Source organism: Periophthalmus magnuspinnatus, chromosome 16, assembly GCF_009829125.3.
Source record: "Periophthalmus magnuspinnatus isolate fPerMag1 chromosome 16, fPerMag1.2.pri, whole genome shotgun sequence".
NCBI lineage: Eukaryota > Metazoa > Chordata > Actinopteri > Gobiiformes > Gobiidae > Periophthalmus > Periophthalmus magnuspinnatus.
In genome coordinates this window covers 2,460,126-2,524,590 of record NC_047141.1, presented here as the reverse complement: position 1 = coordinate 2,524,590, position 64,465 = coordinate 2,460,126, and the positions used below count along the sequence as shown (strand labels likewise).

At 42.5% G+C, this 64,465-nt stretch overlaps 3 protein-coding genes across 3 annotated transcripts in view; 1 reads left to right on the top strand and 2 right to left on the bottom strand.

The window, feature by feature from the left end:
- Positions 1-5,962: 5,962 nt before the first annotated feature.
- Positions 5,963-14,590, bottom strand: LOC117383471 (zinc finger protein with KRAB and SCAN domains 7-like). Its single transcript, XM_055227960.1, has 3 exons — positions 14,289-14,590; positions 10,421-10,900; positions 5,963-9,057 (listed from the first exon to the last, which is right to left on the bottom strand). Exons 1-3 carry the CDS (start codon positions 14,511-14,513, stop codon positions 7,993-7,995), a joined length of 1,770 nt encoding a protein of 589 aa, XP_055083935.1. The 5' UTR covers positions 14,514-14,590; the 3' UTR covers positions 5,963-7,992.
- An 18,062-nt stretch (positions 14,591-32,652) lies between these two features.
- LOC117383577 (zinc finger protein 391-like) lies at positions 32,653-41,976 on the bottom strand. The gene is made up of 3 exons (XM_033980778.2): positions 41,655-41,976; positions 35,400-35,879; positions 32,653-34,118 (listed from the first exon to the last, which is right to left on the bottom strand). The coding sequence occupies exons 1-3, from the start codon at positions 41,877-41,879 to the stop codon at positions 33,111-33,113; spliced, it is 1,713 nt and encodes a 570-aa protein (XP_033836669.2). The 5' UTR covers positions 41,880-41,976; the 3' UTR covers positions 32,653-33,110.
- Positions 41,977-53,789: 11,813 nt separating this feature from the next.
- Positions 53,790-64,465, top strand: part of LOC117383470 (oocyte zinc finger protein XlCOF6-like) — a 23,359-nt gene continuing 12,683 nt past the window's right edge. The window contains exons 1-3 of the mRNA XM_055227944.1: positions 53,790-54,120; positions 60,335-60,814; positions 63,150-64,465. The exon at positions 63,150-64,465 is cut by the window's right edge and continues 1,426 nt beyond it. Coding sequence (XP_055083919.1) covers positions 53,896-54,120; positions 60,335-60,814; positions 63,150-64,465 — 2,021 coding nt within the window. The 5' untranslated portion in view covers positions 53,790-53,895. The remainder of the gene's footprint in view (positions 54,121-60,334; positions 60,815-63,149) is intronic.

Genomic DNA, 64,465 nt, shown 5'->3' with positions numbered 1-64,465 from the left:
TTACCCCTCCCTCACCTCCTCCTCTTCTGCTCCTCATCCTTCCCTCACCTCCTCCTCTTCTGCTCCTCACCCCTCCCTCACCTCCTCCTCCTCCTCTGTACACTGTCATAGTCTTATCTCCTCTGTCTATCACATTATGTTTTCTCTGCTCTACACTCCCTCCTTTCTTCTGACCCATACCCCCACGGTCTCCCATCAATATTTTTATATTTTGCTTTTGTCCTGCTCACCTGAAGAACGACTTGCAACAATACTGAGTATCTCTTCCACCACTGCAAAATGGACAGTACCGAAACAAAGTTTAATCCTACAACGACAAAGGAGGCATGGAATAATGCCTTACATTTGCTTTTGTTAGGGATAAAGGACAGAAAGAAAAAGAAGGTGACAATAAAGTTTGTAATGTGAGTAAAGGATTTCCAGACGAGAGGCTTGTTAGGACAGGACCCATTTCCAAACCCTAGAAAAGAACAATTAATGAATATTCAAATGGTTGTCCATGCTGCTTGTGATTTCACTGAAGCTGAATGGGAGCGAAACGGCAAAAAATCTATAGGTGAATTTAAAAGAGAGTGGATATGGCTAGAAGGAATAAAGCTCTTTGCAATGCGTACCTCACTCACTTCATGAAGGTAGTGGGTTTTACTAAACAGAAACAGAAACGGAGGACTAGTAGAGATGAGTTTGATCTTCAAGGAGAACAGGCCTAGTTACCACTAATTGAAGTGCCAAATTCACATAGCCAGTTAAAGAACCAACCAATGACTATTTAAGATGAACAAATGATTGCAAAACTCAAATCAACCCTCTAGTTGATGGGGGAAAAAAATTGATCAGAAATTTAGAAAGTACAATACCAGGCCAGAGTCTGTGTACTGAGCGACTACCAGACAATACTCCATGGGCTGACAGAAATAAAGATGATTTTGTCGGAGTCCTAATCAGAATGTACCCAATATGAGCAGATTCATCCTCATTGAAAAAAAATTTATCCAAAATCAGGTAAGGATCCCGCTGAGTTTCTTAGAAGAGCTCAACAACATTAGATTGATGTGACTGGTAGCAACCCCCATACTTCAGCAGACCCAGGTACCATACTGCTATTGTGGAAAAATTACAATTCTAGATAAAAAGTAATCCATTTGCGAAGCTCGGTGAGTTTTGAAATACAGAAAAAAAAAAAAAGTATTCTTTGTTACTGCAGATACAGATATGACAGGGCCCAGGCCTGCGCTGGCCACAGACTGACAGCCTTTCGGCATCTCCCCCAGTCTCCCTCCCCAAGCATCTGAGCTGTGACTATTTATGCCAGAATGACAATGCTACATATAATTCAAAGCAGAGTGACTTTTGTTTCACATCCGTAAGATAATGAACTTTTACACTTAGACAGGTAGAACAACAACAAGTTTCCTGTGGGATGGAGACAGAGCTTCACACATGTTAGTCTGGGTCTGACAGACTGACAGAACAAATGCTCTTAGAGACACAACATGAATATACTTAAATTTCTATCAAACATGGTGCATGAGTCTCTTCCTGCTGAGGTTAAACTCAAACTTACTGAAATAGTAGATCTTGATGCAATGCCCTATTATCAATGGGAAATAAATATTATTCACATTATGGGAAATTACAGTGCTAAAACTATCAGTCAGGAGAATAAGCTACAGAAACTGCAGGCCCAGGTCCTTAAGGAGCAAATGAATTTATATATATATATATCACAATCACAATAATTCCAACTACCAGAGTACACAACAATGGGCTGTTCCACCTCAACAACAGATGCAGCAGCCTCAAGGGGGGCACAACTACCATCAGGCTTCTGGGGGGCACCAGATGCCACAATAGGGGGGCCCGGGGTGTCTGCCTGAGGTGTCAGCACTGAGTGAACCATTACTAATATGTACACTTTGAGGCAAAGACTATATATTCATGTTAGACTCAGATGCAAGGTACTATCTACACCAGTACCTCTCTCAACAAACACCTTGGTAGTGGGCATCTCGGGTAAACCTGAAAGCCTCACATTTTCAGAACCCCTGCAAATCCATCCATTCATTTTCTTCCGCTTATCCGGGACCGGGTCACAGAGGCAGCAGTCTAAGCAGGGACTCCCAGACTTCCCTCACTCCAGACACGTCCTCCAGTTCCTCCGGTGGGACCCCAAGGCATTCCTATGGGTGATGGGTCCATGGGAGGACGGCCACACATCGTTCCTTCAGGCTGAGCCCAGCCGGACCCCGTGGGGAAAGGCCCGGTCACCACTTGCTGGCTCTCAAGCACCCACCCCAGGCCTGTCTGCAGGGTGGGAGCCTGATGATGCTGGTCTGGGCAACGTAGCTGACCTTTTTCTTTTGCTATTCATAAGGGGCTTCTGAACTGCTCTCAGTCTGACCCGTCCCTCTGGACCTGTTTGTATTGGGTGACCCTACCAGGGGCACAAAGCCCCCAACAACATAGGTCCCAGGATCATTCAGGTACTCAAGCCCCTCCACCACGTTAAGGTTGCGGTTCAGGGAGCGGGTGTCTGCTTCCCTTCTCTGGGTATCCCTAAAGGCTTTTATTAGAGATAATTTCTTATATACACTATGAGAGTAAATTGAGTCGTGAAAAGTTGAACAACTTAAGGCAACAAATGATACAATTGGATACTATATTTGCAATTTCATCTTACCCAAATATCTACAAAGAACGCCTTTCACTCCAAGCGGAGTTTGATTCCCTCATGACTCACCAAGCCACAGAACTCATACTTCAATCTAGTGCCCAATTTTTTCAACATAGTGATAAGGCCAGTAAGTTATTGTCACGTCAGATATGACAGGTATCTGCTTCTCACCCAAATATCCAAAATTCTGACCATTCAGGGTGTACTACCCTCACAAATTAACCAAGGTTTCAAAGCATTTTATGTGTCACTATATGCATCTGAAACTATGCCCACAGATGAGGACTTTGATCACTTTTTCTCACCATTAAACATCCCTACTATTAATCAGGGCACTGCTAATAATCTCGGTCTATTACCCTACTGGAACTTGGCTTAGTGATACAGTCCCTTCAGAGTGGGAAATGCCCAGGCCCTGGTGGGTACTCATCTGAGTCTCATAGAAAGTTTAAATATAAAGTTGCCCCATTGTAATTGGTGTTACAACCCAGCTCGTGTGGGGACAGGGAAGTAACAAAAGAAAACCAAGATGGAAAAAGGTAAAGTAAGAATAATTTCATTAACAGGGATGGTAAGGGCAAACTAAACAAAAAGGGACCAAAAATATATAATCAAATGGTAACTTGCAAGGGTTTAAGAAAAAAACAAAAAGGTAAAGTTAGTCTGGGTGGGTTTGATTTTTTTTTTTTTTTTCATCTCCTTCTTTGGAATGGGTTTTGTATATTTATTTATTTATTTTTATTGGGAGGTATGGCGGTCCAGGTTTCTTTCTTCTGCACAAAGACTATAGTTTAGATGGATAGAATGAATGTACTCTCTCTAAATGCCCATGGCTTGAATTCCCCTCAAAAGAGCCAAAGCATTATAGATCTTTTGTATAGGAAAAATATTCACTTAGCATTTATTCAAGAAACCCACTATTTAGAAGCAGATGTATGTATGTAGACACCTGTGATGCTAATATAGTATACACTCACCTGAAGGATTATTAGGAACACCATACTAATACGGTGGTCGTGCGTGTTGTGGCTTCACAAATGCTTTGCTGCATTCCTCAGTTGTAATGAGTGGTTATTTCAGTCAACGTTGCTCTTCTATCAGCTTGAATCACTCGGCCCATTCTCCTCTGACCTCTAGCATCAACAAGGCATTTTCGCCCACAGGACTGCCGCATACTGGATGTTTTTCCCTTTTCACACCATTCTTTGTAAACCCTAGAAATGGTTGTGTGTGAAAATCCAGTAACTGAGCAGACTGTGAAATACTCAGACCGGCCCGTCTGGCACCAACAAACATGCCATGCTCAAAATTGCTTAAATCACCTTTCTTTCCCATTCTGACATTCAGTTTGGAGTTCAGGAAATTGTCTTGACCAGGACCACACCCCTAAATGCATTGAAGCAACTGCCATGTGAATGGTTGATTAGATAATTGCATTAAGGAGAAATTGAACAGGTGTTCTTAATAATCCTTTAGGTGAGTTTATATATACATATAATATATATACACACACACGTGGACAAAATTGTTGGTACATGTCATTTAATGAAAGAAAAACTCAGAATGGTCACAGAAATAACTTGAATCTGACAAATGTAATAAAAAATGAATTCTTTGAAATTTTGCCAATGAAAGTCAGACATTGCTTTTCAATGATCCTTCAACAGAATTATTTAAAAAAATAAAATAAAAAAATGCTGCGATTCCTGTAACTGTCAATGAGACTTCTGCACCTCTCAGCAGGTATTTTGGCCCACTCTTCATGAGCAAACTGGCAAGGCAAGGCAAGTTTATTTGTATAGCACAATTCGTACACAAGGTAATTCAAAGTGCTTTACAGAATAAGAAAGACATTAAAATCACACAAATCAATTGTGTTTTGGGTCATTGTCCTGTCCTGCTCATGAGACTCATGACCTGCGACCTGAGACCAAGCTTTCTGACACTGGCAGCATATTTCTCTCTAGAATCCCTTGACAATGTTGAGATTTCATTGTACCCTGCACAGATTCAAGACGCCCTGTGCCAGATGCAGCAAAGCAGCTCCAGAACATAACAGAGCCTCCTCCATGTTTCACAGTAGGGACAATGTTCTTTTCTTGATATGCTTCATTTTTCTGTCTATGAACATAGAGCTGATGTGCCTCGGCAAAAAGTTCAATTTTTTGTCTAATCTGTCCATAGGACATTCTAGCAGAAGGTTTGTGGCTTGTCAACATGTAGTTTGGCAAATTCCAATCTGGCTTTTTAAGGATTTGTTTGATCTCAACCATAGTGTCCTCCTTGGTCATCTCCCATTAAGTCCACTTTGGCTCAAACAACGACCGATGGTGCGATCTGACACTAATCCTTGAGCTTGATGTTCACCTTTAATCACATTTATGCTTTGGCTCTTTTGAGGGGAATTCAAGCCATGGGCATTTAGAGAGAGTACATTCATTCTATCCATTTAAGCTATAGTCTTTGGTGCCGCAACCATTGTGCAGTAGAAAGAAACCAGGACCGCCATACCTCCCAATAAAAAATAAAAAAAATAAACAAAACCCATTCCAAAGAAGATGAAAATAAATAAACAAAACCCATTCCAAAGAAGATGAAAATAAATAAATAAACAAAACCCATTCCAAAGAAGATGAAAATAAATAAACAAAACCCATTCCAAAGAAGATGAAAATAACTAAATAAATAAATAAACAAAACCCATTCCAAAGAAGATGAAGAAAAGAAGATGAAAAAAAAAAAGTAAAAAATCAAACCCACCCAGATAGTTGTACCAGCTTCATAAGCTGAGTTTAGTCCCCTCTCATGTGTCAGTGTAACATTCAAGTTTGTCACTGTTGAATGTTTTTCATGTTTTTAAGTTTGGATTTTATTGAAAAGCACTTTGAGTGTTGTAAGGGCTTTTTTTTAAAGACTGTTTGAAATGTGATACTTGTGACAATAGAAATATCTATGTAATCCCTCAGTCGTCCAGGTCTGATCCATAGCAAAAGACAAATATAAAATCTGTCAAGTGGACAAAACGTTGTAGGCATGAAGACGTTCGGCTGGATGGATGATGTCCTGTTCAAGGAAGGACTGTCTTTCCTAACAAAAACTGCCTTCACATAAGGCAGTGTCCAGCAGTAATCTGCTCAGAACTGAAGAATGAGCAACCAAATGTCTTCACTCCTACGTTTTGTCCAGGTGACAGATTTTATATTTTTCTTTTGCTACACAATAAAAATACATCTAATATCAAAGCCTATTTTTGTATATTAAATAAAACTTCAGCATTTACTTTTTTTTACTCAAAAAAAAACTTTATTAAAAAATGGAAGAAACAGGAATAATTGTTCAATAAAGAGGAATATAAAGACGTGTTGTGCAAAATGGACTTTTAAGAGAAATAAATGTCCTGCATTTGAGGCCTCAGAGCTTAGAAAATGTACATTTTCATCAGCCTTCTAAAAAACCTCACTGTGTTAAAAAGTAGCTACAAAAACAAAAACTTAAAAACATGAAAATCTGCCACTTGAAAAAAAAAAAGCCACTCTGAAGAGGCCAATAGCAAAGAATAGGTCCCATGGATCTATTGAAAGAACACAGTAGGAGAGGTCCTCGTCTGGACTGCTGGTGAGAGCAGACGGCTGCAGCCGAGGGGACAAGAAGAAAACGTCTTGGACCCTCCACAAGCTCGAGAATAGAGCTCAGATCACACTGAGTCCCAGGGGAGGGACAAATCTCCCACATCCATTTTTCCCATAGACTTTTAGAAAAAAATATAATATTAAGAGTTAAAATATATTGAGGAGGCTAACCAGCTACGTGCTAACCGGCTACCTGCTAATGAATATCCAAGGCAAGGAAATTTTATTTGTGTAACACAATTGGTACACAAAGTAATTCAAAGTGCTTTACAGAATAAGAAAGACATTACAATCACAACACAACAAATCGAAACATAAATAATCACAAGTAATCATCACGGGATGAACATTAAAAGAGAAAAAGCAGAATAAGAACCTTTCAGTCATATGCACAGATAAAGAGAAGTGTTTGGAGCCTGGATTTCAACATTGTCAAAGTAGAGGCCTGTCTCACATCTTCAGGAAGACTGTTCCAGGTTTTAACTGCACAAAACTGAAATGCTGATTCCCCATGTTTAGTCCTGGTTTAGTCCTCAGAGTGTGAGATGGTTCCTCTGGCTCTAACATGTGGGAGATGTTCTTTGGTGCTGATCCATGGAGAGACTTATTCACAAGCAGAGACCTGAGCACAGGACACATGTGCTCATACTTCCTGATTCTAGTCAGGACAGAAGCAGCAGTGTTCTGGATGTACTGTTCTGTCTTAAGGCTCGTTTGGAGAGGCTAGTGAGCAGGACGTTACAGTAGTCTAACCTACTGGAGACAAATGTAGGATAAGTCTCTCTAAGTCTGGTTTTGACAGTTTACCTTTGATTTTGCCACATTTTTAGTCTGAGTCCATTATTACCTCTAGATTCCTAACCTGATTTGAAGGTTTTAGAAAGAGATACTGGAGGTGACTGCTAACACTTTCTCCAACTAAACTCAGACTTTGGCCCACAGAAGCATAGAGAAAGTTGTTTTGCATCCACACACTGATCTGTTGGATGCAGTGGCAGAGTGAATCCACTGGTCCATATTCACCTGCTGCAGTGAGACATAGATCTGAGTGTCATCTGCAGAGTTGTGGTAGGACACATTATTGCTGTGTATTAACTGGCCTTATGGCAGCATGTAGAGTTTGAACAACAGTGGTCCCAGGATTGAGCCCTGGGGCACCCCACAGGTCAGGGACATTTTATCTGAGACACATTATCCAATTTCAACAAAGTACTCCCTGTTTTCTAGATAGGGCATTAAAGTCCAACCACAGATGTCCACCCAGTCCTCTAGTCTCCATGATCCACAGTGTCAAAGGCAGCGCTCAGATCTAACAGGATCAAGACTGAGACTTTACCTGCATCATTGTTCAGGGGGATATCATATGTCACCTTGGTAAGAGCAGTCTCAGTGCTGTGGTGGGGTCTAAAACCTGACTGGAAAACATCAAAGGAGTTGTTAATTTGGAGAAGGTTAATAGACTGTTGGTAAACTACAAAAATAAACATTTTGTTGGAAAAAAAAATCACCATTTCCACGCTCAACATTTTATTTAAAATGTAATTGATATCCTTTTACTGCACTTGAGTTTTGTGTGTTTGCTGCTTCATTAGGGCCCGAGCACAAATGTGCGAGGGGGGCAAGTCAGCAAGACTCCAACACAAAATTCTAGGCTCTTTAGAACACCTCATGAACATAACCAATTAGCCTTCAGTCAGTTTCTGTTCTGTGAGTTCTCATGTGTCTCTTCAAATCAGATCTTTGTGAAAACCCTTTATCACAATTGGAGCAGCTGTAAGGTTTCTCACCAGTGTGCGTTCTCTCGTGTTTACGTAGACAAGACCTTGTGGCAAATGTCTTCTCACATGTTAAACAGCTGAATGGTTTATGTCCTGTGTGTACTCTCATATGTGCATCTAGACTACACTTCATGGTAAATGTCTTCTCACATGTTGAACAGCTGTAAGGTCGTTCACCGGTGTGTATCTTGACATGTTCACGTAGATGTGCCCTTTGAGAAAATGTCTTCTCACATGTTGAGCAGCGGAATGGTCTCTCTCCTGTGTGTACTCTCATATGTGCATCTAGACTACACTTTTGGGAAAATGGCTTCTCACACATTGAACAGCTATAAGGTCTCTCACCAGTGTGCGTTCTCTCATGTTTACATAGATTAGACTTTGTGGCAAATGTTTTCTCACATGCTGAACAGCTGTAAGGTCGTTCACCAGTGTGTAACCTTACATGTTCATGTAGATGGGCCTTTTGAGAAAATGTCTTCTCACATGTTGAGCAGCTGAATGGTCTCTCTCCTGTGTGAATTCTAATGTGATCTCGTAATACTGCTAACTTCTGAAACCTCTTCTGACAAAAAGGGCACTGGTGTTTCTTCTTATCAGCTCCTTGGGCTGTTCCTGACATGTCTCCATAGTTCACAGAGGCACTGGTCTCTGGTGCAGACTTGTATTTGGGGGATAGACCTGAGTTTGGTGCAGCGGTGCTTCTGGCTCTGATCTGGACTTGGTTGCACTGGTCTCCATCAGCCTCTGTCTCCATCCGTGCAGCTGAACAGCTGATTGGAGCTCTCCAGTCTTCATCATTGTCAGTGTCAGAGGAGTGCTCCGTGTGTCCCTCAGTCTCTGAGTGTAAATGTGGCTCTGTGCTGATGTCCTCTCCCTGTGTTTCCTCTCTGTGCTCAGTTAGTCTATGTTGAAGCAGTGAGGACTCTTCTGTCTTCACACAGACAGCACTGGACTCTGGGACGCCCACTGGGAGCTGGGGTGAGGAACAAACACACAAATATGAATATTCATATTTTGACTCTCCTGAACAAAAAAATTATAATACATTTTATTTATAAGTGCCTTTCAAAACACCAAAGGAGGAGCAGAGAAGAGGAAAGGTAAGAGAGAGCTGGAGAGAGGAGAAGAGAGGAGGGACAGGGGCAGAGAGGAGAGAGAGATGGAGAGAGGAGCAACAGAGAGGAGTGAGGAGAATTTTTAAGCTGATTCTTTGTTTTATGTAAAGCCAGTGAAGTTGTTGGAGGATGGAGGTGATTTGGTGAATGGTGGTCTCCTGGTGATAATCCAAACTGCACAATTTTGAAGGACCTGCAGTTTCGAGAGGGATTTGTGAGGGAGACCAAAGAGGAGAGCTACAATAGTCCATACAGGAGGTAACAAGACTATAGACAAAAATAGGAGCAGTGTGAGGAGTGAGAGAAGGGCGCTGATGAAAGATAGATCTAAGATCTCAAGCAACAGCCTGTGTCCCCTCACGTGTCGTGGGGCTGGTACAAAGCGGTTTGGGTGAAAAATATTTCCTCAAAAAATAAAAAAAGCTTGTATGCGTAAACATGTGGTGTCCTCTTCTGTCTGTTACTGGTCCTGCCCTATGTGTGTGTCCTCTGCCCCTGACCTGAGACTACTCTGTCTTTGTGGCTGAAGTAGGAGGTGGAGCTGGGGCTCAGAGTGAGAGCTCTGAGGAACAAAACCTCAGAGGAAAAGTGTCTGAATTTGTGTATTTTGAGCTGTGATGTCATAAATGCTGTTATCGGCCGATACTTATTGGTGACAGATATTACGGTGCTGTGAATGAAATTATGCTTTTATTTTTATCATTAACGAATTGTGTGTTTATATTGTGTTAGGAGACTAACCACAACTGATGGAAAACTACAAGTCTGTTTAAACAAGTCGTAAAGTAATTACGTCGTAAAGTAATTGAACTAAGTTGAATTGTTGAATGATCAACAGATGGGTAACCAAAAATAACAGACAGGCCGTGTGAATATGGGGAGGGGACTGAGATGATTGTTCTGCTAACAAATAAGGACTGTGAAGGAATGTCAAGCTGTTAATAAAAAGGCTGCTTTGAGGAGGAGACGGTGAAGAAGGCATATCTGTTTTGAGTCTTTTTTGGTAAACCAACGTGTCGAGGACAGAGTTTTCTTGACAGGTGCATCCCTCACTGTTCCAGTCTGGAGGTACAAGCGTCTGTTTGATGTTTCATCTAATTGTATGTGGTCTTGGTAAATAAATATGTGAAATGAAATATTGAAACAGAAGCTGTGCCCTCCAACCTGAGATGGTCCGTTTCACGCAACTTCATCCTAGGCAACCATTTGGATAAAGCTCACCTGTGCTGGGAGCGTGTCTTCCTCCTGTTTGACGCTCTGCTCCTCTGGCTCCTCTTTAATCCGTGGAGTCTGTGTGTCCTGGTTCCTCTGGTTCTCCTCTTTGGAGTGACACAGTTCCTCCTCATACTCCGATATCGTTCTTTCAAACAGCGTAAAGATCTCTTCAGCAGCTGCAGTCAGCCGCTCGTTCACCAAAGCTCTCAGCGTTTGGCCTTTCTGGACTTGGTTGCAGTGGTCTCCATCAGCCTTTGTCTCCATCTGTGCAGCTGAACAGCTGAATGGAGCTCTCCAGTCTTTATCATCTCCCTTGTCAGAGGAGTGCTCCATGTGTCCCTTAGTCTCGGAGTGTAAATGTGGCTCTGTGCTGATGTCCTCTTCCTGTGTTTCCTCTTTGTGCTCAGTTTGTCTATGTTGGTGGGACAGTGAGGACTCTTCTGTCTTCACACAGACAACATTGAACTCTGGGAGGCCCACTGGGACCTAGGGTGGGGAACAAACACACAAATATTAATATTAATGTTTTGACTGAAAAAAAAAAAAAATATATATATATATATATTTTTTATTTCAATCAGAAATGTGCTAAATGTTTCTATAATTTCTTTGGTTGTGTTTTGATAGAAATATTGTTATATATTTATCAATCTCAAGATGAGAACAAATGCACAGCCTCCAGATGTAACTTTCTGGAGGCGGCACGTCACCGGCATGTTTCCAGGAAAAGTTGAAACTATACTTCGGGACATTCTCCAGGGAGAAGCAATTTATGTCATACTGTGGAATATTATAACCAAAGGAACAATATTTCCATAGAAAAAAGCAGTTTGTGTGGACATGACAACATATGGTTAAGAATTAGTTGCACCAAAACTGAGACGGGAAAGAGGATTTTAGCCGTTTTGTTTCACAAAAATGGAACACACTCCAAGGAAAAGCAAAACTGGTTATGTTGGTGATACAATCACAATTTAATAATCTGATAATGAACTTTTATACACACACCTGCTCCTGTTTTAATATTTCAGTTGGAGGTACAGATCTTAGACAAAGTAAATATAATGGTCTGAGAGGGAAGTCAAAGAGGCCATTTTTGTTAGGAAAAACAATCAATTTTTGAAAAGGAATGGAGCCTTAGACATCATCTATCATATATTTATAACTCCATCCTCAGAGCTAAATCTAAACAAGGAAAACAATAAGGCTAGCCAGTATGCTAATAGCCAGGATGCTAATAGATGTGATAGCACCCATTAGGGAACTAATTGATAATCCCAAGTATGACTCAGGCACAGTTCACACTTTGTTTGTAGGCTAAGTCTAATGAGCTGCACAAACTGTATAGAAACAGGTGTGTAAGCTCCAGTATAGTTAGTTCCGTCCTTCAGTAACAAACAGCACATTTTTTACAAAAGTAACAGCACTTTACACCCTTCACTATATGCACTTTAAAAGCACACAGCACTTTGAACATTATTTGCACTTAAAAAAATAATACAACTGCACACAAACATTTTAAAATGTTTATTTACTTCATCTGTTCCTTTACCCAATTACCTCAACAGCTAATAAATTCTAAATTGGATATGTGCAATATTAGGGTGCAATGCTTGTTTAAGAATGTTTTTAAGTGTTTTTGTGTTGTGTAATTTACAGCGTTTTTAGTGAATGGTGTCTTAAGATTAATTTTAATTTATCTCCTGTGTCCTTGTGTCCAGGTGTCAAAAAGGTCCCCAGTGAAAAGAGGTCCCTTAAAAAGGTTCCAGGGCACGACCAAGGTGGGGAATGTGTAAGGGACGCATGTGGGGCATTTTATGGATTTTAAGCATATTTGGTGTTTGTTTTTAGGGTTTATGTGTATATACATACAGTATATATGTATAAAGTTAATTTGGTTAGTGGGTTTATTTTGCCTTATAGAGGTTTAAGAGTTTTAAAGAGCTAATGTTATTTTTAAACATGCCTTTTAAGTAACACAAGTTTTATCCAGTTAGTGGGACAGTATAAAAAAGGGCCTGAGACCAACACACCAGGTTTTGCTGCTGGAGGAGACACTGCTCCTCAAACCTCCATTGCACAATGCACTTTGGAAAATTATTGAAAAAAATAAAAATAAATTGTGGTTCACACCAGTGCTGCTGTCTTTTGTCTCATCTTCTACTCCTAAAGGCCAGCCTATGTTACACCTTCAGTTAGATCAAGGGTGTCAAACTCATTTTGGTCTGGGGGCCACATACGACTTAATTTGATCTCAAGGGGACCGGACCAGAAAACTGAAAGCATAAATACTCAAAACTAGCAATAAGTAGAAACATTTGTGCAGAGAAACATGTAAAATATTTTTTTATTGAAGGGAACTGTTCCTTTGTAAAATATTAAGAACAACCTGAAACTGTCTCATTTTTGTGCAGTACAACTCAATACAGATTTTATTAGAGCATGTGTAGATTAATACAGAAATGATTTGAACTCAACATTCTGCACATAAAAACAAACAAAACAAAAAAATCCAGATCTAAAATCATCAGCATTTTGACCTTTTTATTTTACAGGATTTAGTCGTGCTTTGTTTTTGTATCCAGAAACTTGGCATCTTTTAGCCTGCACAAGTGCATCAATATCAGGCATCATACCCTGAGTAGCTGCCAATTTCAAAATGTCATTTAAGTGCTTGTGTGTTAGCTTTGAGTGCAGCTTAGTTTTTTAAGGTTCATTATTACTTTTTCGAAGATGATGCTATTTTGCTAGCAATCAGAAAAAAAAAAAAAATCAAATTTTGCTGAGTGTATTTTTATTACAAATCAGCTGAGGGCCGGATCAAGTCTGTAGGCAGGCCGTATTCGGGCCCCGGGCCGCATGATTGACATCCCTGAGTTAGTTATACAGTGGGGCAAAAAAGTATTTAGTCATCCACCAATTGTGCAAGCTCTCCCACTTAAAAAGATGAGAGAGGCCTGTAATTTTCATCATAGGTTCACTTCAACTATGAGACAGAATGAGGGGAAAGAATCCAGGAAATCACACTGTAGGATTTTTTTATGAATTAATTGTGTGTATGTATGTGTGTGTATGTATGTATGTATGTATGTGTGTGTATGTATGTATGTGTGTGTATGTATGTATGTGTGTGTATGTATGTATGTATGTGTGTGTATGTATGTATGTATGTGTGTGTATGTATGTATGTATGTGTATGTATGTATGTATGTGTGTGTATGTATGTATGTATGTGTATGTATGTATGTATGTATGTGTGTGTATGTATGTATGTATGTGTATGTATGTATGTATGTGTGTGTATGTATGTATGTATGTATGTATGTGTGTGTATGTATGTATGTATGTATGTATGTGTATGTATGTATGTATGTATGTATGTATGTATGTATGTATGTATGTATGTATGTATGTATGTGTGTATGTATGTATGTATGTGTATATATATATATATATATATATATATATATATATATATATATATATATATATATATATATATATATATATATATATATATATACACATACATACACAGCCTCGTTGCTACAGCTCGCCCTCTGCCAAACCAACGGTGCGGGCGTGAAGGGCCGAGTGCCTTCACCAACCTCGCTCTCCATTGGCTTTTTGGTTGCTATGATACTTGCGGATATTTGTGACCTTAAAACCCTCAAACACAAGTTTCCTTTATGTTCCATGGGCTCTCTTTGTTATTCAAATTATAGACAGAAAATAAACACCATACACCAGTCGTGTGCCGAGCCGTGGCCCCTACCCCCCTCCCGGACAGTTACTCAAAATGAGTATTCTGAAAAGACCTACGTCTTTTCAGTCCGTGTATTTAGTGACTTCCAACACTGTAGATAAAGATCACCTGTGCTGGGAGCGTGTCTTCCTCCTGTTTGACGCTCTGCTCCTCTGGCTCCTCTTTAATCCGTGGAGTCTGTGGAGTGTCCTGGTTCCTCTGGTTCTCCTCTTTGGAGCGACACAGTTCCTCCTCATACTCCGCTATCGTTCTTTCAAACAGCGCAAAGATCTCTTCAGCAGCCGCAGTCAGCCGCTCATTCACCAAAGCTCTCAGCGTTTGGCCTTTGGACATTTTAACAAAGTGTTTTTAGCTTTAGCTCCGAGCTAACCGCACACGGGGCTCTGTCTGCTTCCTGCTTTTTGTGCAGCAGAGTAGACACGGTTAGTGCACTGCTGCCCCCACTGGTCAGGCTGTTACACTCCGAAAATGCTCATGGATCACATGACCTTTCTCTTCTCCAGTGTTACCAGGCAGATTAAACAATCAGACCTTTAGAAACTTTCTACAATGTTCTAACGTTGTTCCCTCATCAAAAACTTGCCTGAAGAGTCAGCCTGTCACAATGACACATTTTGAAGTACGATATAAGAAAATATAGACGATAAACAATAAACTAACCTGAAGACTTTTATTGCCATTGTCAGTGACCACAACTTCACAAACTAGGAACTTTCTTTGGTGATGAAGTGCAACATAATATATATATATATATATATATATATATATATATATATATATATATATATATATATATATATATATATATATATATATATATATATATATATATATATATATATATATATATATACATACATATAAATATATATGTGTGTGCGTGTGTGGGGGTGTGTGTGTGTATATATACCCACATATACACATATATATACACACACAGTATATATATATAGAAATATAGCTATTATATAATATAGCTATTATAAATACAAATACAAATGAGGGCATGCATAAAATAAAAAAAAGATGTATTTAAAAATAAAATAGTCATATACAATAACATCAGAACAACAGTGCAAACATGACTTATTAAGGTGACCACTATTATAAAGCATCCAGTTTAGAGCAGATATTCTAAAGTGTTCATGAGACAAACGGCAGAGGGGAAGAAACTGTTGTTATGACGAGAGGTTCTGGTCCCAATGGAGCGTAGCCTCCTGCCAGAGGGAAGTGGCTCAAATAGTCCATGTCCAGGGTGAGAAGTGTCAGCTGCTATACGGCCTGCGCACCCCCGAGTCCTGGAGACGTACAGGTCCTGTAGAGATGGAAGGCTGCAGCCAATCACCTTCTCAGCAGAGTGAACAATGCGCTGCAGTCTCTGTCTGTACCTGGCCATGGCCCCAGTGATGGAGGAGGTGAGGATGGATTTGATGGTCGTGTAGAACTGCACCATCAGTTTTCTTGAGGAGCTGATGGTCGGCTCCATTTGAGGTCCTGTGTGATGCAGGTGCCCAGGGAGCGGAAAGAGTCCACAGTGGTGATGGGAGACTCAGGCAGGGTGAGTGGAGGCAGGGGGGCCGTGACTTTCCTGAAGTTCACAATCATCTCCACTGTTTTCTAATAAACAATAAGCTGTCAAAACCAATTTATGCAAGTCACACAAAAACCCTAAATGTGGCGATCGAGGGGTTAATAATTTAGAGTAGTACTAAAAAATATAAGGGTTGTGACTAGAACCTAAGTATAAGGCGCACAGGTCAGCATATCAAGATGAAAGAGCCAGGTTCCACTTAATTTGCATCATGTTTATTTTATATATTAAAGAAACATGTTTTAATTTTATTAATAATAACTACAATATATAAAATCTGAGTCCACCCATACACACTCATTCAGCTCATTAGAAGTTTACCGAGCCCAAGCCCACCGCCTGTCAGACCAAGTACAGGGCAAACTCCAGGTCGACGCACAGAGCTCAACAAAAGGTGAGGCAAAAAAAAAAAAAAGAAAAAACAAGACAAGACAAGACAAAACTAAACAAGGGAAAGACAAAGGAAGGCAAAATAAAGCAAAGCATATGACAAAACAGCAGAGGTGGCGTATTCTGTACCGCTGCGGACCACTGACACCTAAAATGAATGGGGAGTTACCATTAGTCCAACAGCGCAATGGAACTTAACCCAACTAAGGAGACACACGTACCTCTGATGGAGTGAGGTGAGCACACAATCCCAGGTTTAATGACTGGGAGTCCGCTTTACACAGCTCACTTTCTGGAGTTTGAAATGATAAGACGTAAGATGACTCGTGTCGTCCCCTCCCTGAACCGCCACCTTAACATGGTGGAGAGGTTTGAGTGCCCGAATGATCCTGGGAGCTATGTTGTCGGGGCTTCATGCCCCTGGTAGGGTCACCCATGGCAAACAGGTCCAGGGGGACGGGTCAGACGAAGAGCGGTTCAGAAGCCCCTTATGACGAGTGTAAAAACAAGGCCGTTTACGTCGCCCGGACCGGCGTTACCGGGGCCCCACCCTGGAGCCAGGCCTGGGGTGGGTGCCCGACAGCGAGTGCCTGGTGGCCGGGCCTTTCCCCACGGGGCCCAGCCGGGCTCAGCCCGAAGGAGTGATGTGGGGCCGTCCTCATGTGGACCCACCACCCGCAAGAGGATCCGTAAGGGGCGGGTGCTTGAAGATCTGGGCGACAGTCGAAGGCGGGGGCCTCGACGACCGGATCTCTGGACATGGAGACTGGCTCTGGGGACATGGAATGTCACCTCGCTGGGGGGGAAGGAGCCGGAGCTTGTGCGGGAGGTTGACCGACTAGATATAGTCGGCCTCGCCTCCACGCACAGTTTGGGCTCTGGAACCCAACTTCTTGAGAGGGGCTGGACTCTCCATTTCTCTGGCGTTGCCCGCGGGGAGAGGCGATGAGCTGGTGTGGGCTTGCTCACTGCCCCACAGCTCAGCCGCTTCGTGTTGGGGTTCACTCCGGTGAACGAGAGGGTCGCGCCCCTGCGCCTTCGGGTCGGGGACAGGTCTCTCACTGTTGTGTCGGCCTACGGGCCAAACAGCAGTGCAGAGTACCCGGCCTTCTTGGAGTCCCTGGGAGGGGTACTAGACAGTGCACCAACCGGGGACTCCGTTGTTCTCCTGGGGGACTTCAACGCCCATGTGGGTAATGACAGTGACACCTGGAGGGGCGTGATTGGGAAGAACGGCCTCCCTGACCTGAACCCGAGCAGTGTTTTGTTATTGGACTTCTGTGCTAGTCACAGTTTGTCCATAACAAATACCATGTTCGAGCACAAGGGTGTCCATCGGTGCACGTGGCACCAGGACACTCTAGGTCGGAGGTCGACGATCGACTTTGTTGTCGTATCATCTGACCTCTGACCGCGTGTCTTGGACACTCAGGTGAAGAGAGGGGCTGAGCTGTCAACCGATCACCACCTGGTGGTGAGTTGGATCCGCTGGCGGAGGAGGAAGCCGGACAGACCTGGCAGACCCAAGTGTATTGTAAGGGTCTGTTGGGAACGCCTGGCAGAGCCCTCTGTCAGGGGGATCTTCAACTCACACCTCCGGGAGAACTTCTCCTTGATCCCGGGGGAGGCTGGAGACATGGACTCCGAGTGGGCCATGTTCTCCACCTCTATTGTGAATGCGGCCGCTCGCAGCTGTGATCGTAAGGTCTGTGGTGCTTGTCGTGGCGGCAATCCCCGAACCCGGTGGTGGACTCCGGAAGTAAGGGATGCCGTCAAGCTGAAGAAGGAGTCCTATCGAGCCTTGTTGGCTCGTGGGACTCCTGAGGCAGCCGATAAGTACCAGCGGGCCAGGCGGGCCAAGCATGCTGCGGCTCGTGCGGTCACAGAGACAAAAACTCGGGGTTGGGAGGAGTTCGGGGAGGCCATGGAGGAGGACTATCGGACGGCCTCAAAGAAATTCTGGCAAACCGTCAGACGCCCCAGGAGGGGGAAGCAGTGCTTCACCAACACTGTTTACAGTATGGGTGGAGAGCTGCTGACCTCGACTGGGGATGTTGTCGGGCGGTGGAAGGAATACTTTGAGGATCTCCTCAATCCCCCCGTCATGTCTTCCGAGGAAGAAGCAGAGACTGGGGACCCGGAGGCGGACTCGTCCATCACCCTGGCTGAAGTCACCGAGGTGGTTAGCAAGCTCCTCGGTGGCAAGGCTCCAGGGGTGGACGAGATCCGTCCCGAGTACCTCAAGTCTCTGGATGCTGTGGGACTGTCTTGGCTGACACGTCTCTGCAACATCGCGTGGCGGTCGGGGACAGTATCTGTGGAGTGGCAGACCGGGGTGGTGGTCCCTCTGTATAAGAAGGGGGACCGGAGGATGTGTTCCAATTACAGGGCAATCACACTCCTCAGCCTTCCCGGTAAGGTCTACTCCAGGGTACTGGAGAGGAGAATCTGGCCGATAGTCGAACCTCGGATTCAGGAGGAGCAGTGTGGTTTTCGTCCTGGTCGTGAAACACTGGACCAGCTCTATACTCTCCATCGGGTCCTCGGGGGTTCATGGGAGATTGCCCAACCAGTCCACATGTGTTTTGTGGATTTGGAACAGGCATTCGACTGTGTCCCTCGTGGTGTCCTTTGGGGGTTGCTCCGGGAGTATGGGGTCCGGGGCTCTTTGCTAAGGGCTGTCCGGTCCCTGTATGACCGGAGCAGGAGCTGTGTTCGCATTGCCGGCAGTAAGTCAGACCTGTTCCCGGTGCATGTTGGACTCCGCCAGGGCTGCCCTTTGTCACCGGTTCTGTTCATTATATTTATAGACAGAATTTCTAGGCGCAGCCGGGGGCCGGAAGGGGAACCACAGGATTTCATATCCGCTGTTTGCGGATGATGTTGTCCTGATGGCTTCATCGAGCCAGGACCTGCAGCAGGCACTGGGGCGGTTTGCAGCCGAGTGTGAAGTGGCTGGGATGAGAATCAGCCTTCTCTAAATCCAAGGCCATGGTTCTCGACCGGAAAAAGGTGGTTTGCCCTCTCCGGGTAGGTGGTGAGTCTCTGCCCCAAGTGGAGGAGTTCAAGTATCTCGGGGTCTTGTTCACAAGTGAGGGAAGGATGGAGCGTGAGATTGACAGGCGGATCGGTGCAGCGTCTGCAGTGATGCGGTCGCTGTATTGGTCCGTTGTGGTAAAGAAGGAGCTAAGCCCAAAGGCGAAGCTCTCGATTTACCGGTCAATCTACGTTCCTACCCTCACCTATGGTCATAACCTCTGGGTAATGACCGAAGGGACAAGATTGCGGATACAAGCGGCCGAAATGGGTTTCCTCCACAGAGTGGCTGGGCGCACCCTTAGGGATAGGGTGAGGAGCTCGGTTACACGGGAGGAGGTCGGAGTAGAGCCGCTGCTCCTACAGGTTGAGAGGAGCCAGTTGAGGTGGCTCGGGCATCTGCTCAGGATGCCTCCTGGACGGCTCCCTAGCGAGGTGTTCTGGGCATGTCCCACCGGGAGGAGGCCCCGGGGAAGACCCAGGACACGCTGGAGGGACTATGTCTCTCGGCTGGCCTGGGAACGCCTTGGGATCCCACCGGAGGAGCTGGAGGACGTCTCTGGGGTGAGGGAAGTTTGGGAGTCCCTGCTTAGACTGCTGCCCCCGCGACCCGGCCCCAGATAAGCGGAAGAAAATGGATGGATGGATGGATGGACTCGTGTCGTCCTTGGCACAATGCCAACTACACAACCAAACTAATAGTTGGAGGACTCATGCTTGGAGTTTAAATGACATTTGGGATGCATTTACCTTTTTTTCTACTGATGAAAGCGCACCACTGTGCGTAATGGACCTGGTACAGCGAGTACAGTCGAGCAGCGGGACTACAAGGGACAGATGCGTAAGAATTTGGAAATTTTATGGCTGAAGAGGTCCCACGGGGCATTACCTGTCACTGCAGATAAAGACACACAACGACGCGCACTTGGCTCCAGGTGCAATGTTACGGCCAAGCAGAGAAGCTACATGAAACCTGGACTTTAGTTTGGATAATTTTGTGAATGGACAGGAGTAGTGGATATTAATTACCTATTGCCAAAGACGAGGGCGCATGAGAATGCGCCGTGAATTTCAGCACATTGCGAAAGTGAATCGGTGCCGAGCTCGCAGTTAGACGGCGGCACTGGGCATGGAGGATAGACCTGCCTACACAGTGACCTCGAAATGTGTGTGGGCAAAGGGGGACCGACGAGAAAAAGAGCTCTTATATAGTCCAGCAGCCCGCACCACGGGAAACCAGGTAAGCACCTGCAGCACAGGCCTCAACAGCCGCCGTACCACATAAAGTACAATTATCTCCAACATAACCTACATGTTTGATTTGAGGTTGTTTCTATAATGAGTCATTGAAGTGTGTTAGTGTGTTATTCAACCCTCTACAGCTCAAGTCTTATTGTAGTACTGTACAGATAAATAAAAAGTTAAGGTGAAAAGGACCTTCAAATGTAAACTCTGACTACATGGTCCAGGAGGAGGCGCTGTGTGATCACAAAATCAGTGGGTCTGAATTCGTGTGCAGAGGAAGTTGAAGTTAAAATGCAAGAAATCACTTGTAGACTTACTCACAGTGGGAAGAGGAGCCAAAACGTTTACTTTTCTAGTGAAGGGTCCGCCACTTACCTGTCTCATAGAGGCATTATTGCTTTGCCTGTAATGTTCCACAGTATGATATTAATCTTATGTATCCATAGATTCCATAAAGGAAGTGCCACCAGGCCAAGTTATAAGTCAGGTCTTAGTAGAATTTATATTTTGTTTTTCAACGTATTTTTGAGCAATAAAAAGTAGAATAAATCCAAGATAGATATGTTTGATACCGTACTGCGGAAGATTATATTCAAATCAGTAACATCTCCATCGAGACAAACAGAAAAGTGCAGCTTTAAATATATTTTTTCTGAAAAGGTTTTGCTAAATTTAAAGTACATATGACAGGTTAGACAGCAGATGTAACATACGTAGAGGTAATTTTAATTTTATAAATGTTACTGTGGCAGGAGCGGTGGAGTAGAGACTGTAGAACAGAGTCTTCAGACTTGTGGCCTGCGGGCCAATTGCAGTCTGCAAGATGATAGTTTGTGGCCCCTGCTTTAATATAAAAGTTTAATGTCAGTGCGGCCCACGAGTTTGATATGTATGGCACTTTAGAGTGTGGTGTGTGGAGCTGAACGAACCTACTAATCACGGTGGGGTATATGGCTCTTGGTGGCGGGACATTGGCCAGGCTTGATACAAGCCTGGCCAATGGGAGTGAAAGTTCCAGCAGCATTGCCATGGAGTGTTTTCTTCCCTGCTATATATATATATATATATATATATATATATATATATACACACGTACGTATATTGGGGCTGAAAGAGTATTTAGTTAGCCACCAATTTTAAGTTCTGCCACTTAACCCTATAGTGGCGGATGCTACTATAGATGTCACTAATAGAGCATGGTTGTGGACTTTCCAGTAGCGCAACCAGTCGTGCTCTCATGTAAATTCAAACGGCACCTGTTTGAACTCGTTATCAGTATAAAAGACTCCTGTCTACAACCTCAAACAGTCAGACTCCAAACTCCACCGTGGACAAGACCAAAGAGCTGTCAAAGGACACCACAAACAAAACTGTAGACCGGCACCAGGCCCCTGTAAGGTATTTTTTAACAATGTAATACTACCCTCAGATGCCTGTAGCCCCATTCACCAAAGACCCCCACCCTGAGAGGGTCGTAAAGCAATCTACAGCACTAGGGCCAAGAAGATAATACCTATGACCAGGGCCACTTCTTATCTGTGGCCCTGTTCACCAAGGACTGAGTGCCCCCCATCCTGTGAGGGTCATAAAACAATGAGATTAACTTAAAAACGCACATTCAGGGATTTTGCCAAAAAGGTTTTTAATGTGTAACCACATGTTCCCGAGAGGAAGACCCGCCTCACACACTGGGAGGCCTATAAAAGCTGGAAACACGAACATCTCAGGACTCTCTTCCTATCCTTTCCTGAGAGTCCAGTGCTTCATTGTTAACTTTACCTGTGATGAAATCATTAAACCCTTCTGACTTATATTTCAGTCTCTTAGTCCTTTTTGACTGTGGGGAAGCTGGCCCGAGTGATCAAAATAGGAGGCAGACTCAAAAGAAGTCCCATTAGACACAATTTATCCCCGTGTACACCGTGAACACACAAAAAATAATACATATTTACAAAAATTAACGGTGCTCAACAAAAAACTAAGCAACCAAACTTAAACAACTGAAACAAAAGCCACGTGTACCCTGGCTACACTGGTGTTCCTCATCTGTCTAATTGCCCAGACTAAAATACTTCCCTGTACCGGAAGCCCCACCCCCGGTCTACTCCATCTCTTGTCCAGGGGCGGTGGGAGTAACATAAGCCTATATTCCATAAAAACATCTCTCGGGCCCGAGTCCCTTTACCAAAAGTGTTTAATTAAACAAACTATAAACACTTAGTTCCAGAAATGAAAATATACAAGACATTAACACAAAGAAATAAACAAACTTAAATCTGTTTTTCCCCCTCCACATGGTCCGGCCCACGACCCCACTCAAGCCTATAAAATGGCCGACATAGGGCACGCCCCCTCTTTGTCTGGACCATGTGGGGATGCAGGTAAGATGATTATTGGACTGAACTGAATAGACACATTTAACTAAATAAAATATATTTAACTAACAAATGTGTGGTGATTTAAACTGATTACAACTAAACAAAACAAACCCGGGATAGTTCTATTTCGTTGATTATTGAAGTTATTGAAAATGAACAAACATGTGCAAAACCAAATCATAGTACTATTAAAAGGGACAAAGGCCCACTTTGTCACATTGACGCTTGCATCAGAAACGAACATTTCTTACAACTTTGGTGACCCCTTCTGTGATGGTGTGAAGTGATCTGGAGGACCTTTGGGCATATCGAGGTGAAGTTTGATGACTGTGTCGGTGACAACCAGGGGCCCCAAAATAAGGTAAGCAGAAAACCGTTTTAATAAAATTTCTGCATAGTTTAGTTTATCCTTTATTAGGGTTGTCACTGTCACATGAATCTGTAATTCTCTGTCTTGCAAATTTAGAATATAATTGGGTGGGCTATCTAGTCCAGTTTGTTCTTTCACATGTAAAGTTGCATGAAGCACATTTACTAACACATAGGGACAGATCAATGAGCCGGTATTAGAAATCCTGATCCAGGACCAGGTGGCGCTAGGCCCGGTTAAGAGACTGCCAGCAGACCAGGTTCTATTGGACAGCCAGGGCTGGGCCCTGAGGGCAACTAGTTAAATTCTTAATCAAATTACCTCTTGGAATAGAATCTGACGAGAGTCTATTGAACGTAGTCGCTAAGAAACGTACTTGCCCTTATAACCAAGACGGCTGGGACCGTGTTAGGGGGAAAATCCTGGTCCGGGACCAGGTGGCATTAGGCCCGGTCGACTGACAATAGACTAGGTTCTATTGTTGGCCAGAGTTGGACTCTGAGGGTGTGGAGCGCCCTATGACCAAGACACGGTTGGACCGTGTGTGGGGTGTGGAGCCCTGGGTCCGGGACCCACTCAGCTGAGCACTATTGAATAAACCAGTAGGGACAGAACTTCTTCTTTTTGGGTCACTGTGGGTGGCTTGGGTCTCTGACTCCTCATTTTTAGCCTTTATCACATAGAGTATTGGCTGGAGTAGAGGCTGCATTTGGGGGGGGGGGGAGAAAATAAAGGCAAAAAGCCCGGGGTGTAGGAGTGTCGGGTCTTTAAAACTAAAATCACATATCCTGCTAGAACCCCCACCCCGCAGAGACGCTTCGGCCTCTGCGTAGAAGCCTGGGTGGATAAGGTTAGGTCTAGAGGGATCTCTGTGGTGAAAGGTTTGGATCCATACATTAGGCTTATGTAAACAGGTTTTATTAACATTTTCATTCCCAATAGACCAAATTACAGGTGTGTAAAACAGACTTAGTGACAAACAGACTGACTGACTGTGGTGGAAAAGCAGTTGTGGGTTTACTCAATTAGGATTTTGACTATTTGCTCTCAAGTAAATTCTTAGTGAATAGTTCCTTTAGGGTGAGTCTTATCTCTCCTGTCTATCATACTCCCTTACTCAGCTATACACCCCCTCCTTTCTTTCAACCCTACCCCCACTATCTCCCATCAGCATTTGCCTGTTTCCCTCTCACCTGAAGGTCAAATTGAGAACCTTTTCCACCACTAGACAATGGACGATAGAGTACGAAGTTTACTCCTGCTACGACGAAAGAAGCGTGTATTAATGCCTTAGATATACTCAGGGACAGAGGATAGAAAGAAGGTTAGAAGAAGGTGAACGAAAAGTTGTATGTGCGTAAAGTGAGAGGTTTGATAGGACAGGACACATCTCCAAATCCTAGAAAAGAACAATTGCTGAATATTCAAACGGTTGTCCATGCTGCTTGTGATTTCACTGAAGCAGAATGGGAGTGAAATGACAAAAAATGTATAGGGGAGTTTAAAAAGAGTGGATATAGCCAGAAAAAATAAAGTTCTTTGCAATGCATACCTCCCCCACTTAATGAGGGGGGCAGGTTTTAACATAACATAGACCACAAATACAATTGGTGCAATCTAAAACTGAAAGGGAAACGACCTTAGATAAGAAGGGGGAAGATGCATTTCTCCCTCCTCCTCATACTGACCTTTCACCTTATAGTGAGGCCCATAAATTACTAACTCAAGCTACTAATTCACAAACTTGGGCTGTTACACCCCCAACACTGATAAATACTAATGAATCAAAGCCAACACCACAATGTCCATTGGTATTAGTTAAAGCAGGATTAGTAAACATAATAGAAGAACCTACAACAAATAAAGCTATCGAAATAGTAAACACGATGCTTGCTGATAATACGAAAGCAATCAGTGATGACAGTGCAGGAGGAACAACATCTATGAAGGGCAACTGATTGACCCAGATGATGTTAAAACACTGAAATTTGTTAATGTGAAGGGCATGAATCAATAAGAAAAACAATACAATTTGGAAGTGATGATAAGCACTCTCAAAGTTCTACACTAGAAGAGGTTTCTAGTAAAATAAAAACAAAAATAGATGAACCATTGTATGAGACATCGTTTACAACTGATGTTAAACCTAAATTTACAAGGCCAAAAGGTTTACATATTAGTGATATACCAAACACAGGTTATGATAGAGTTCCAACTGACCTTTTGACCCCTCCTACATGGGTCAGGCATGAGAGATCACCATACTCTCAGAATCCTGCACTCTCTAACAGTTTACTCATCAGAAGTATGCATATAAAAAGAAAGAGCAGTATGTTTTAAACTCATCTGACAGTAATGATTTATTTGAGCATTCACATAAACTTTAGAAGAATTTTTGTTTAATTAGATCATGCTGAAATTTAAGTCAACAATTCAAACCATGTCTTTATAATTATTGAAAATTCCTCACTTTAACTTTAGGATGTTGTAAATATAGATACAGATTTCTTATGCAAACTGTTTACACATGATTTTGAGGTGAAAATGAACAACTTGTCCATACAAGTTGGAATAGATTTTGAATAGATTTGAGTTTTGACTGAAGTGGATTTGAGATGGGTCTTTGGCCTGTTGTGTCTGGGTGGGCGTGGTCTGAGTGCAATGGCTCTCTGGGTGCATCTCTCCAGCTCTGAACTGAAAGGTCACATGACCTGGACTGGCTCTGCTCTGCTGTTGTCTAAAGACTGTCTAAACATGGCTGCTGCGTCACTGAGAAACATGAACTGAACTAAAACCAAAGAAAGTCCTGCTGGCTCTGAAACTCATCTGTGGACTGGGCTCCTGCACTACTGGTCACATGACAAATGAATGAACTGAATCAAAAGCTTCAAGTGCTCTGCTGCTCCTCTAAAGGCCCCATAAAACTGTCTCTGCTGCTGCGTTTGGGCTGTGTTTGCCTGGGCACTCATGACTGGAGCCTGTTCTCGGATCCACACAGTCAAATATTTTGTTTTTAACCCAATTACAAAATTTAGAAGTGTATTCATTTATTTGAAACTGTTTTGCTCCATTCCTGAAAATCATCATTTACCAATAAAACATTATTTAGGCTATTTCTTTTCATTGTACATCAGAGCTGTTGCACTGGGGCTTCTACATAATGCATATGCAACATATTTGAAATGACATTCAGAATGGCCACAGTTAACAAAATTAGAAACAAAAGTTTGGAAACAGTATACTTATACACGTGCACCACAAGGTTTTGTGCACTCTCCGGGGTATTTTAATCAGGCTTTGAAAAGAGACCTTACTGACCTTTTGCTTCCAAGTAGTACAGTTCTTATACAATATGTAGATGACATCCTCATAGCCTCCCCTAATGAACAGGACATTCTCACTGCAACCCACTCCACTCTTTTACGATTGGCTGAGAAGGGGTATAAAGTTAGTAAATCAAAATTACAATTTGGAAGGCGAAGGGTTGTATTTCTTGGGAGATCAATTTCAGGCTCATCTTCCTCAGTTTCAAACCAACATCGATCTACCATATTCCACCACCCTAAACCTAAAATAGTAAAAGACATGTTATCATTTTTAGGTTTAACAGGCTTCAGTAAGAACTATTTACCTGAATATGTCAACCACACAGCCCCATTAAGAGCATTAATAACTGAGGCAGGGCCAGCTAACCTTACTGCTCAATTAAACTGGAATATTGAAGCAGAGGAAGCATTTATTTCCTTAAAACAACAAATGGCACATTCATGTGACTTGGCTGTACCAGATTATACCTTACCTTTTCACCTAGATGTGTATGAGAAAAATGGAGTTAGCAATGCAATACTTTATCAGAAAAAGGGGGACAGTGTGGCAGGTCAACGTAAAGTGCTTATGTATCATAGTGCTAAATTAGACAATATAGAAAAAGGACATCCACCATGCACACAACATGTAGCAGCTATATCTATGGCCATAATTAAAACAGCACACATAGTGAAATATCATCCTCTAATCATACATACACAACATGGAGTAGCAACCTATTTACAATCAGTAGCTTTTACACTCTCAGAACGACGCACAGAAAAAATCAAACAAATACTAGATCAGTCACATATTACATTTGAAGGCACAACCATCAATATGGCAAATGATCTAGGGACAGGGACACCACACAACTGCGCTGACATAGCACGACTAGACATGACTCTAGTACCAACATTGTATGCAGAACCACTGCAGAACCCACAACTAATGCTGTTTTGTGATGGATGTAGCTATAGAGATAACACAGGGAAAATTAGAACATCATATGCAGTAGTGAAAGCTACTGGACAAAAGTTTGAAATCATGGAAGCTAAAGAGATACTTACGCCAGGGGCTTCAGCACAATTAGCAGAAGTAATAGCTTTAACCAGAGCATTGCAATTAGCTAAAGATCAAACAGCAAATATATATTCTGATTCTGCTTATGTAACACAGGCAATACACATTGATGCCCTTCATTGGATGCGTAAGGGTTTCATAACCAGCACTGGACAACCTATTAAACATCTCAAAGAAATGACTGAATTGATAGAAACTGTTAAATTCCCATCTGAAGTAGCTGTATTAAAATGCAAGGGCCATGCAGAGAGAACAACACTTATAGCTAGAGGGAATGAAGCAACAGATGCAGCAGCAAAAAAGGCAGCAGGTTATAAGGGACCTCCAAGTAAAAAGTATGTGTGTGTGCAGATGGATGAAGAGAAAGATTCAGTGAAGTTGACAGAGCAGGATATTATTGACTTACAGACTCACGCAGGACCATATGAACATAGTGTTTGGACTGACAAGGGTGCGAAGAAGGACGCCCACAATCCCAGGGCCTGGTTGAAAGAGCAAATCGCACATTGAAAAGCTATCTAGCTAAAATCATGAACTCCACCAAAATGACGTGGCTGGATGCCTTGCCATTAGCGCTGATGGCAATGCGATCCACACCACATAAACATCTCAATCTCTCTCCACATGAGATCTTAACTGGGAGAAGGATGGACACTCCTCTCCAACCTGATGTGTGTGTACCTAGAAATGACCAAGACCATGAAATCTCTGACTATTACAAAGCATTAACTAATTTAAGTTTAGTTCTCTCCCAACAGATCCTGAACCTGGAGACCTCCTCTGAGTCAACTTTGGAAGACCCAATCAAACCTGGTGATTGGGTACTGGTGAAAAGTATTAAACCTAATTGGACTGAACCCAAATTTGTAGGTCCTTACAAGGTACTTAACAGTCATTCAAGGGCTATTAGAATCGAAAAAATTGACAAAGCCCACAAAAGTAAAGTGAGCCACTGGATACACATCACTCATTGCGTCAGAGCTCAACCTCCTGAACACACTCTGAAACAAATTAGAACTGATTTGGCTGAACTTGATTCTTCTTAATTATGACTGTAACATTGTATGAGTACTCTCAAAGAAATACTACATTAATTGTATTGTTATTTACCATAATGCTCATGTCACCTATTATCTGGTATTTTGAAGTAAACCAACTCACTAGCTCTATATATTCTAGCAATGCATTAAATAATAGGACTAAAAGAGGGGTTGAGGTCCCATTATCATTGATTTGGAATGCCACAAAGTTTCTTAATGTTGCCACGAAAAACAAATGGTATAATTGGCTCTCCACTAGCGCTAATTTATATCTCCCAGGACAGCCCTGTCTAGCATGTGCACCTGCTTATCCAAAACCAAAGTATTTAGTTCCCATACCCTTCTCTTATGTTTCTGATCATTATAACTTCTCACGCTCTCACATTGTAAAAAATTATAACCAATATCTAGCCTCTGTTAATTGTTCCTGGGAAACATGCAAAGCAGGTGGTCAATGCATAATAAAAAATACTGAAAATAATAAAACTATTGTATGGAACAAAGGCAGTCACTGTATTAAACTGTCTACTAGTCTCATGCCCCCTACTGAATGTCTTGCTTATACATCATACGTCATCATCTCTTTATACCAAGCCTGATACTTTTGGCAAACCTACACGAAATAATCTTTGTAGCCATTTTCACTGGCCATATATGCCTGCAAATATAAATCCACCTTACTTTTCCAAATTGCCCACAGTACAATTAGAACGCATACAAAGAGCCCACACCTATCAATCTACTTTTGTTGGAAATCTTACTGCAACCCTGTGTTCTACTATCGCTATAGTTAATGATAGTTACTCCTTTGCTCCCCTGAATTATTCTTCTGTGTGTGCGGTTACTGGTATGAAAACTACCACATGTCCGCTAATTCATACATGGCCTCTAAGGAGACAAGACTTTGCCGTAGCTGACATGTGGTGGCTTTGCAACTCTACTAACTTACTGGCTACTTTGCCCTTACACTGGTCTGGTCATTGTGCGAGAGTGATGTTCTCTACTACTTTTTCTATCTTACCTATTCCTAACCTCTCTTCCTCACTAGATTACACAGTCTCAACTAGACCCAAAAGATCCGTAATAGACAACATTGGCACTAACCCAGCTAATATCTATATCGATGCAATTGGTATACCTAGAGGTGAACCCAATGATTATAAAATGGCTAACCAAGTGGCTGCAGGTTTCGAATCTATTCTTTGTTGGTGGTGTACCATTAATAAAAATGTAGATAGAATTAATTATATTCATTACAATGTTATGTATCAGGCCAATCTAACTAGAGCTGCTTTACTTCTATTACAAGAAGAACTACATGCTAATACGTTAATGACCTACCAAAATCGTATTGCTCTAGACATGCTTTTAGCTGAAAAACAAGGTGTATGTTCACTCTTTGGTGACCAGTGTTGTACAATCATACCCAATAACACTGGCCCTGTTGGGCCTCTCCAAGAACTTTTAGATAAAATGAAAGATCACTCAGACCAGATGCTTACTGCCTCTGGAATTAATGATGTAATAGGTGATTGGTTTTCTAATACCTTCGGTAAATGGAAAACTTTATTTCTCTTGCTTTTCACTTCTCTTAGCATAATTCTAACCATACTGATGGCCTGTGGCTGTTGTTTCATCCCTTTTGCTCGTACTATGGTTGAAAGGTGTGTGACTACAGCTTTTTCTAAAGAAGTTACTGCTGCAAAACAAATGGCACTACTTCCTATTTCTTCTAACACCCCTCCTCCTATGTACATCACAGTTATTTCTGACTCTGAGACTGAGGACATTCAGTGTAAACATGCTATATAATGTTGTTTTGGGAAATTCATGTTTTTGATTTTGGGTTGGTTTAATAGCATAATCATGTACAGTACTGTGGGTATATGTGGTGTCTTCGGACAGTTGCCGGGAGCGGGGCCACAAAATGTCTTTTTCCATTTAAGTCAGAAGGTGAAAAAATGACAAAACTATAATAAATGGGTTTTTAGATTTTGTACCCATAAATCCACGTACTTTAATTTAGCAAAATTATTTTCATTTATTCTACTCATGAATGTGTATGCTTTTGTTATTATCCTTAGTATTATACTTGCTTAAATTTTTAATTTCTTCCATTATTATTACTTGTTGTAAATATTACTTTTTATTTTTCATAGTTGGGTTCACACCATGTAGCATGGTGTGAAAAGGGGGAATTGTAAGGTATTTTTTAACAATGTAATACTACCCCAGATGCCTGTAGCCTTACTCACCAAAGACCCCCACCCTGAGAGGATCATAAAACAATCTACAGCACTGGGGCCAAGAAGATAACACCTATGACCAGGGCCACTTCTTATCTGTGGCCCTGTTCACCAAGGACTGAGTGCCCCCCATCCTGTGAGGGTCATAAAACAATGAGATTGATTGACTTAAAAACGCACATTCAGCACATTTGCCAAAAAGGTTTTTAATGTGTAACCACATGTTGCCGAGAGGAAGACTCGCCTCACACACTGGGAGGCCTATAAAAGCTGGAAACACAAACATCTCAGGACTCTCTTCCTATCCTTTCCTGAGAGTCCGGTGCTTCATTGTTAACTTTACCTGTGATGAACTCATTAAACCCTTCTGACTTATATTTCAGTCTCTTAGTCCTCTTTGACGCTTGCATCAGAAACAAACATTTCTTACAATTCTAAACCTTGAAACTTTGTAAATTTGACTTAAATCTGAGACAGAAACTTAATCTTGTGTCTTTAAACGTATACCTTAGTTTTGTACTCGCAAAGCCTCCATTCGTCTGTTTTGTTGGTAGTGTAATTTTAAGTTTTATGGTTATTGTACCCTCATTTATCACATTTAACAAAGCTACTTATTATTTTGTGTTACTTCCTATTTCCCTAGGAAATGGTTTGTAACACTGGGTCTTTCAGCGTGACAGTGATCCCAAACACACCACCCGGGCAACAAAGGAGTGGCGTTGTAAGAAGCATTTCACAGTCCTGGAGTGGCCTAGCCAGTCTCCAGATCTCAACCCCATAGAAAATCTTTGGGAGGAGTTGGAAGTCCGTGTTGCCCAGTGACAGCCCCAAAACATCACTGTTCTAGAGGAGATCTGGAGGAGGAATGGACCAAATTACCAGCAACAGTGTGTGAAAACCTTGTGAAGACTCACAGAAAACATTTGACCTCTGTCATTGCAAACAAAGGGTATATAACAAAGTATTGAAATGAAGTTTTGTTACTTATTTTCGACCATAATTTGTAAATTCTTTAAAAATCAGACAATGTGATTTTCTAGATTCTTCTTTTTCTCATTCTGTCTCTCATAGTTGAAGTGAACCTATGTTGAGAATTACAGGCCTCTATCATTGTTTTAAGTGGGAGAACTTGCACAGTTGGTGGCTATGTGTGTATGTGTTTGTGTATGTATAATGGCACTTAGAGAGTTAATATGAGGTCTCTCTCTCTGACAAAATAGGATAAAAGAAAAGTATGAAACTCAATGCAGCATAAAGTAGTCTGCGGTCACATAGTGACACCTGTCCATCGGCAATAACAGTCCCCAGTAACCCGGAGCAATTATAGGGTTGCACCATTATTTGTGGGTCATTGTTTTTTATTTGCACTGTGCTATTTGCGTTGTATTTACATTGCCTCACACGGTGAACATTACCTATACAGTAAGATAAGAACACAGCTAAATCAAGGGAGAGCACACTACTCAACATCATTTTTTTGATAACAAACTGTAAAGTTTGAAGGGAAAACATGTTTTTAAAGTGAAATTAATTGTTTTCATCTTTTTGTCATGCACTGTATTTCTATATGATGTAAAACTAGTCAAAATAAATAACAACAGCAAGGTGTCATTTCCGCTTCTTTTTCCTGTAACAGCATGGCAGATAAGTTCGTGAGCAGTTGCCTTTTTCGTGCTCGCTATCCCAAGCCATACCTGAGGGTCTTGACTGCTTCCTCACTCAAGCCAAATGTGGCTCGGCTATGCAAGCTCTTAAAAGTTAATTTTGCACAACAGGTTTCCTTTATATTCTTCTTTATTAATATAAACAATTATTTCAGTTTCTTCCATTTTTTAATAAAAGGTTTTCGAGTAAAAAAAATAAGTCACTTGCTGACGTTCTATTTAATAAACAAAGAAACAAAAAAAACTACTAAAATTACAAGCTTTGATATTAGATGTATTTCTACTGTCGTCACAAGTAAACAAGGCAAATTTATATGTACAGCACAATTCGTACACAAAGTAATTCGAAGAGCTTTACAGAATAAGAAAGACACACAATACACATAATACAACAAATCAAAACATAAATAATCGCAAATAATCATCATGAAATTAAGATTAAAGAGAAAATGCAGAATAAAACCCTTTCAGTCATATGCACAGCTAAACAAAACCGTTTAAGCCTGGAATTAAACAAAAGTAGACTCGACAAAATGATTCTAGGCTCTTTATAACACCTCATGAACACAAACAATTAGCCTTCAGTCAGTTTCTGTTCTGTGAGTTCTCATGTGTCTCGTCAAATTAGAGCTTTGTGAAAACCCTTTATCACAAATGGAACAGGTGTAAGGTCTCTCACCAGTGTGCGTTCTCTCATGTTTACATAGATGAGACTTTGTGACGAATGTTTTCTCACATGTTGAACAGCTGTACGGTCGTTCACCAGTGTGTGTCTTTACATGTTCATGTAAATTGGCCTTGTGAGAAAATGTCTTCTCACATGTCGAACACCTGTAAGGTCGTTCACCAGTGTGTACCTTTACATGTACACGTAGATGGGACTTTTGAGAAAATTTCTTCTCACATGTTGAGCAGCTGAATGGTCTCTCTCCTGTGTGCACTCTCATATGTTTATCCAGACTACCCTTTATGGCAAATGTTTTTGCACATATTGAGCAGGTGAATGGTCTCTCTCCTGTGTGCACTCTCATATGTGCATCTAGACTACGCTTTATGGTAAATGTTTTCTCACATATTGAACAGCTGAATGGTCTCTCTCCTTTGTGCACTCTCATATGTGCATCTAGTCTACACTTTTGAGTAAATGTTTTCTCACACGTTAAACAGCTGTAAGGTCGTTCACCGGTGTGTATCATTACATGCTCATGAAGATGGGCCTTTGTAGTAAATGATTTTTCGCATATTATACAGCCGAATGGTCTCTCTCCGGTGTGAATTCTAATGTGTGTTTGTAAAGTATGCTTAGTTCCAAACTTCTTCTTGCACACAGAGCACTGGTGTTTCTTCTTATCAGCTCCTTGGGCTGAAACCATCTGTGTAGCTGAACAGCTAATTGGAGCTCTCCAGTCTTCATCATTGTCAGTGTCAGAGGAGTGCTCCATGTGTCCCTCAGTCTCTGAGTGTAAATGTGGCTCTGTGCTGATGTCCTCTCTCTGTGTCTCCTCTCTGTGCTCAGTTTGTCTATGTTGAAGAAGTGAGGACTCAGTCTTCACATAGACAGCACTGGACTCTGGGACGCCTACTGGGAGCTGGGGGGGGGACAAACACACAACAATAATAACAATAATAATAATAATAATAATTAAAACTGCAAGCAGTGATAAAGGCCCTCGCCACCCCTTGAGACCGCGGGTTACAGGCCACCATGAAGCTCCTGCGTTTCGTTCTCGCTTACGTCGCCCCTCCCCTCAAAATCAGCGCCTCAGTAATACTACTCCATTCATTCCAATTAGACCATTTATCACATTGTCACGCCTGAATGGTTGAAAATAGAGGTATGTCTTCATTGGCTTTTTTGTTCAGTATGATGAGAGGAAGATGTGCACCAAATTTTAATGGTCTATGACAAAGTAATTATTTTTCATCCCAGTTAAACAAAACCCATGTATTTCAATGAGAAATGTCATTGCCATGGCAACACCTTTGAAAATAGAGGTGTATTCTTATTGGCTTTTTTGTTCAGTATGTCAATAGGGATGTCCATGCCAAATTCCAAATATTTGTGACAAAGTAATTTTTTGCATACCATTAAAAGGTTCAAGGGGATGCTGTGGAGCAATGTAATGTTTGACATATGCAAATTGCATATCTATGCACTCAGATCAAGATTTTGAACAAAACGTATATTAATGCCGGGAAATAGGACACTGCATGTTTGAGTTACGGGCCATTTAAAACTTCAAAAAACGTCTTTTTCCTTGCAAGCTAACCACACCCACATTTTATAACCTAAAAAAATTCAGGAGAGTAGACTATATTCCTACATGGGTCTAGTTCATTTTGACCAATTTGCAAGTTTCTTGAATGAAAATCCGAGGCGCAAAAAATTCAAATGTGAGAGGTAAAATTTTTGAAAAAATGGGGTTTAGGGTGGGGTCATAATATAATTTTTTACTTGTCTTGACATGTTCTATGTTTGTACCAAATTTAATTTGTCTACGATGAAAAAGGCCTCTCATTGCCATTAACGTTCAGGGGGTCAAAAATGGCTTCAAAGCGCCTACCAAAATAATAAATAATAATAATAATAATGGAAACACATTTTCCACCCATTATTTTTCTCCTAAACCATAACAGCTACAGTCATGTGACTTTCTCACATTGTGCCCCATCACAAATAAGGCCCCTGTGAATTTTCTCCACTGTTCCAGTCTGGTGGTACAAGCCTCTGTTTCATGCTTCATCTATTTGTACATGGTCCTGATGAATAAATATATGAAAGTAAATATTGAAACAGAAGCTGTGCCCTCCAACCTTATGCGATTGTTTCACTTAACTTCATTCTAGACAATCATGTGGATAAAGCTCACCTGTGCTGGGAGCGTGTCTTCCTCCTGTTTGACGCTCTGCTCCTGTGGCTCCTCTTTAATCCGTGGAGTCTGTGGAGTGTCTTGGTTCCTCTGGTTCTCCTCTTTGGTGCGACACAGTTCCTCCTCATACTCCGCTGTCGTCCTTTCAAAGAGGGTAAAGATCTCTTCAGCAGCTGAAGCCAGCCGCTCATTCACCAAAGCTCTCAGCGTTTGGCCTTTCTGGACTTGGTTGCAGTGGTCTCCATCAGCCTCTGTCTCCATCTGTGCAGCTGAACAGCTGATTGGAGCTCTCCAGTCTTCATCATTGTCAGTGTCAGAGGAGTGCTCCGTGTGTCCCTCAGTCTCTGAGTGTAAATGTGGCTCTGTGCTGATGTCCTCTCCCTGTGTTTCCTCTCTGTGCTCAGTTTGTCTATGTTGAAGCATTGAGGACTCTTCTGTCTTAACCCAGACAGCACTGGACTCTGGGATGCGCACTGGGACCTGGGGTGGGGAACAAATACACAAATATTAATATTCATATTTTGACTGAAAATAATCAGAATATTTCTTGATTCCAATCAGAAATGCGCTAAATGTTTCTGTCATTTTCTTGGTTGAGGTTTGTTAGGAATATTGTTCTACATTTATCAATTTCAAAATGAGAACAAATGCACAGCCTCTAGATGAAGAGATTGCCTGGTAACAAACATTTATACACACACCTGCACCTGTTTTAATATTTTAGTTGGAGTTACAGATCTTAAAAATACCATCAATTCCACAATGCAAATAACCTCTAGCCACCTAGACCAGGGGTGAGAAAACTTTTTGACAGACGGGCCACAATGGGTTTGACAGAGGGGCCGGGCCAGAATATTTATATAAATATATATAAAATTCATGTTATATATATTTTATTTATTAAATCAGTTTTATCAAGTGCCAAAAGATCAACAACTTCTTCAAAAGGTAAACTGAAAAAAGTTCACCTTTACCTATTTTAATATAATTTGGTCATGTTTGGTGGGACGCATTAATAAGCCCACAGGGCCGTGTGTGGCCCCCGGGCCGTAATTTGCCCATGTCTGACCTAGACACTTAGAGCTGACTCACTCTGCACCTGTAACTGACAAAACTGTCCAAGACATCATCATCAGTCTGAGTTCATCTACATGCTGCCTCTATGTGTTACCCACTAAATTTTAAAAGTCTGTGCTTAACAGTTTTCTGTCACCACTCACTCGCATAGTTAACATGTCACTTCAATCTGGAACATGCCCAAGAGTTGAAAACTGCGGTTAGCAAGCCTCTCCTAAAGAAGAGCAGTCTTGATGCCTCAATACTGGACAATTACCAATTACCTACCAATCTCGCTTTTAGGCAAAGTCCTCGAAAAAGTATTTTACCAACAGCTTATTAACTTTCTCCAAGCCCTGAGACTGCTCTTATCAAGGTGATGAATGACACCTGCCTGAACACTGGGTCAATCCTGGGACCCCTGTTGTTCAATCTCTACATGCTGCCATTAGGCCAGTTACGCAGCAATAATGTGTCCTACCACAACACTGCAGATGACACTCAGATCTATGTTTCATTGCAGCAGGTGAATATGGACCAGTGGATTCACTGCATCCAACAGATCAGTGTGTGGATGCAACACAACTTTCTTCTGCTAAACTCAGACAAGACTGAAGTCATCATCTTTGGCCCACAGAAACATAGAGAAAGTGTCAGCAGTCACCTCCAGTCTCTCTCTCTAAAACCTTCAAATCAGGCCAGAAATCTAGGGATAACAATGGACTCAGACTTGAACTTTAACAGCCACATCAAATCAATAACATCTGCAGCTTTTTACCATCTACAAATCATTGCAAAAATCAAAGGTAAACTGTCAAAGCCAGGCTTAGAGAGACTTATCCTGCATTTGTCTCCAGTAGGTTAGACTACTGTAATGGCCTGCTCACTGGCCTCTCCAAACGAGCCTTAACACAGCTGCAGTACATCCAGAACGCTGCTGCTCGGGTCCTGACTAGAACCAGGAAGTACGAGCACATAAGTCCTGTGCTCAGGTCTCTGCACTGGCTTCCTGTAGCTCAAAGAATAGACTTTAAAGCAGCTCTGCTCGTGTATAAGTCTCTCCATGGCCTAGGTCCAAAGTATATCTCCGACATGTTAGTGCCATATGAACCATGTCGCAATTTGAGGACCTCAGGGACTGGCCTCCTGCTGGTGCCCAGAGTCAGGACTAAACATGGGGAATCAGCGTTTAAGTTTTATGCAGCTAAAACTTGGAACAGTCTTCCTGAAGATGTGAGACAGGCCTCTACTTTGACAATGTTTAAATCCAGGCTCAAAACGGTTCTGTTTAGCTGTGTATACGACTGAAAGGTTTTTATTCTGCACTCTTCTCTTTTAATGTTAATTTTATGATGATTATTTGTGATTATTTATGTTTTGATTTGTGTGATTTTAATGTCTTTCTTATTCTGTAAAGCACTTTAAATTACCTTGTGTACAAATTGTGCTATACAAATAAACTTGGCCTTGCCTTGCCTATTGCGACAATGTAGCTTCTTTCAAAATGAGAAGGTTTAGGCAAGAAGGTTTTACACCTGATTTGAATTTGAGCCCAATTGGCCCTTGGAAGAGCAAACGGAAGCAAATTTTGAAATTGGAACAATTCCGATGGAATTGATACCCATGATGTAAACTGTGTTAGGCATCAACATAAATTGGATCACTAGATGATGTACAGTGATTTTTAGCCCTGCTGGTGAAACCCCCTTGGCAGAGATACTTAAAATACAACGTCAGCGACAATGCTAACTCAGCATTTTGGAATTTTCGATCCAAGATGGCTGACTTCTGGCATGTCAGGGGGCGTGGCCATAATAATATTTATTTTTTTGGCATGACATGGTGAACGTGTGTACTGAATGTCGGGACGTGTGCCATTGACGCATTGTATTTTGACTTTTTTGATGGCGCTGTCTCACCATTTTTTATGCCCACTTATGAAACATAATAATAATTAACATAATACATTTTTCAGCATACCTGAATTTTGGGCAAAATGTTTTGAGTTTTTGAATATACTCAGGGGGTCAAATTCCTGCACAAATACCAGAGAAAGAATAAAATTAAAGCCACAAGCACCATCGAACACCCCTCACAGGCTGAGCTTCACACTGGGCCCACCGCTTGTGTTTTATTGCAGCTTTGGGTTGTATTTATCAAGTCACCACACATGGGAAGCATCGCCATGGCAACAACGTACAAAATACAAACTTGGACCCCTGGATTTTTTTGAAGGGGACGACCTGAAGAGTCATGATGCCAAATTTTACATTCTTTGATGATGCTAATAAGTTGTTATAAGACATTGAAATTTAAGAAAATTTGAAAAGTTTCCCATAATAATAACATGGGCTCTTTCACGCATCGCCATAGCAACACAGTGAAAAATCTGACATGGGTCCTATTGACTTTTTTGATATCATTAGTCCATAAACTAATATTTTTGTCACGAATGGGAAATTTTTGGGATAAGTCCCATTAGGATAACATGGGCACTTTGGTGCATCACCATGGAAACATGGTGCAAAAAAACAAAATGGGTCTGATTTTTTGATTGAGATGACCAATTGGATTTTTGTGTGAACATTTCGGCCAACAAAATTTTTGAGCCTCTGTACAAATGTATTTGCTATTCTGTAGGGGCGCTACCACAGCATTTTTTTTTTTCTTTCGCAATGACAAGGTTTACACAAGAAAGTTTTACAACTGATTTAAATTTGAGCCCAATCGGATTTTGTAAGTGCAAACAGGAGCAGTTTGAAATTTGAAAAATTTGATGGAAATTGGCAGCTTCGCAGTATCCAAATAAATTGAACAGAAAAAAGAAGAAATAAAAAATCAATAATAATATTATTGACAAAAACAATACATTTGTTAACATTACAATTACATAAAAGGTCCAGGGGGCCAAGTTTTCTTTTATTTGCTTAGCTCGTGTACTCATCGTTAGGAAAGCAATAGGCCCTAACGCCCTGTTGGGGCTTAGGCCTAAAAAAAGAGATAATTACAATTTTTTTTTAGAAAAAACAATATAGCCGTTAAAATTTAAGTGACATAATATACATTTTTTGATAGCTCTCGACATTCCTCACGCCATTCTGGGGTCAATGGCGAATGACGAGTACGTCACATCACATCATAGTCGCCACAGTTGGCTTCCATTGGCTTCCATTCGTTTTAGCAGTAATAAATATGGCCCATGCCTGTGGCTGGTTGTGGGTGGTTGGATAGGGCTCGATGCCAGGAGGGTGTTTGGGGACATGAGCTCTTCACGCTGCCTTTGTTAACATTGAGTCTCAATTAGTAAATAAATCATATATATTTTACTGTGTTATGTAGCAGGGCTGCTCCAGGAGGAAAACATGGACCAACACGGAATCGGCCTCATTTTGATTTACACTATTCATTCAAATGGAAAATCTACTGTAGGCAGTTTATACATGAGGTCTCATGCTCCATTGTACCACTGCCACTCAGCTCCTCCCACATGGGGGAGAGATTACTGCGAGACAGTGACAGAAGAAGAGCGTCAGACAGATGCTGGATCAGAATGAGGACACAGAGGCTGCTTAAGTAGGTGCTAATAAACATGATTTATTTACTGATGTAAGGTATTTTTTAACAATGTAATACTACCCCAGATGCCTGTAGCCCTACTCACCAAAGACCCCACCCTGAGAGGGTCATAAAGCAATCTGTGAGCACTGGGGCCAAGAAGATAACACCTATGACCAGGGCCACTTCTTATCTGTGGCCCTGTTCACCAAGGACTGGGAGACCCCCACCCTGAGAGGGTCATAAAACAATGAGATTGATTGACTTAAAAACACACGTTGTGGGATTTTGCCAAAAGGTTTTTAATGTGTAACCACATGTTGCCGAGAAGAAGAGCCGCCTCACACATACGCACTGGGAGGCCTATAAATGCTGGAAACACAAACATCTCAGGACTCTCTTCCTATCCTTTACTGAGAGTCCGGTGCTTCATTGTTAACTTTACCTGTGATGAACTCATTAAACCCTTCTGACTTATATTTCAGTCTCTTAGTCCTCTTTGACGCTTGCATCAGAAACGAACATTTCTTACACTGAAGGTGTGGCTTTAATCAGTGACAGAGCTGCTTCTTGTGTGTGCACAGCTGTTGGGGTATGGGCACATACCTCAGTCTGTGCAAAGAGACTCGTAGCTCCGAGTTGAGCTCACTCAGCTACACACTTGGATGTGGAGGACCACAGGAAGCTCACAGCGCTGATACGCTCATTTCAGTGCTCCATCAGGGGCTCATCTTAGCACCTAGAGACACTACTACTACTACAGCTACTACTGCAGCAGTTTCTTCTACTACTGGTGGGGAAAGGTCATCTCAACAAGACACATGAAAGTGGATATATCCTCTACTGTTGCCGTAGTTCCTTGTTTTACAAATCACATTATTACATGATAATTTTGTATCGTGTTTTGAGAAAAAACAATCACATCATTTCATTATACTATCACAGAGTTTCACTGCTTATTTTTTTTATTCAGTACAGATTTGGCAGTTCTACACTGCTGTACTTTCTGGCTCCATTGACTCTGACTCCAATTCACTTTCTATTGAAAAATAATCGCCCCCCTCTCTCTGCAACTGCTGCTGTCAAGCTTGTCATTCTGGTCTTAAAAACAGCTGGCTCACGTAGAGCGGAGCAATACAAAACTTTATTTCTCTATTTTGCCCTTAAATCAACATATCAAGACATTAATACCAGACCAATCAGGTGCTCTGTTTTCCTGAGGTCACTCACCTTAGCAACAGGTTGACTGACAATATAAAGTATCCGCATTTAGCAATGTGGTTTATTATTAAACCTGCATTTTCCATGTACTAAAGCTAAGGTTAATGGCATTAATGTTAATGAATAACAGAAACACACACACACACACACACACACACACACACACACAATAAACACTGTAAACACACACCTCATGATCGGAAAATAGGTCAAATTGGACCTTTGTGAAAGCGAGATCCATGAAATAAAGCCTTGAGACTTTCCATTTCAGATTCATGTTGCTCTTTGACGCTTACACCACAAACGAACATCCGTGGCCCCTACCCCCCTCCCGGACAGTTACTCAAAATGAGTATTCTGAAAAGACCTACGTATTTTCAGTCCGTGTATTTAGTGACTTCCAACACTGTGGATAAAGCTCACCTGTGCTGGGAGCGTGTCTTCCTCCTGTTTGACGCTCTGCTCCTCTGGCTCCTCTTTAATCCGTGGAGTCTGTGAAGTGTCCAGGTTCCTCTGGTTCTCCTCTTTGGAGCGACACAGTTCCTCCTCATACTCCGCTATCGTTCTTTCAAACAGCGCAAAGATCTCTTCAGCAGCCGCAGTCAGCCGCTCATTCACCAAAGCTCTCAGCGTTTGGCCTTTGGACATTTTAACAAAGTGTTTTTAGCTTTAGCTCCGAGCTAACCGCACACGGGGCTCTGTCTGCTTCCTGCTTTTTGTGCAGCAGAGTAGACACGGTTAGTGCACTGCTGCCCTCACTGGTCTTCTTCGTCTTCTGCTTCTTCTTCTTTGGCGTTTAATGGCGGTTGGCAACCAACTAGCGGGTTATTACCGCCACCTACTGAACTGGGGTATGAAGACCTTTTAAACTGGTCAGAGGGATGAGTTTAAATAATCAGTACTTCATATGCGTCAAATTAGGTTAGTGTCTTTTAAGAACACAAATAATTGTTTTCTTATAACTTTAAGTCCCGTTCCCAGTAAAGTCTTGAGATTAAATAGCATTTTTCCTTTTGCAGCTGTTTCCATGAGTAATGATCGCTGATGGCTATAGTGTTCACACTTAATAAGGACATGTTCCACTGTTTCAGGCTGAGAGCAATACTCACAGTTTCCATTAGGATGCTTTCCGATTCTCCAGAGCGAGTGGTTCAAGCATGTATGTCCTATTCTCATTCTTGTTATTATTATTTCCTCTCTGCGACTTCCTTCTGGGTTCTGCTTTAATCCAACTTTATTTTCGATGCCTTGTAAATGTCTCCCTGTGTCATTTAGATCCCAACATTCTTGCCAGAGCTCAAGGATTTTACTGTTCAATATGGCTTTTCCTTCAGCTTGACTCAGTGGAATATTAATATCAACTACCTCAGACTGTGCTTGCTTAGCCATTATGTCAGCTTCTTCATTGCCTTCAACTCCAACATGGGCTGGGACTCAAACCAACACCACTTCTATCATACTATGTAGCTGGAAGAGTAGATAGTATATTCTGTATAGTACATCCATCCTGCAGGACTTTCCTGACTCTATACTTAATAATGCGGCTTGACTATCCGATGCAATGACAGCTTTGTGGATTTTACAGTTATTATTCTCCAGGAGCCAATTCAGAGCCAATTCATTGGCAACCATTTCAACAGTGTATACAGCAAGATGGCTTGATGCTCTTCTTCTGATGCAATTTCTATATTGAGGAATATTCACTGCTGCACCCGTCCTGCCGCTCTCGAGGTCCTTTGACCCATCTGTATACAATACAAGGCTGTCTGTATGCTTTCAAAGTACTTCTGTGCAATAAACCATTCTGGGGTACTTCTAGCCTTTTCTTTAATAACTTTGTGAAGAGAGAGGTCCACCGTTGGGGCAACAAAAAAACACGGAGGAATTGGAGAGCATGGGACAGTGGGACTACATTTAAAGTCAGTGAGGCCGAGTTGCTGTGCTTTTATATCACCTATCCATCCGAAGCTGAAAAGGTCTGACTCTTCATGCTCCCAGCAGTCTTTAAGAACAACCTTTGTTGGGTGAGTATCATTATGTCCTTGAAGATTGATCCAGTATGCTAGCATGAGTTTAATTCTCCTTAGACGAAGAGGGAGCTCCCCTGTCTCCACTTGGAGTGCTGTTAGAGGCGACGATTTAAATGCTCCACAGCATGTTCTTAGCCCTTGCGTTTGCTCTCTTTCCAATTTTTTGAATTGCGTTTCAGCAGCAGACATATATGCAAAACATCCATAATCAAGAGATGACCTCATAAGGGCCTGGTATACTCTCAGCAAGGCTCCCCTCCAGTCCTGGCCTGCCAAGCACCTTAATAGATTATTCACTTTTTTACATTTAATCTGCACTGACTCAATATGTTGTTTCCAGGTAAGTTTTTCATCAAATATCATTCCCAAAAATCTCACATTCTTAACTTGCTCCAACTTTTGTCCGTACAGGTTCAATGTTACACTCTTATGTCTTTTAGAGAAGCAAATAACTTGAGTCTTTGCTACAGACATTTTAACGGCCCATTTATTAGACTACAGTTCCACTTCCTTAAGTGCATTCTGCATTTTCCGCTGTAAGAACTTTAAATTACGACCTCGTATCCAAAGGGCTCCATCATCCGCATACAGGGACTTTCCGATGTTATCTTCTACATTTTCAAATATGTCATTAATCATAATATCAAAAAGTACTGGGCTGCACACACTGCCTTGTGAAGTCCCATTCTCAACAGAATACATGTTGGAGTACACTGATTCAACTCTCACTTCAATTTTCTGGCCAAATAAGAAATCCAAAACCCAGTTATACAGTTTTCCTCTTATTCCAAGTTTAGACAGTTTAATAAGCATCCCCTCCTTCCAGAGCATATCATAAGCTTTTTCAATATCAAAGAAAACTGCCAGGACCATTTCTTTATTTGTTTGAGCTTTTCTTGTCTCTGATTCTAGACACAATATAGCATCAATAGTATTCCTTCCTTTACGGAAGCCGCTTTGGAAAGGACTAAGTGCTTTATTTTCCTCAAGGAAGTATTCAAGTCTTGTTGTAATTATTCTCTCCATTGTTTTTCCCAGTTGCGAGGTAAGCCCTATAGGACGGTAATTTGAAGGATCCGAGGCTTCTTTGCCTGGCTTTAAGATAGGTACAATAATGGATTGTTTCCACGCATCAGGAATCTTCCCTGTCTCCCAGACTAAGTTAAATAGTTGTAGCACAGCTTCCAGAGATCTGTCCTCCATTCTCTCCAGCATGGTATAACAGACTCTATCTTTTCCAGGGGCAGATTGCCTTGCATATGTAATAGCTTTCTTCAATTCAAATATAGTAAAAAGTCTATCCAAGTTATCGTTTGAGGGATTTTTCCAGGTAGTCACTTCTGGGTTTTCTGCAAGGGTTCTGTCTCTGCTCTCTTTTGCCTCATCAGAGAGGTTATTCGAACTGTGTATTTTAATTAGCGTTCTTGCCAACATTTCTGCTTTATCTTTGTTATTAACTGCTATGATTGTGTTACTTTGCAAAACCGGCATTAAATAATTTCTCTTTATTCCGTTCATTTTCCTAATGACTCCCCATATATTTGATAGTTTCGTGTCTCGTCCAATTCTATTACAGTATTTCCTCCAAAAAGTTCTTTTTGAGTGTCTGATAGTTCTCCTGACAAGGGCCTGGGTTCTTTTGAACTCAACAAGCAGTTCCATAGAATGATTTTTCTTTAGCTGCTTATATGCCTTACTCCTGTTTTTTATAGCTTCACTACACCCTTCATTCCACCACGGGACACCTTTTGTTCTTCCTCTCCCTCCAGCCTTCGGGATAGTAGCCTCTGCTGCCTGAATAATAACAGAAGTCAGCTGCTCATTATACACTTCAACATCAGTAATATTTCTTTCACATAGTTCTATACATAAGGTTTTTACTATTCCTTGAAACGCATCCAAATCAACCTTATCTAATTTCCACCTCGGAATCTGTATTTCATTTTCTGTTGTGATTTCTCCTCCTATCTTGGTTAAGATGGGAAAGTGATCACTTCCCATTAGTAAATCTCTCATCACCTCCCATGAAGCGCAACTTGCCACTACATCAGACACCAGTGTTAGATCTAAAACACTTTCTGTATTGTTCGAGCAGTTATATCTTGTGCCAGTCCCATCATTAAGACACACCAGTGATTTAGTTTCAATAAATTCCTCAATGACCACACCGTTAGCATCCGTGTTACAATGTCCCCATAGTGAACTATGAGAGTTATAGTCCCCACACCATATAACCTTTCCCTGGGCTTCAATATTCAGGTTATCTAAATCTTTTTTGCACAGCCTGTTACAAGGGTTGTAAAAATTGATCACATTAAATTTACCCTTACTTGTCCATATCGACACAGTTATTGATTCATCATCTTGCCCTATTTTCTCTACCTTAAAACTCAAACCATTTTGAACAAATGTTGCAACCCCTCCACCTTGCCTCTGTTGCCTATCATTCCTTATTGATGTGTAGCCCGGAATAACAAAATCCAATCTAGGTTTGAGCCATGTTTCCTGAATACAAAGTACATGAGGCTTTTCCTCTAACTTTAAGATATACTTTTTGAATTCCTGCCCATTACTTATCAAGCTCCTTGCATTCCACTGGAATACGATCAACATCCAGAAGTAGATGCACCACTCCATTGTTGAAGTTGCTTAGAGGAAGCTTTTTTTGCTCTCAACATCAGTTCTTCCTGAATCGATTCCCATATAATATTTGAAACGCCTAAGTACTTCTCCGCTGCCTTTACAATAATGACAGTTTTTTTCAGTTTTCCCTGTATGCTACAGTTTATAGCTTGAACCACGAATAATAAGAAGTTCTGTTTTTCCATCATCAATGTGTTTTCTGTAATTTTATTACAGCTATGACATTTTGTAATGCTACTTGCTACTACAGTGGCCATTTTCTTGGGCCCCACAGGCACTTTTTTGCGCAGCTTCTGCATACGTCACTCCCGTCGAGATTTTTAGTTTTTCAGCCGCTCTTTTACTGGCTTCACATCCTCGATATGCCGAGCTATGCTCCCCTCCACAGTTGCAGCACTTTATCTTTGCCCCTTCCTCACATTTGCCGTATTCGTGCTCTCCTGCACATCTTCCACATCTCTGCTTTCCTCTACATACAGCAGCAACATGTCCAAACATTTGACATTTGAAACATCGACGCGGTGGAGGAATATACGGCCGAACATTATAGCACATGAAATCAATAAACACTTTATCTCACATATGTCAGAGTCAAGGCCTGCGGGCCAGATCCAGCCCGTGAATGAATTATCTATGGCCCGCGGGATGATATTTAATTACTATTAGAACCGGCCCGCGGGCCACAGCCGCCCGTTGGTGTTTTGCACCACCAACACTACATTTCCCACAATGCAACGGTAGCCCACGGACCTCAGCTTCATTATTCATCAGCAGTCAGAGTAGATGTCAACTTTCAGCTACCCCTCTCCTCAAAAATGACTAAACGGAAGGCGGACGCTGAGAACAGGGGGTTTCAAGCCAGGTGAGAAGCAGAGTACATGTTCACGGAGGTAAAAGAAAAACCTGTGTGTCTTCTGTGTGGAGGTCTTAAGTCCTGGCTCTGTTCACAAAAGCCAAATCACAAAGCGAGGCTGCTGTCAAGGCTAGTTTTATTGTGGCAGAAGAGGTCGCAAAATCAGCCCAGCCATTTACAGAAGGAATGGCCGGCCAAAAACTGTATGCTTAAAGTTTGTGATGCAGTGTGCCCAGACAAAAGGCAACTTTTTTCAAACGTGAGCCTAAGCAGAAACACCGTTGCTGAACGTGTAGAACAGCGCATATTCCCTTGCTGTGGATGAGAGCATGGACACATCTGACATTGCCCAGCTGTCAATTTTCGTCCGTGGAGTTGACTCCAGCCTGAGCATAACCGAACAGTGTTTTGCATTGTGTCCTATGCATGCCACAACTACAGGACAAGATCTGTATGAAGAGGTATCTAGATGTGTAACTGATATGGAGCTGCCTTGGGAAAAACTCGTGGGATTGACAACAGATGGAGCACCCGCAATGTGTGGGCACAGGAGTGGATTGGTGGCAAGGATGTATGAGAGGATGCGTGAGAGGATGCGTGAGAGGATGCGTGAAAGGATGCGTGAGAGGATGCGTGAGGAAAACGTCACAGGTGAAATGACAGCTTATCACTGCATCATACACCAGGAGTCGTTGTGTGGCAAAGCCTTGAAAAGACGTGATTTTTCATTGAACGAAGTATTGTTTTGTCTGTGTGCCATAGATTTTTGTATTTTATTTTATTGTATCATATTTATTATTTCTTTTTCAGTTGAATGGACTCAGGGAAAATTGCAGATAAGCGCCATGAGAAAGAATACAACTGATTTTTTTTTTTTCTTCTCATTTTACTATTTGAAAGCAGTGATTGGGTCCGATAACTTTGTTGATTTCCTGAGTGAGTTTCACTGGGTTCCACTTACCGAACGTCACCCCTTCTCTTACCAGCTTCAACAAGACTTTAAACTCTTTGGCTTCTTCCATCTCCTCTCTGGGTTCACCATCAGTTACATCCGAGTAGGAAGATTCATTTTGTAACCTTTTTTTCCTTTTGCGTCTGCCTTTTTGCGTTTTCCACAAATCTGCTTCGTCCATCCATCCATCCATCCATCCATTTTCTTTCACTTATCCGGGGCCGGGTCGTGGAGGCAGCAGTCTAAGCAGGGACTCCCAGACTTCCCTCACCCCGGACACGTCCTCCAGCTCCTCCGGTGGGACCCCAAGGTGTTCCCAGGCCAGCTGAGAGACATAGTTCCTCCAGCGTGTCCTTGGTCTTCTCCCGGTGGGACATGCCCAGAACACCTCCCTAGGGAGGCGTCCAGGAGGCATCCTGAGCAGATGCCCGAGCCACTTCAACTCGTTCCTCTTGACATGGAGGAGCAGCGGCTCTACTCCGAGCTCCTCCCGTGTGACCGAGCTCCTCACCCTATCCCTAAGGGTGCGCCCGGCCACCCTGCGGAGGAAACCCATTTCGGCCGCTTGTATCCGCGACCTTGTCCTTTCGGTCATTACCCAGAGCTCATGACCATAGGTGAGGGTAGGAACGTAGATTGACCGGTAAATCGAGAGCTTTGCCTTTGGGCTCAGGTCCTTCTTTACCACAACGGACCGATACAGTGACCGCATCACTGCAGACGCTGCACCGATCCGCCTGTCAATCTCACGCTCCATCCTTCCCTCACTCGCGAACAAGACCCCGAATTACTTGAACTCCTCCACTTGGGGCAGAGACTCACCACCCACCCGGAGAGGGCAAACCACCTTTTTCCGGTCGAGCACCATGGCCTCGGATTTGGAGGAGCTGATTCTCATCCCAGCCGCTTCACACTCGGCTGCAAACCGCCCCAATGCCTGCTGCAAGTCCTGGCTCGAAGAAGCCATCAGGACAACATCATCTACAAACAGAAGAGATGAAATCCTGTGGTTCCCAAACCAGACCCCCTCCGGCCCCTGGCTGCTAGAAATTCTGTCCATAAATATAATGAACAGAACCGGTGACAAAGGGCAGCCCTGGTGGAGTCCAACATGCACCGGGAACAGGTCTGACTTACTGCCAGCAATGTGAACACAGCTCCTGCTCCGGTCATACAGGGACGGGACAGCCCTTAGCAAAGGGCCCCGGACCCCATACTCCCAGAGCACCCCCCAAAGGATACCACGAGGGACACGGTCGAATGCCTTCTCCAGATCCACAAAACACATGTGGACTGGTTGGGCAAACTCCCAAGAAGCCTCAAGGACCCAATGGAGAGTATAGAGCTGGTCCGGTGTTCCGTGACCAGGACGAAAACCACATTGCTCCTCCTGAATCCGAGGTTCGACTATCGGTCGGATTCTCCTCTCCAGTACCCTGGAATAAACCTTACCGGGAAGGCTGAGGAGTGTGATTCCCCTGTAATTGGAACACATCCTCCGGTCCCCCTTCTTATACAGAGGGACCACCACCCCGGTCTGCCATTCCACAGCTACAGCCACAGCTTGCTGTCCCCGACCGCCACGCGATGTTGCAGAGACGTGTCAGCACAACATCCAGAAACTTGAGGTACTCAGGACGGATCTCGTCCACCCCCGGAGGCTTGCCACCCACCTCAGTGACTTCAGCCAGGGTGATGGACGAGTCCGCCTCCGGGTCCCCAGTTTCTGCTTTCTCCTCGGAAGACGTGACAGTGGGATTGAGAAGATCCTCAAAGTATTCCTTCCACCGCCCGACAACATCCCCAGTCGAGGTTAGCAGCTCTCCACCCGCACTGTAAACAGTGTTGGTGAAGCACTGCTTCCCCCTCCTGAGGCGTCGGACAGTTTGCCAGAATCTCTTTGAGGCCGTCCGATAGTCCTCCTCCATGGCTTCCCCGAACTCCTCCCAACCCCGAGTTTTTGCCTCTGTGACTGCCCGAGCCGCGGCACGCTTGGCCCGCCGGTACTCATCAGTTGCATCAGGAGTCCCATGAGCCAACAAGGCTTGATAGGACTCCTTCTTCAGCTTGACGGCATCCCTTACTTCCGGTGTCCACCACCGGGTTCGGGGATTGCCGCCACGACAAGCACCGCAGACCTTACGACCACAACTATGAGCAGCCGCATTGACAATAGAGGTGGAGAACATGGCCCACTCAGAGTCCATGTCCCCAGCCTCCCCCGGGATCAAGGAGAAGCTCTCCTGGAGGTGGGAGTTGAAGACCCCTCTGACAGAAGGCTCTGCCAGACGTTCCCAGCAGACCCTCACAATGCGCTTGGGTCTGCCAGGTCTGTCCGGCTTCCTCCTCCGCCAGCGGATCCAACTCACCACCAGGTGGTGATCAGTTAACAGCTCAGCCCCTCTCTTCACCCGAGTGTCCAAGACACGCGGTCGGAGGTCAGATGACACGACAACAAAGTCGATCATCGACCTCTGACCTAGAGTGTCCTGGTGCCACGTGCGCCGATGGACACCCTTGTGCTCGAACATGGTGTTTGTTATGGACATACTGTGACTAGCACAGAAGTCCAATAACAAAACACCACTCGGGTTCAGATCGGGGAGGCCATTCCTCCCAATCACGCCCCTCCAAGTGTCACTGTCATTACCCACATGGGCATCGAATTCCCCCAGGAGAACAACGGAGTCCCCGGTTGGTGCACTGTCTAGTACCCCTCCCAGGGACTCCAAGAAGGCCGGGTACTCTGCACTGCTGTTTGGCCGGTAGGCTGACACAACAGTGAGAGACCTGTCCCCGACCCGAAGGGACGCGACCCTCTCGTTCACTGGGGTGAAATCCAACACGTGGCGGCTGAGCTGTGCGGCAATGAGCAAGCCCACAACAGCTCGCCACCGCTCCCCGCGGGCAGCGCCAGAGAAATGGAGAGTCCAACCCCTCTCAAGGAGTTGGGTTCCAGAACCCAAGCTGTGCGTGGAGGTGAGGCCGACTATATCTAGCCGGTAAAGCTCAACCTCCCGCACAAGCTCAGGCTTCTTCCCCCCCAGCGAGGTGACATTCCATGTCCCCAGAGCTAGTCTTCATGTCTGGAGATCTGGTCGTCGAGGTCCCCGCCTTCGACTGCCGCCCAGATCTCTCTGCACCCGCCCCTCATGGCTCCTCTCGCAGGTGGTGGGTCCACGGGAGGCCCCACGCCGTTCCTTCGGGCTGGGCCCGGCCGGTCCCCGTGGGGAAAGGCCCAGCCACCTGCTTTGTCGTCATTTTCAGTTTCCCCGCAAGACATCCACTCACTTCCTACAACATCACTTCCCTCTGACCAGCTCATCCTTCCTCCCTTACTCTCCTCCATCAGAGACCGTGTCCCCACTGGTCAGGCTGTTCCTAAAATACTCATTGAGCTCTTGCACACACGTGACTAGGTCTAAGTACGGTGGCATAGAACTGCCAAACCTGTACATAAATAAAATCATCAGTATCTCGTTTTAACATAATTTTAACACATTTAATGTTCGCTCTGAAAATCTTTGTTTATGTTAAAGTCAAATACTGCCCTCTTGTGGACGCTTTTGGGTTTTGTTTTCTGCTGCATGTGGACATTTTCATGGTCAGCTCACAGTCACAGACAAAATACATCCACGTTTTCGGCCTTGAAAGTTCAGCGTTAACATTATCTACTGCTAGCTCCTGTTATTAGCTCGGTCCTGTTTTAAGCTAGGTAATGTGTGCAGACTTTTATTTGATGCCACAAAATATTTTATGTTGTAAAACATGTCCAGAAGTGCATTTAATAAGGCAACAGTAATAATTCATGAAAATATATGTAACAAAGTACAAGTTTATGTATAACTGTTGTATTTCTCTGTACTTACATGTACATCTCCTGTACAGTTTGTTAATGCACATTTCTGTGTGTTCTGTTTTACAATTTTACAAGGAGACAAGTGTGGAGAAAAAACATCAGTAAAGACAAGTCTTCAGTTTATGGGGTGTGTCGTATGACGTCACTTCCTTGAAGGTAAGTTCAGGCTTTTACAGCAGAGTAGAATTCTGATCCATGCAGGTGGTAACGACACCCAGCGAAAACAGTCCGAGGTGCTCAAATTGCATTTAGGAGCTGTGTGTGAATCTCTTGCCCAACTGTACCAATTCTGAAATGTTCAGCTGTTTTTTTGCCTTTAACTGCTGGTTGTCAAATGTTTCCCTCAAAACAACCTAGTCTTTGTCTATGAGTGGAGTGAGTTCTGGGGGAAGCCCGGACTTATACGCAGGGATGGCATCCACCTGACTTTGGCTGTTACATCCCTTCTAATTCTAAACCTCACCAACAGCCTGACGTGACAAGCCAGAGATGAGCCTCCCACAGAGCAACGGAGTGAGTCGCTGATCTGTTACTGTCACTGAGCTCTCGCCCACACTGTCACAAATCAAGTGTTCAGACTCAGAGCAGATAGAGACTGTGTGATAGAGCTCTAACTGAAACATGGCTCCTGAAAGATGATTATGTTAGACTAAATGAGTCTACTCCATCTAGTTACTTGAATGTTCAGAGTTTCAGGACCACAGGCCGAGGTGGTGCTGTGGCAGTCTAAGTTTATCTAATTTTATCTCATTTGAAAGCCTTTTACTGTCAATCACTTGTTCAAACTGGAGAAACCAAAAGGTTGTTTTATTCATAATAATCTACCGACCTCCTGGTCCCTATTCAGAGTTTTTGATTGAGTTCTCTGACTTTTTATCAGGTCTGGTGTTAGCTTGGGAAAGCATTGTAATAGTTGGAGATTTTAAAATACACAATAGCAGTGACTGCCTTGGTAATGCCTTCAGTGCACCACTAGAGGGTATCGGTTTTACCCGGAATGTGAATAAACCAACCCACAGTCACAAGCACACCCTGGATCTTGTTCTAACATTTGAGAGAGATCAGTGACCTAAATGTCCTTCCTCAAAATCCCATATTATCTGACTGATTACCTTTCAGTTTATCCTTAAAGATTATCCTGCTCCACAGAATAAAACTACAATGAAAAGAACAATATCTGAAACATTTATTTTAAAATTCAAAGAAATAATAGAGCCAATATTTAGGGGCATGTCATTTGACTCTGTCATGTGACCCTGCTGAAAACAGCTTTAGTCCAACTGTAAGCGATCAGTTTGTTGACAGATCTATGCAGTCCCTGAAAACCGCTCTTGATATTGTGTCTCCCTTAAAACAGAAGGCTGTTAGATCCAGACCTCCTGCCCCATGGTACAATGAACTGTCACTCAAACAAAAGGTCAGAAAATTAGAGAGGTCATGGTGCCACTCCGACACTGAGCAATCTCTAAAGGCATGGAAAATCTGCCTGTTGACCTATAAGAAGGCTCTGCGGAAAATCCAAAGCAGATTTTGTTCAAATTTAATAGAAGTAAACAAAAACAACAGCAGGTTTCTGTTCAGCACTGTAGCCAGACTGACAAACTGCTACAGCACAGTTGAACCCTCAACCCCTGCTACTCTTAGCTGCAATGACTTTCTTAAGTTTTTTAACAACAAAATGTACATGTAACTACAGGGAAATACAACAGTTGTACATAAACTTGTACTTTGTTACATAGATATTTATGAATTATTACTGTGGCCTTATTAGATGTACTTCTGGACATGTTTTGTAACAAAAAATATTTTTTGCCATCAAATAAAAGTCTGCAAACATTACTTAGCTTAAAATAGGACCGAGCTAGCAGGAGCTAGCTGTAGATAAGGTTAACGTTAAATAAAAACAAAACATTACAACATAAAACAAAGTTGAAGTTTCAAGGCGCTAAACGTGGATGTAATTTGTCTGCGACTGTGACCATGAAAATGTCCACATGCGGCAGAAAACAAAACCCAAAAGCCTCCACTAGAGGGCAGGAACCGACTTTAACATAAACAAAGATTTTCAGAGCAAACATTAAATGTGTTACAGTACAATCATGTTAAAATGAGATACTGATAATTTTATTTATGTACAGGTACGCCGTACGTAACGAATACACCTAGTCACGTGTGTGCACGAGCTCAATGAGTATTTTAAGAGTGTAACAGCCTGACCAGTGGGGGCAGCAGTGCACTAACCGTGTCTACTCTGCTGCACAAAAAGCAGGCAGACAGAGCCTCGTGTGCGGTTAGCTCGGAGCTAAAGCTAAAAACACTTTGTTAAAATGTCCAAAGGCCAAACGCTGAGAGCTTTGGTGAATGAGCGGCTGACTGCGGCTGCTGAAGAGATCTTTGCGCTGTTTGAAAGAACGATAGCGGAGTATGAGGAGGAACTGTGTCGCTCCAAAGAGGAGAACCAGAGGAACCAGGACACTCCACAGACTCCACGGATTAAAGAGGAGCCAGAGGAGCAGAGCGTCAAACAGGAGGAAGACACGCTCCCAGCACAGGTGAGCTTTATCCACAGTGTTGGAAGTCACTAAATACACGGACTGAAAATACGTAGGTCTTTTCAGAATACTCATTTTGAGTAACTGTCCGGGAGGGGGGTAGGGGCCACGGCTCGGCACACGACTGGTGTACATTTATTTTCTGTCTGAAAAAAAAAATAATTATATATATATATATATATATATATATATATATATATATATATATATATATATATGGCAAGTGAATTGGAGCCAGAGTCCATGGAGCCGAAAAGTATGGCAGCATAGAACTGCCAAATCTGTACTTAGCAGTAAAAGTAGCGGTTGTAGTAGTGTCTGTAGGAGTAGTATTACTGCTCGTGCATAAATGTCTATCCGATAACAACAACGGTGAGATGAGCCACTGAGGGAGCACTGAAATGGCCATGTCAGCACTGTGAGCTTCCTGTGGTCCTCCACATCCATGTCTGTGATAACGCATGAGTTAACTCAACTCGGAGCTATGGGAAACAGATGACTCGAATCTCTTTACACAGACTGAGGTACATGCCCATAGTCTACAGCTGTGCACTCCAAAGCCACACTTTCAGTAAATAAATCATATATATTATACTGTATTATGTAGCAGGGCTGCTCCAGGAGGAAAGCATGGACCAACACGGAATCTGCCTCATTTTTATTTACACTACTCATCCAAATGGAACATCTACTGTAGGCAGTTTATACGTCTGGCCATGCACTCCATCCTACCTCTGCCACTCGGCTCCTCCCACACAGGGGAGAGATTACTGTGAGACAGTGACAGAAGAAGAGCGTCAGACATGAATGCTGATTCTGAATCCGAATGAGGACACAGAGGCTGCTTAAGTAGGTGCTAATAAACATATGATTTATTTACTGAAGGTGTGGCTTTGATCAGTGACAGAGCTGCTTCTTGCTGTGTGCACAGCTGTTGGACTTTGGGCACGTACCTCAGTCTGTGTAAAGAGACACGTGTCATCCGTCTCCCGTAGCTCCGAGTTGAGCTCACTCAGCCACAGACTTGGATGTTGAAGGACGTAAACGTCATTGCTCATAATATTAAAGATTAGACTAAAAGGAGGTTTAGGACTTTCACGCAACACTGCACAAAACACACTCCATTCTTGCCCTATCGCATAGAAACAAACGTACTGTGACAATAGATAGATTGTGTAGCATGTCCTCCCAGATTAAGCTGTTACAGATAACGCTGCGCCAGCGGGGCGCCTGGAGGGTAAAGGAGTGCCAGAAGGAAGAAGAAGAAGATGTCCACGCCCAGCTACTGAATATTCATGATTTATGTTTAAATGTGGCGTTCAGGGTCAGGCACTCAGATCAAAACGGGACTGCCCCTGAGATCTCCATGCAGGTACTAGGGACAGCATCACGCCTGACTTGTATTAGATTGGATGTATAGGGAACAATAAATCTCGAGTGATTCTACCCTCTGGTCTCCAGTGATTCTTCTGATCGGATAAAAGGAACATGCTTACAATGTGGAAGACCACAAGAAGCTAATGGTGCTGATACGGCCAATTCAGTGCTCCCTTGGGGGCTCATCTCACCATCGTTGATGTCGCCTAGACATTTATGCACGAGCAGTAGTCCTACTCCTACAGACACTACTACTGTTACTGCTACCACCATTACTGTGAAAGTAAAGGATGCCGTCAGGTTGAAGGAGTCCTATTGAGTCTTGTTGGCTTGTGGGACTCCTAAGGCAGCTGACGAGCACCGGCGGGCCAGGCATGCTAGGGTTCGTGCAGTCGCAGAGGCAAAAATTCGGGATTGGGAGGAGTTCGGGGAGGCCACGGAGGAGGATTATTGGTCAGCCGCAAAAAATTCTGTCAAACCGTCCATCGTCTCAGGAAGGGGAAGCAGTCCTTCACCAACCCTGTTTACAGTGCGAGTGGAGAGTTACTGACCTCCACTGGGAGTGTTGTCAGACAGTGGAAAGAATACTTTGAGGATCTCCTCAATCTCAAAGTCACGTCTTCCGAGGAAGAAGCAGAGTCATCCATCACCCTGGCTGAAGTCACTGAGGTGGACAGAGGAGCTGTGTTCGCATTGCTGGCATTAAGACAGACTTGTTCCCAGTGCATGTTGGACTCCCAGGGCTGCCCTTTGTCTAGTTCGGGAACCACAGGATCTTGTCTCTGCTGTTTGCAGATGATCTTGTCATTGAGCCCTGTGACATTGTGAGAACACAAACACTTTTTGAGAAATTTCACATTAATGCATCAGATTAAAAAGAAATTTTCAATAATAACAAAAACAAATAAATTATACGTTTTAAATGAACATGATAGTGATACATACTGGTAACTATCAATACTTTAACTGGTACTTGATTGAGCATTCCATAGTACTTACTGGTAATTTTACTGGTAATTACTGTGATAGTTAACTGGAGTGTATTTTAAAGCGAGAGACATTATGGTACTGGCACGAGTAATTACTGGTACTATCTATAGTACTTTCTGCGGTTTGTACTGGTAATTACTGTAGTAATTAACAGCGAGACCAGACTGTATTTTAATGCAAGACATTATGGTAGTTGCTCTACTCTTACTTTCTATAGTACTTACTATTACTTCTACTGGCAATTACTGTGGTAGTCAACAGTGATGTGAGGCCGTACCGCTGATATTTACAGTGGTGTGTACTACTACTTATAGTGGATGGTAACTAATAAAAGTCCATATTTTAAAAGGCATACATTTTGTGTAGTGACACGAATAATAATTTCTGTAGGTTAATGCAAGAATTCCACTCAATATTCCTCTCTGAGCTATAATTACAGGGCAAAAAGTTATGAGGGTCACAGTTAGGTATGGCTGGAAACAGTCACACTCATTTATTTTCACATAAATGTTTCTCTTTTGTGTGTGTGTGTGTTTCTTCATAGCTCCAACTTCTTCCATCTTCAGTCTCCCACCATGGTACTAATTGACATAATTCAGTGAAGGTCAAATCTGCAATTTGCCTCAAAATACACTAAAGAACCAGCATGTGGACAGTGTTACTACGTACCACTAGGTATTTGTCCACATATACTTTGTTGAGTTTAATCGTTTCAGTGTAAAACTGATGGAACCTGAGGATTAAAGCAAAAGATTTGTTACGGTAAAATATCGACAATTGTTTCAAATAATGAAGGTACTTCCTGGATTCACTGTATGAACTGTACTATCTGTCACTTTTTCTGGTAATTTTGTCCTACAATATTATTTAAGCATCATGTCAGAGCTTTGTACACATGTAAACACCTGAAACATGTACCTTTCTTTTTGGATACATGTTCATTATAAACATGTTTTTCTCCTTTTATGGAACACGGGGCTGCAACTGAGTATTTAGTAGTCGACTAGTCAAACGGCTATCTATACATATTGTATCTAGACACTTTTAAAATATATTATCTACCAAATAAAAGTAGAAACATATTCATTGATCGTGTCTAAATAGACAAGACTTTCAATTTAAATTTATTATTGATGAAAATCTGAAATTCATTTGTACATTTTGATTCAACAATTCCACTGTCTTTATCAAAACATTTAAAAAAAGAAATGTATTTTAGGGTCCACATATTGATTATTAAAATATGCCTACAGATATTTTTTATTGTTAACTAGTCATGATTAGTTGATTAATCATTGCAGCAAACATGTGAGTGGAATTCTTGCATTAAGTCTGAAAACCTCTACTTTAGGCTACAGAAATTATTATTTATTATTTATATTATTTATTATTATTATTTACTAAACATCAGCCTGTCCAGGGACTACAGGTGGAAATTAGCATTTATGCTATAACCTGGCACCAAACATCTCTCCTTTTTTTTTTAAGGTCAATGTAATGTTGTGCACTGTCCCTGTTTCAAATAAAAGCATACCATACCATACCATACCATTTGTGTCACTACACACAATGTATGCCTTTTAAAATATGGACTTTTATTAGTTACCATCCACTAGAAGTAGTAGTACAAACCAATGTTAATATCAGCGGTATGGCCTCAAATCACTGTTGACTACCACAGTAATTACCAGTAGAAGTAATAGTAAGTACTATAGAAAGAGTAGAGCAAGTACCATAATGTCTTACTTTAAAATGCAGTCTGGTCTCGCTGTTAATTACTACAGTAATTACTAGTGCAATTAATTGCCAATGCAACCAGTAATTACTATTGCAACTACCGTAATTTCTCGCTTTAAAATACGATAAGTACTATTAATTATCCAGATACCTGAAGGTGCCATGTTCATCTGTTCAAACGATTATACACAAGTATAAACACCATGGGAATGTCATATCACATAGGAAGGAGGCGGGTTCTGTGTCCCAGAGGTGAATGTGCCAAACTGGTTACAAAGTGACTTAAGGATAAAAAAGTAAATGTTTTGGAGTGGCCATCACAAACCCCTGATCTCAGTCTCATTGAAAATGTATGGGCAGACGTGAGAAGCCATGTGCAAGTAAGACAGCCTACAGTTCTGTTAGGAGGAATGGGCCAAAATTCTTGCTAACTATTGTGAGAAGCTTGTGGAAGGATATCCAAAACATTTGACCCAAGTTATACAGTTTAAAGGCAATGGTACCAAATACTAATGAAATGTGTGTAAACTTCTGACTTTGAAGAAAGTAATGAAAAATTGTCACAAAAAAAAAAAAAAAAAATCCTTCTCTCATTATTCTGTCATTTAGCAAATAGAAATAAGTTTAGTAATTCTGATTTCATGTCAGACAGTGACAAAAAAAGGATACATGTCTTTTTATAAAGTATATGTAAATTTCTGGTTTCAACCGTGTAAGTTAACCATAATAGGGGAGACCGGTGAGCCCATGGCACAGCTGTGGATTTGCCTGTACAAATATTCTCTGAACTGGAAATATGTGGTATTTACACTTTTGACTTAAAATTGTATTTTATTCCTCCCACTGTCTAATAATAGACAGTGATGCGTCTAATGCATCTAATAACGCATTTTATTTAAAGCTTTTCTGGCCACTCACAGACACTGTACGAACACTCAATATCGTATCTTCTGCACAGCAATGGAAAAGGATATTGTATTTTCTTCAGATATGGCCAATGAGAAGCAAATAGACAATAAATTATAGGGGGTCAAAGACAGAGCCTTGTGGAACACCAGAGGAGACAGGGGAAGGTCACCTTTTTTTTGGCTCCTGATCCGATTTTTTTATGTATACAATTGCAAATACCAGCATTATACCGATCTCATCCAGAATTCAAGATTAAGTATTCCATTGTGAATTTAGCCCCATCTGAATAAAATTATTACCAGGTATAATAAAAGAAAAAATCTAATCTGTCACTGGAAAAAGTTGTTGGAGTGAAGACATTTGGCTGCTCATCCAAGCCTATTCTTGAGTTCTGGGCAGATTGCTGGTGAACACTGCCTTATATCTATCAGAATGGAGGAGTTAACTACACTGAAACTGACACACCTGTTTGTTTACAGTTTCTGTTTGTTAGCTAGGTCTAATGAGTGTGATTATGCTAAATATGACACAGTTCATTCAGGCCCCTCATGGGTGCTCTCACACCTATTAGCTACTGGCTGTTAGCGTACTGGCTAGCCCTATTGTTTTTCTTGTTTAGATTTAGGTCTGAGGATGGAGTTATAAATAGATAAATCATAAATTCCTGTTAAAAAATTGATTGTCTTTCCTTAGACATCATCTATCCCCTAAGAAAAATTACCTCTCTCAGACCATTTTCTTTGGCTAAGATCTGTACCTCCAACTAAAATATTTAAAACAGGTGCCGGTGTCTATAGAAGTTTATTACCAGATTATTAAATTGCGATTATATCACCAACGTAACCAGTTTTGCTTTTCCTTGGAGTGTGTTCCATTTTTGTGAAACAAAACAGCAAAAATCCTCTTTCCTGTGTCAGTTTTGATACAGTTGGTTCTTAACCATATATTGTTTCTTTGGTTCTAATATTCTACAGTATTTCCATGGAAACATGCAGGTGACGTACCGCCTCCAGAAAGAACATCTGGCAGCTTTGCATTTGTTCTCATCTTGAGGTTGATAAATATATAACAATATTTCTAAATATCTTCAACCAAGAGAATTACAGAAATATTTGGCACATTTCTGACTGAAATCAAGAAATATTCTGATTATTGTTTTCAATTAAAATATTCATATTTGTGTGTTTGTTCTCCACCCCAGCTCCCAGTGGGCGTCCCAGAGTCCAGTGCTGTCTGTGTGAAGACAGAAGAGTCCTCACTGCTTCAACATAGACAAACTGAGCACAGAGAGGAAACACAGGGAGAGGACATCAGAACAGAGCCATATTTACACTCAGAGACTGAGGAACACACGGAGCACTCCTCTGACACTGACAATGATGAAGACTGGAGAGCTCCATTCAGCTGTTCAGCTGCACAGATGGAGACAGAGGCTGATGGAGACCACTGCAACCAAGTCCAGAAAGGCCAAACGCTGAGAGCTTTGGTGAATGAGCGGCTGACTGTGGCTGCTGAAGAGATCTTTGCGCTGTTTGAAAGAACGACAGCGGAGTGTGAGGAGGAACTGTGTCGCTCCAAAGAGGAGAACCAGAGGAACCAGGACACTCCACAGACTCCACGGATTAAAGAGGAGCCAGAGGAGCAGAGCATCAAACATGAGGAAGACACGCTCCCAGCACAGGTGAGCCTTATCCACATGATTGTGTAGGACAGGGTGGGCAAACTTTTTGACACACGGGCCACAATGGCTTCTAGAATTTGAAAGAGGGCCCGGGCCAGTTATATATATGTATGTTTGCATGTGTGTGTCTAATATATATATATATATATATATATATATATATCAATATCAATAAATCAATAATCAATCAATCTCCTCCTCACCCTCCGCGGGTGGTTTCATTCCTTTTTGTTTTTTTTTCCACACTCGGGACTTCTACCAGAGGCCTGGGAGCTTGAGGGTTCTACAGTATCTTTACTGTTCCTGTACTGCACTTTTTTGGACTGAGATGTCTGATGTTTTTCCTGGGAACTGCTGTTGCCACTCCTCCAGTTTGGGTGTCACTGCCCGAGTGCTCCAATGACCATGGGCACCACTGATACCTTCACCTTCCAGGCCTTCTCCAGCTCTTCTTTGAGCCCCTGGTATTTCTCTAGTTTCTCATGGTCCTTTTTCCTGATGTTCCCATCCCTTGATACTGCGATGTCCACCACAGCAGCTTTGCTCTTTGTCACCGCAATGTCCAGTTGGTTCGCCATCACCATTCTGTCAGTCTGTATCTGGAAGTCCCACAGGATCTTGGCTCGATCATTCTCCACTACCTTTGGAGGTGTTTCCCACCTTGATCTCGGGGTTTCCAGTCCGTATCTGCACAGATGTTTCTGTAAACTATGCCTGCCACTTGGTTATGCCACTCCATCTATGCTTTCCCTGCCAGCATCGTACACCCTGCAGTTATGTGCTGAATTGCCTCAAGGGCCTCTTTGCACAGCCAATTGTAGGATTTCGTGATATCAGCCACTTCAGTTATGCTCCGGTGGTGTATCAGTGGCTTGTCCTTCCACAATGGTTCCTCCAGCACCTCTTTCTCTGCGCTCCACTGTCTGAGACATTCGCTGAGCACGTCATCTGTTGGGGGCTTTTCCTTTATGTACTTGTGGATCTTGGATGTTTCATCCTGGACTATGGCTGTCACACTCACTAGTCCTCGGCCTCCTTCCTTACGGCTCATGTACAGTCTCAGGGTGCTGGATTTGGGATGGAACCCGCCATGCAGGGTCAGGACCTTTTGGGTCTTAACATCTGTGGTTTGTATCTCCTCCTTTGGCCAACTTATGATTGCTGCTGGGTATCTGATTACTGGCAGGGCGTAGCTGTTTATTGCCTGGGTCTTGTTTTTGCTATTGAGCTGACTCCTTAGGACTTGCCTTACTCGTCAGAGGTATTTGGCCGTGGCTGCTTTTCTTGTTTCCTCTTCAAGGTTGCCATTTGCTTGTGGGATATCAAGGTACTTGTAACTGTCCTCAATGTCTGCTATTGTTCCTTCTGGGAGAGAAACCCGTTCTGTGTGGACTACCTTCCCTCTCTTTGTCACCATCCAGCTACACTTCTCAAGCCCAATGACATTCCAGTGTTTGTGCTGTAGATCCTGGTGGTGTGGATCAGTGAGTCAATGTCTCACTTATTCTTAGTGTACAGCTTGATGTCATCCATGTAAAGGAGGTGACTGACAGTGGCCCCATCCCTGATTCGTATCCATAGCCAGTGCTGTTGATTTGGCTTAGGGAGTTCAGACCTATGCAGAACAGCAGGGGACAATGGAGATATACATGTATTTATTTATGTATGTATGTATATATATATGCATACACACACACACATACACACACACACACCTTTAGGTCTTGAGTCAACCGCCATATAGCTCATTAGTCAGCAGCTGTCACAGTTGCTATGCTATGTGACGCAAGATGCACAATGTAAGCGGTTGACAACGGTTGAAGTACACTCCGTGGCGTAGGCCTGTCTCATTTTGGCACGGCCTTTGCAACTGATGGAGGCTATATGGAGAAGTACCCTTCGTCAGCTGGGTACTTTGAATGGTACTTTGAACAGTGTGCAACTGTCAAATTGGGACACGGCCCTCCTCTTCTTCTCCTCTTTCTCTCTGCTTCTCTTCTTCTGTCCTCCTCTCTCCAGCACTGTTTCCTTTCCACCTCCTCATCTCCCTACTCCTCCTTTCTCCAGCGCTCTTCCCATCTCTGCCCGTCTCATCATCAACCACAACATCGACTCGTCGTGTCTTTAAATCACGACTCAAAACTTGTTCAGGCAATCAGCACATAACCATTCACATGTCCTGTTTTGTTTTTTAACTTGTCTCTGTTTTTAATCTGTTCTGTACAGTGTTGTTTGGTTTTTTGAAAGGTGCTTACAAATTAAAAAAAAAATTTATTCTGATTATTGTTTTTAGGAGAGTCAAAATATGAATATTAATATTTGTTCTCCACCCCAGTTCCCAGTGGGCGTGCCAGAGTCCAGTGCTGTCTGTGTGAAGACAGAAGAGTCCTCACTGCTTCAACATAGACAAACTGAGCACAGAGAGGAAACACAGGGAGATGACATCAGCACAGAGCCACATTTACACTCAGAGACTGAGGAACACACGGAGCACTCCTCTGACACTGACACTGATGAAGACTGGAGAGCTCCAATCAGCTGTTCAGCTGCACAGATGGACACAGAGGCTGATGGAGACCACTGCAACCAAGTCCAGATCAGAGCCAGAAGCATCGCTACACCAAACTCAGGTCTATCCCCCAAATACAAGTCTGCACCAGAGACCAGTCCCACTGTGAACTATGGAGACATGTCAGGAACAGCCCAAGGAGCTGACAAGAAGAAACACCAGTGTTCTGTGTGTAAGAAGAGCTTTGGAACAAAGCGGGTTTTACAACAACACAAAGGAGTGCACACAGGAGATAAACCATTCAGCTGTTCAACCTGTGAGAAAACATTTTCTAAAAAAGCCCATCTACATGAACATTTAAAAATGCACACCGGTGAACGACCTTACAGTTGTTCAGAATGTGGGAAGACATTTGCCCTAAAGTGTAGTCTAGATGCACATTTAAGAATACACACAGGTGAACGACCTTACAGCTGTTTAACATGTGAGAAGACATTTGCCACAAAGGGTAATCTAGATAAACATGTGAGAACACATACTGGAGAGAAACCATTCAGCTGCTCAATATGTGAGAAAACATTTTCTCAAAAGGCCAATCTACATGAACATCTAAAGACACACACCGGTGATCGACCTTACAGTTGTTCAATGTGTGAGAAAACATTTTCTCAAAAGGCCAATCTACGTGAACATGTTAAGTTACACACTGGTGAACGACCTTTCAGCTGCTCAGAATGTGAAAAGACATTTGCCACAAAGTCTTGTCTACATAAACACGAGAGAACGCACACTGGTGAACGACCTTACAGCTGCTCAACATGTGAGAAAACATTCACGATGAAGTGTAATTTAGATGCACATATGAGAGTACACACAGGTGAACGACCATTCAGCTGCTCAATATGTGAGAAAACATTTTCTCAAAAGCCTCATCTACGTCAACATGTAAAGGTACACACTGGTGAACGACCATACAGCTGTTCAACATGTGAAAAGACATTTTCTCAAAAGACCAATCTACGTGAACATATAAAGATACACACCGGTGAACGACCTAACATTTGTTCAGAATGTGGAAAAACATTTGTCACAAAGTGTCATCTACGTAAACATGAGAGAACGCACACTGGTGAGAGATCTTA

Excerpts from the sequence above, each read along its gene's own strand:
- LOC117383471 (XM_055227960.1), bottom strand. The coding sequence starts at position 14,513 with ATGTCCAAAGGCCAAACGCTGAGAGCTTTGGTGAATGAGCGGCTGACT. Across the intron at positions 10,901-14,288 it reads AAGACACGCTCCCAGCACAG|GTCCCAGTGGGCCTCCCAGA; the intron begins GTGATCTTTATC and ends TCCCCACCCTAG. Across the intron at positions 9,058-10,420 it reads AAGACACGCTCCCAGCACAG|CTCCCAGTGGGCGTCCCAGA; the intron begins GTGAGCTTTATC and ends TCCTCACCCCAG.
- LOC117383577 (XM_033980778.2), bottom strand. The coding sequence starts at position 41,879 with ATGTCCAAAGGCCAAACGCTGAGAGCTTTGGTGAATGAGCGGCTGACT. Across the intron at positions 35,880-41,654 it reads AAGACACGCTCCCAGCACAG|GTCCCAGTGCGCATCCCAGA; the intron begins GTGAGCTTTATC and ends TCCCCACCCCAG. Across the intron at positions 34,119-35,399 it reads AAGACACGCTCCCAGCACAG|CTCCCAGTAGGCGTCCCAGA; the intron begins GTGAGCTTTATC and ends TCCCCCCCCCAG.